This window comes from Gastrolobium bilobum, unplaced genomic scaffold, assembly GCF_033153095.1.
Source record: "Gastrolobium bilobum isolate Gb01-03AN ecotype WA unplaced genomic scaffold, APGP_CSIRO_Gbil_v1 utg37399, whole genome shotgun sequence".
Lineage (NCBI taxonomy): Eukaryota > Viridiplantae > Streptophyta > Magnoliopsida > Fabales > Fabaceae > Gastrolobium > Gastrolobium bilobum.
In genome coordinates, this window is record NW_026895452.1 from 44,322 (window position 1) to 114,345 (window position 70,024).

General features: G+C 35.2%; 7 protein-coding genes and 1 pseudogene across 18 annotated transcripts; 1 reads left to right on the forward strand and 7 right to left on the reverse strand.

Annotated features, from left to right (window-relative positions):
• Positions 1-2,816: 2,816 nt before the first annotated feature.
• LOC133312295 (uncharacterized) lies at positions 2,817-6,278 on the reverse strand. The gene is made up of 8 exons (XM_061513466.1): positions 6,075-6,278; positions 5,839-5,947; positions 5,642-5,757; positions 5,331-5,450; positions 5,105-5,194; positions 4,332-4,474; positions 3,317-3,575; positions 2,817-3,137 (listed from the first exon to the last, which is right to left on the reverse strand). Exons 1-8 carry the CDS (start codon positions 6,276-6,278, stop codon positions 2,985-2,987), a joined length of 1,194 nt encoding a protein of 397 aa, XP_061369450.1. The 3' UTR covers positions 2,817-2,984.
• Positions 6,279-10,264: 3,986 nt separating this feature from the next.
• On the reverse strand, positions 10,265-16,469 carry LOC133312130 (SCARECROW-LIKE protein 7-like; annotated as a pseudogene).
• Positions 16,470-22,406: 5,937 nt separating this feature from the next.
• Positions 22,407-32,822, reverse strand: LOC133312165 (uncharacterized). 7 transcript variants are annotated; one of them, XM_061513350.1, is made up of 18 exons: positions 30,703-30,879; positions 30,349-30,452; positions 29,846-30,243; positions 29,687-29,753; positions 29,327-29,598; positions 29,172-29,238; positions 28,937-29,092; positions 28,701-28,834; positions 28,562-28,628; positions 27,449-27,663; positions 27,170-27,343; positions 26,635-27,034; positions 26,451-26,551; positions 26,309-26,352; positions 25,493-25,688; positions 25,203-25,347; positions 24,857-24,987; positions 22,407-22,769 (listed from the first exon to the last, which is right to left on the reverse strand). In XM_061513350.1, the coding sequence occupies exons 2-18, from the start codon at positions 30,392-30,394 to the stop codon at positions 22,593-22,595; spliced, it is 2,790 nt and encodes a 929-aa protein (XP_061369334.1). In that variant the 5' UTR covers positions 30,395-30,452; positions 30,703-30,879; the 3' UTR covers positions 22,407-22,592. The 7 variants fall into 7 exon arrangements, with proteins under 7 accessions (XP_061369334.1, XP_061369315.1, XP_061369322.1 ...); XM_061513331.1 differs by lacking the exon at positions 30,703-30,879 and adding an exon at positions 32,702-32,822 and having other exon boundaries at positions 28,701-29,092; XM_061513338.1 differs by lacking the exon at positions 30,703-30,879 and adding an exon at positions 32,688-32,761 and having other exon boundaries at positions 28,701-29,092.
• On the forward strand, positions 32,368-39,097 carry LOC133312206 (transcription factor-like protein DPB). Of its 3 annotated transcripts, XM_061513393.1 has the most exons (12): positions 32,368-32,846; positions 32,981-33,076; positions 33,191-33,216; positions 33,545-33,785; positions 35,073-35,152; positions 35,402-35,445; positions 36,452-36,514; positions 36,624-36,770; positions 36,897-36,965; positions 37,152-37,247; positions 38,095-38,165; positions 38,465-39,092. In XM_061513393.1, exons 1-12 carry the CDS (start codon positions 32,818-32,820, stop codon positions 38,694-38,696), a joined length of 1,194 nt encoding a protein of 397 aa, XP_061369377.1. In that variant the 5' UTR covers positions 32,368-32,817; the 3' UTR covers positions 38,697-39,092. The 3 variants fall into 3 exon arrangements, with proteins under 3 accessions (XP_061369377.1, XP_061369369.1, XP_061369361.1); XM_061513385.1 differs by lacking the exon at positions 32,368-32,846 and having other exon boundaries at positions 32,872-33,076; positions 35,076-35,152; positions 38,465-39,097; XM_061513377.1 differs by lacking the exon at positions 32,368-32,846 and having other exon boundaries at positions 32,872-33,076; positions 38,465-39,093.
• Positions 39,098-41,013: 1,916 nt separating this feature from the next.
• On the reverse strand, positions 41,014-45,513 carry LOC133312287 (uncharacterized). Its single transcript, XM_061513459.1, has 8 exons — positions 45,225-45,513; positions 45,026-45,121; positions 44,810-44,920; positions 44,261-44,570; positions 43,951-44,041; positions 42,645-42,978; positions 42,036-42,184; positions 41,014-41,731 (listed from the first exon to the last, which is right to left on the reverse strand). Exons 1-8 carry the CDS (start codon positions 45,507-45,509, stop codon positions 41,218-41,220), a joined length of 1,890 nt encoding a protein of 629 aa, XP_061369443.1. The 5' UTR covers positions 45,510-45,513; the 3' UTR covers positions 41,014-41,217.
• Positions 45,514-48,525: 3,012 nt separating this feature from the next.
• On the reverse strand, positions 48,526-54,849 carry LOC133312231 (poly(ADP-ribose) glycohydrolase 1-like). Of its 4 annotated transcripts, none has more exons than XM_061513418.1 (11): positions 54,584-54,849; positions 54,218-54,415; positions 53,726-53,829; positions 53,067-53,271; positions 52,859-52,963; positions 52,298-52,416; positions 51,636-51,779; positions 50,990-51,077; positions 50,621-50,818; positions 49,701-49,763; positions 48,526-48,894 (listed from the first exon to the last, which is right to left on the reverse strand). In XM_061513418.1, exons 1-11 carry the CDS (start codon positions 54,818-54,820, stop codon positions 48,724-48,726), a joined length of 1,632 nt encoding a protein of 543 aa, XP_061369402.1. In that variant the 5' UTR covers positions 54,821-54,849; the 3' UTR covers positions 48,526-48,723. The 4 variants fall into 4 exon arrangements, with proteins under 4 accessions (XP_061369402.1, XP_061369395.1, XP_061369409.1 ...); XM_061513411.1 differs by having other exon boundaries at positions 50,984-51,077; XM_061513425.1 differs by having other exon boundaries at positions 48,526-48,908; positions 50,984-51,077.
• Positions 54,850-56,305: 1,456 nt separating this feature from the next.
• LOC133312140 (uncharacterized) lies at positions 56,306-56,977 on the reverse strand. Its single transcript, XM_061513299.1, has one exon. It carries the CDS (start codon positions 56,975-56,977, stop codon positions 56,306-56,308), a length of 672 nt encoding a protein of 223 aa, XP_061369283.1.
• An 8,247-nt stretch (positions 56,978-65,224) lies between these two features.
• Positions 65,225-68,252, reverse strand: LOC133312156 (small RNA-binding protein 11, chloroplastic-like). The gene is made up of 4 exons (XM_061513317.1): positions 68,052-68,252; positions 65,801-65,869; positions 65,615-65,721; positions 65,225-65,533 (listed from the first exon to the last, which is right to left on the reverse strand). Exons 1-4 carry the CDS (start codon positions 68,179-68,181, stop codon positions 65,471-65,473), a joined length of 369 nt encoding a protein of 122 aa, XP_061369301.1. The 5' UTR covers positions 68,182-68,252; the 3' UTR covers positions 65,225-65,470.
• Positions 68,253-70,024: the final 1,772 nt, after the last annotated feature.

Genomic DNA, 70,024 nt, shown 5'->3' on the forward strand with positions numbered 1-70,024 from the left:
AGAAATACAGGCAAGAAAAGAAAGAGGGTAGATATCATTTTTGAGAGGGGTTTAAAGCCTTAATCTTGGATCTATTCCGAACAGAATTGACTCCCATGAAAGATACATGTGGTTTATAAAAAAAATAAAATAAAAATAAAAGATAAAAAATCTTACTCAAATTGTTGTCAGGGTCATTTAAAATTTTCTTTACCTTCCCATAATCCGACCATTCTATAACAAAAATTAATTTTTTGAAGTAATTATATAATTAAATGTTGGCTGCATATGAAAAATAAATTATATATGTGGTGAATATGTAAATTTTATTTGCAATAAATTATATATCAAAAATAAATGTTGACTAATTTACAATTTTGGTAGTCCTCATATGTTCAAGGATAAGCATGCAATGCAATTTGTAAATTAAAACTCATCTTCAGGAATGCATGTGCGGAAAATGTGCAAATTTTATTTGCAATTTGTCTTAACTTCTGGAGTTTATTCAACTAATTTTATCATTTATAAATTATAAAATATAGACAGATGTACATTATTCTATATGGAAGGAATTTATTCAATTAACAATATCATGTATAATTATTAATAAAAAATTTATTTTAAAATACAGTTAAGCCTGGAGGATCATATGTTAGGCCTTGCAAAAGAGGTCTTTCAAGATCAGTACCTCTATCTTCAGATTCGACTCCTTGCAAATAACCGAGGTTCAAGCCGCAAGCAGAAACACACCTTTCCGAGCAAGCTTTCCCTTGAGCGCTATGTTATAGAATTGTCCCCTTATGTTGATGTTGATGCCTTTTTTGCTTCATTCAGCTGGAAGATCTCTGCTATACACTCTGCTTCAATAAACGGTCTCTTTCTCTTCTCCAAAAATCTTACAAAGAAATCAAGAAATTATTTAATTTTTAAATATTTATTTTGTATTCTTGAGATATTAAATCTTATTCAATTAATATGGGATATAACATTTCATTTGTCTCTTCTTGCCTTTGCTTGAGTTTGGTGATGTTGTTATGATTTGTTTTCCTCAAAGTGAATTTCAAGGAATTCAGACAGTTTATGTTTAATTTTAATTTCGATTGAACTAATGAACACATACATATAAATTATTTAATCAAGAGGTAAAATCTGATTAAAGAACACTAAAGAATTAAGATAAATACCTTTTTATTTTTTTGCTATCAAAGAGATTTGTTGCACCTGGCATTGTTCGGTATGCTAATAAGTTCTTAGATGCTTGGGTACTGACATTGTTAAGTGTAAAGGTAGGAATAAGATGTGCAACAACCTCATATTGAAAGAAATAGAAAAATATTCATCGGTCATACCTTTGTGATTACGAGTGTAAATGAGTCACGCCAACTCAGATTTTGGCTTAAATGAGTTAGGCATGTGTAAATTATTTCAAGTTTGACTTGACTTGTTATTCTGATACAGGTCAAATTATAAGTTTGTTCTGACTTGTTTTTAAAAAATACAAGGCTTGGCCTATCAAGTCTTCAAAAATAATATATTGCACTCTGTAAATTATACATTATAATTACTTTGTACAGTAGTTGAACAAAATTTAAAATATTGACAATTTAACTACGTTATTGAAAATAAAAAAAAATCACTCAAATCGAATTATATTAATTTTTAATTATATAATTGTTTTAATTTAATTTAAAATAAATGAAAAATTCATATACGTGCACACGCACACATAAAATAATGTGTGTATAAAAAATGAGCACAAAAATATTTATTTTAAGACAAAATAACCATGATATTTAAACATAAAAGAATCAACTCTCAGGGAAAACCAATCAAATTAGACTAAAAGAATTTTACAAAAAAAATAATTAAATAAATAAAGAGAAACAAATAAAAAAAATCATACACAAACACATGCCCAACATATAAGAACAAGATATTTAAATGCGTACAATACTCGTAAGTTAAATAATATGTTATTTTTTTAATGAAAATTTTGTAAAGAGAATTTTTTTCAATGAGACAAAAAATGAGGAAAAAGTACAAAAAAATAAGGACTTACTATTAAATATGAAAGTCTTAGGAGTTCATTGATAATTTGCAAGGTATAAACAACTTTAGAAGGGGACAAAAAAGTAGCAAAATTAGACGGGAGAGATAAGATCAAGATAAGTTCAAGCACCGACTGTGGATGTGGATGTGGATGCAGCTCGAATCAAATATGCTAAAGGGGTTTTGGTGGAGGAGCTATTCGGAGGAAATCCAAATATGGTGGTTGTGAATCGGTGAAACAACTTGACCGACAGCAAAATCAACCAAACTAGCTCCTCTTGAAACAACAGCGTCGACGAGCACCTCGAAAAAGGGGAAATGGGTGTCGGATAGGGTCAAATGGCCATCTCCATTTCCATCTCAGCTCCCTCACCCTCACTTTGCCAAAGTAATTACTCTATTAAGCACTGCTGGGAAATTCAATTTGGTGTGCAATTCGCTTTGGTGCAACACGCTGTGCAATTTTTAAAAGTCAAATGTATCTTATTTAAAAGTCAACAAACATATTATATCATTTTATCAAAGAAAATGCTAAGACAATGCTTTATTTTTAATCTACAACACGGTGTGCAATTCACTTTGGTGCAAGTTTACCAATTTGATTTGTATATCACTGCTTTGTGGACACAAAAATGTTTGTCCGTCATCTCATTCAATGACGTTGTAACTTTCGTGTTTTTTTCTAACATGTCTATTAAGCACACTCTTGATGAATGCTGTGTTAGTTGTTTGTGCCACTAAATATCTTTACCAATTGTGAATTTTGGGCAAAGCAAACAAATTTAAACTACTGGGAATTTTTAAAAACTACAGGTATAGAGTTGGATTTGCCAGCAATATAATCAGCGCAGAGAACAAGATTCATACGCGAATCTGATAATTTTGTATCAAAATAAGATATATCTTGAAGTACAATCACGGAAACTGTTTCGAATCTTTCTATCTTTCATAACGTTCTACCTCCTATACATACCAGAATGTTGAAGTGTTCTGCAGTACTCCAATATCGTTGGGGAGTTTTTAACCTGTTCCCATATCTTGCCTGAATTCTTCAACCATTCACGCTCAGAGACGGGTCTCGTGAAAGATGGTGATTTCATGGATAAAATCTGACAGAAAGGAAAACATATCACAACGTGTCCTAAATTTTGTTGATTATTAGAATTAAATGGTCTACAAGAAAGGAGGCAATATAACAATAGCAAAGTAAAAGACTTGATAAATCCCATAATTTTTGTGGGGCATTCATTTTATGTTCGTGTGCATGTGAATGGAGAGAGAGAGAGACCTGATCCCGTAATTTCCATAGTGCAGAAATGTAACTCTCATGCTGAGCTCTTGGATTTTCATCTTTTTTCTTAAATGGGATCCAATACAAATTTAGCATATTAGAATCCATATGAATACCATGAACCATAGAAGACGCAACATGCTCCTCAGGCTTGTTTCCAGCGTGTTCTCTCACAAAAGAGGATGGTTTGAAATACTGTATGAGTGCATTCCTCAACTGCACAAAATTTTTAGGAGTAAAGTCTTGATCTTGCAGCCTATAGAAGTCAAAAGAAAATACAGATGAGGGCTTCACTATGCAGCAGCCTATTTCAATAAGGGCAAAAAGTGGATATTGTCGAACGGGGATAACTGCTAATATGATTACAAATTTTTTAAATCGATTATATGAAAGTCAGCCTAATCAGTCATGGAAACACCAAAGTTAAACAATATAATACATAACAAGAGTCCTTTCTAGCGCTTCTTGCTCGAGCAAAGAATATATAATTTTACCAGTAATGCATCCATGTGTTATGTAAGCCTCACGTAACTTTATTTTTGGGCCTCTTTTGCAATTAATCTTCTTTTACCAACAGTCACAGGCTCAACACTAATCAAAATATTCTATACTTCATCCTTGGTTCTTGATTTTCTTAAATATTTTCAAATAGTTAGTTACACACAAGCAGTAGGTAACATAGACCATAATTTTAAAGGTTTTAAAAGGAAAAATTCCAGAAAAATTAAATCCAGCCAAGATGTTGGACCAAGAGGGAATTTGGCTAATCAAGTCATAAAACATGAACAATTCATCAGTTCTCATCCCCTAGTTCACTTGAGGCAGGCTTGACTTTTCAAGAACTCTCCTTTGCTTAAATAATTAACTAAATACAAATGCCAAACAGTTTGGAGCAATCATGATGCATCTTACAATTTATTATCTTGGCTGTATTACAATAATTATGCATTCGATCACTCATTTATGCCAATAATTTCCTGCCATTATGTTAAGGTAGAAAGATATTTCTTACTTGGTGTGTACAAACACAGGAGTTGCCATGTATTCCTCACGTTCAGGAACTTTGATATCTTTCTCAAGCCCTGAACTAGAGCTCTGTGAAAGGGAAGAAGCCAGCAAGGATGGGTCTGAAATGCCGTGCTTCAACAAGTCAACCTACATGATAACATTTACAGCATGTCAGTCCTTTTCAATACATCAACTGTCTTTACAACATAAATTTATAAAGAACTAACTATCTGCACAAGATGTGTAAGAATTTGAATTAAACAAGGAAGCCCAGAAATAGCTTTTCTGCCAATTTGTAGACAATAAGATGTTACAAGCATATGATATTTCTCTCTTCTCAATCAATAACATCATGTACTTGTCCTTCCTTATAAGCAAGTCATCTAAAATCTACAAAACTCAGAGCTGACAAGATAACAGATTAATCAAGTAATGTTCATCATCTGAACTTATTGGCAAAAGGGGAAGTCACATATTTCAAAAGCATAAAAAATGATCATTGTAAAAGTAACGGATGGATCTTAAACCACTTGATTTCATATAGTGTAGGCCAAACGGGGAATCCAAGTCCTTGATCTATCAACTCAACTCTTATAGCCAAAAAATTGAGCCAAAAAAAAAAGAGAGTGAGTGCATTCAAATAACAGATGGAACCCACAGACACAACTGTTTTTTAAATGATTACAAAATTTGCATAACATGAAATAAGCATTGAAGTATTCAAGAGGACTTGAAGAATCTGTAAATATAACAAACAAACTAGACCAAAGCACATACCGTCAACATCAAATGCCACATGCTATCATCATGGACTCCTTCTGACACCACCAGCAGAATATGACATATGGATGCAAGAAGAACAGCAAGCTAGAAAGATTCCTTGCACCATCCCAACATAGTCAAATTCATCAGATACAATGGTACCAGAAAAAAGAAATATCAATCGCGACCAAGCTAGGGCGGTTATACAAACAATATTCTCTGCTTGGAAGTTACTGTTTACCTGAATACCCATAAGTTCATGAGCCAATTCAGCTGACAGGGATTCTCCACTTAGCACTGAAATTGTTGAAGAGCCATCTGGTCGCATCATCTCAGCTAAAACAGAAGCACTAAATACAGGCTACAAGTGGAAAAATAAAATAAAATAAAATAAAAAATATAAACACACAAATAAAACAAGTAAAAGTGGAGGAGAAGAAGAAAGAGGAACATTGGAAGCAATATAAAACAAACAAAGCTCCAAACGATAACTGAAGCAAATTAAAGGAACAAGAAAACTTTTGTAACCAATGAAGACATTATGGGGAGTACCTGGGTATCAAGAAGAATAATACGTTCAGAAGATACCCTTGGTTCAATGCCCGTAGAACAATGTCTTGCCATAGCTCTAGTTTCTTCGGACTGTATTGCAAAAGGTGGTAGCATCCCTGCAGGCTTAGACATTAAAGTTAAAGATATGCAAGCAAGTAAAAAGAGAGTCAAAATTAAACTATGTGAATAAAACTAACCAGGCGAACTCGAATCAAAACCATAAAGTTCATTCATAATAGTAGACTTGCCAACTCCAGGTGGCCCAATCACTCCAATCACAGTAAAGTCCGTATTCTCAGTCAAAAACTGCAACATTTTGAAAATCCAATTGCTTACTTTCTATCTCATTCTCAGTTACCGACTAACATCGAATTGTAAACATTTTCCACAAGATGAAGAGAGAGAGTGAGAGTGAGAGAGAGTGATTACACACAGGGAGAAAGCGATCGATATGGAAATCCCAGGAATCGGAGAGAAGGTTGAGAGATGCGACAGAAGGAAGACGAGAACGTAGCTGCGCGGAATCGTCTTCGCCGGTGCCTCCACGGCCGAATTTACCGGCGACGGGTCCGCCGGAGACGAGTCCAGGCTTTGCTAGAAGGATTTTTGGAGAAGGAGAGGGCTCTGACCCCGCCATTGTTTCGGTTCTGGCTAAGTGGCTCGCTCCGTGACAATAATGGTTAGATTCGAAATGGGCCTGGGCCCGAAATACCCATATCCAAGTCCAATAGCTGGGTCGGCACGGGCCGGGCCGAGCCGAGCCAACCAATTACTCACAATGCAGTTTCCTTTTTTTATTGTTCTTGATAAAAAAAAAAGGAAAAAACCTAAGGCTAAGTGCAGTGTTGTCAAGATTGTGGGACCAGCTGATCGTTGACGTCAGCATCGACTCTCTCTTTTTTGTTTAGCGGTTCGCAAATGAAAGTTGAAGAGAGAACATGGGTGACGTCATAAATTGAAATGACCTATCAAGTTCATGTTAAGTTCTTGAGCTTGTGCCACCATTCACTAACGGCTCGTTTGTACTGTGTTTTCAAGAAAGTTTTTTTTATTATTTTTTTATTTTAAAAATATTTTTTATAAAAGTTACAGCTATTTAGATTTTTTAAAAAATATTTGATTTTAAAAAAAATATTTGACTTTTGACTTCTGCTTTTTTAAAAGTTAAAATTTTTAAATTTCAAAAAAAGTAAATTTTTAGTTTTTTTTATGACTTCTGCTTTTTTAAAAAGTAGATATTCAAACAAACTTTTTTCGATAATTGCTATTTTTTCTTAAAAAAAAACAGTTTTTAAAAGAAAAAAAATCCATGCAAACGGACTCTCAATTCATGCTCACCAGATCATTACGTCTTTTGAATTCTAATCTACACTCCCTCTCTTCACTTCTCTTCCGCATTATTTTAGGTTATGCGATGTTATTTTTCTCGAGAAAGACAAATATACAAAATTAATTTTAATAAATTTTGGTACAAGTAATGATAACTTTTTAAATTTTTTTTTTCTCTCTCGTAATAAAAAAAGGTGAAAATATATTATTAAAGGATACAAATCACGAAAGGGAGTTGGTTCAAAATTTTCTTTGGAAAACTAGCCCCACCATGTGGATAAAAAAAAGAAGATACAAATATGTTCTGGTGTACTTTTTCACCCTTTGATTGTACCCAACAACTGTGCCACTCTTTCTTTCCTTTCAGAAACATGGTAGGTGTGACGTGGCACTAAAGCTCAACAAACACTCACAAGTGAAATATAGCCAGCTTCCGGTTTGCATGGGAGGCCCACAATTTGCATGCAAATTCATTCCCTGTAATCATTAAGGTCAAAAAAAGCTCTACGAACCACTAACCAATATTTTTCTTCCATGTTCTCCCTTTATGAAGGAAGGATATGATGAACATGTTTCTCACTTTAACAGAGAGAGAGAGAGAGAGAGAGAGAGAGAAGCAGCTTGAAGTTACTTGAGTGTTCACTGGTCCAGTTCCCCCCTCCCCCAGAGGCCAGAAGTTAGCAAGAAAGTGGAACACTATTGGGGTCTAAAAGTTGGTAGAACATGTTGCTGTGTCCAGAAGAAAGATTGGCCGTCACAACTGTTTATGTTCAAGATATATAAATATTGTCGTACGTGTAGCTCGAGCAAACCATAAAGAATTAGAAAGTACTACTGTTTGTAGAACGAGGGGACTCTTAACTTAATACTACATTTTTGTTCTTCACTTCTTTTGTGGTACTCGCAATTAAGAATCTGGCAGCCATGCCAGCCCTCTCACTCCAATCATGCATGCAGATAAACTATTCACCTTTATAATTAATGAACTAATTTTTCAATGGTCTATGACTGTGTAATTTACATATTCCAAAACGTAAAATGTGTTATTGTTCCATCATTAGTTTGGGAAATTGGTAGTTGATAATTCTCAAGCTCGGTCATTTCTCAAAAAGGATGAGATGACCAGCATGTATAACATTAAGGCAAAATGGACTGCCACTACAACATTATCCCCGCAACAAGTAATTTTCATGTACTCATAAAGTAACACCAATAATTATGTGCCAAGATCTTCAAGTCAACATATGTATTCATGATCCATGACTACTCAATTGCATTTTCCTCGATGATATAATTATGTACTATGAAATGAAGTCAGTGAGCACTACCTTGCTGCTATGTGAAACATATTAATAAGAATCACATGTTTCAAAACATCATTAGGTTTGAAAATAAAGATATTTTATGTAACCAAACCAGTAATGGAGACTTATCATCTATGATGCACGGACACGGACACTACACGACACGACACGTCGACACGTTAATTCTAAAAAATGTCATATTTGGACACGTTTTGATATTAAATAAAAATTTTAATATATAATATAATTTATATTTAATACATATAAGAATCCATAATAAGTCATATAATCAATCAAATATTTAAATTCCATAACATAAATATAAATATAAATAATTTTTTGTACTTTGTTAATTTTTCATGTCAAATTTCATAACAGAAAAAAATTAATTTATAAATTATTTCTTTTATATTTAGTTAACAAAATAAAATTAAAATTAAAAAAAAAAAACGTGTTCGAGCGTGTCCTAACGTTGACCGCGTGTCCTAAAATGTTGACCGCGTGTCCGAAAAACGTGTCGGAACGTGCCAGAGAATTAACCGCGTGTCCCAAAATGTTGACCGCGTGTCCGAGCATGTCAAAGCGTGTCCGTGTCCAATGTCCGACACGCAAAAAAAATTTCAAACCGCGTGTCCGTGGTTCGTTGCTTATCATGGTCTATACCAAATAATAATTACAAGTTACAAGAAGTTCAATTAAAAGAAGAAAAGAGTGCTAAACCTCAAAACAATTTATTTATTTTTCGTAGAGAGAGAGATAGACAATGTTATAATCTATCATAGAAGCACTTCGGTTTAAGGAGAGAAATAGGATGCATACCCAAGTCCAGTCTACATACATGGGACCATTTTGCAAAATCAAGATCAATAAGAGAAAGTCCGACTCACGAAAATATTTTCATTTCAAACACTAGAGATTTGTACTGAATACATACTCGGTGCATCATTTATCATTTATCAAATATGGTAAAAAGTATTACTTTTATACTATTGTCATTTTTATGGATATTTCCATTCATATTTCCTATTTTTATATTTATGTATCCCTGTTGTACCGAAAATAAGCTCTACTCACAAGTCATAACCTTGAATTGTCACAATCACTCAAACCAGAAACAGCAATATCAGTCTTCCTTGTCACGCTCTAGCTAATGTTTCATGAAGACTCGAAGAGGCTGGTTCTTCTTCCGCTGTTTTCTCTGCTATGCCCGTAATGGAAGTAAAGGAACTTGATTGTAGTATGAAAGAGACAGGCAACAAAGCCATTAATATGGGCCACAGATTTGAGAAAGACCAGCACTACTAGCAAGAAAGCTTTCATAAACGAAAAGAAACAAACTTTCCTCATATGGTGTTAAGGAAAACAATGGCAGTCCTCACATTTTCAGATAATTTAATCACATTTTCAGATAATTTAATTTCCTACCATATTCTAGGCATAAAAAAATTTCTCCAAACGTTTCCTAAGGGTCTTCATCAAGCGCTGTACCTGTACCCAAAAAAATAGAAGACTGTGACATATATACAGCCAATTTTCTCAATAACCATCACTTTGCTTAAAATATTGGTTAATACATTTTGCAGAGTAAAGATAAAATTCCTTTTGATATTAAGGCGATTTAAATCCATACAACAAAATCAAATTTACAATATATATAACCAATGGGAAGAAAAACTTATTTCTTTCCATTTCTTCATTTCCTTTCCCTAGTTAACTTTTTGTCTAGTCAAGTCTTCAACCTAAAAACACTGCCGCATCAAAATACTACAAAAAGAAAAAACAATTGAAACGAAAAAGAAGGGAGAGGTGAGGAAGTATGGAACCACGACCAAACTGCAGAAAGCACATCCAAATTAGTAATCCTCCAAACAATCTGGTGGCTATAATATATCAATCTGTATAGCTTCACTAAGTAAAAGATCAAGTGAAGAAGCGCCAAGTATGATCATCAATTCAATGGCATATAAACAATGAAATCAGTTGTTCCACCCCAGAGAAAAAGGACCAGGTGGAAACCGATTTACAATTGAGTCCATTAACGCCAGGAAGAAATGGTCAAGAGAGGGACATCTTTCCATACCAGAGACAAAAACCCAGGTTGAGATTCAATCAGGGAATACATGGAACTGTAGCTGTAATTCCATAGAAGAATCTTAGCTTGACTAATTGCATAATGGCTGAGACTAACAGATTCAAAACCACAACTTTCCATCAAAACTCTCCACTGCTCTTTGTCTTCCATTCTTTCTCTTAACTCTGAACCAATAACCACGTTGGCAATTCGCCTTCCCAGCATAAGTCTCTCTCGTGAATCTGAGGCCAAGTTTGGTTCCAGGGACTCAAACATTGCTAAAAAGTACTTCAATGCAGACTTGAACCGGTTGAAAAACCCAACCCGGTTCAAGCTTGCTTCGTACTCACCAAGAGCTACAATTTTGGGTTTCATAGACTTAGCCAAACAAGTGCAGTCTCTACCGTGGTTGTAGTCTCACCCAACAGATTATATAATTGAAGCATGAAGTTCACAGCCAAGGCCTCATCAGGATCAATATCAAAGCTGGATTCATTCAGTTCATGAATTGGTATCAGAATCGGTTTGAACTCGAAATTCAATCCTAGAAGCTTTGCAAACTCGTAGAGTCGATTCCCTGTGGTATAGAGAGATGATGCTCCAAGAGGCATGGCTGGTATCCCAGAAATTCTTATTCTACGAGGCTTCCCAGAGGAGCGAGTGGCGAATGCTTGCAACATTGCAGCCCATTGAATCCCTTGCACAATCCCAAAATCAACTATGTGAATCTTGGTGGCTCCTTCAGTGGCTTCGAGGATAGCTTGGTTCGCTGTTAAATGGGAAAACTTTGAATATGTTAAGGTATCAACACACAGATGCAAGAGACAACCAAACGAATAATCTACGAAAATTTTTCTTTATTATCAAACTCTCTTTTCTTGCTCTGTACTTTCTATGACGATTACATCTCCTTATATGGTAGCTTGCTAAAAAATAACTTAAACACCTATTAAAAGCTATTAAACGCAATAAAACATAAACCGTAGAAAACTTACAGCCATTTAACAAATATCAAAACCAAACCCCCATAACACTTAACCAACATTAATTCCTAAACATAAAACTTCTAGAGACCCATTAATCTAAAAACCGTACATTTAAGTTTATCTAATAACACTCCTCCATAAACTTAAATGCTTCTTCCATCTCTCATCCCAAGCATCTTCTTGCAATTGTTGAGCAGCAACGTCGGCAGTGGCTTTGTGAAAATGTCCCCGACTTGCTCTTGACTGGTCACGTGTGTTAACTCCACATTTCCTTCCTTTACTTGATCCCGGATGAAGTGAAATCGGACGTCAATATGCTTGCTTCTCTCATGATTCACCGGGTTCTTGGCTAACTCTATAGCCGACTTGATATCAACTCGAATCTCGGTTGGGCCGACTTGTTTTTCCTCCAACTTGCTTAGTAAATTCCTAAGCCATACTGCATGACAAACACACCAAGATGCTGCTACATATTCAGCTTCACAGGTAGACAAGGTTACAATGGGTTGCTTCTTCGAAATCCAAGTGAATGCCGTGTTGCCCATGAAAAACACATAACCAGCCGTGCTCTTTCGATCATCTACGTCTCCACACCAATCACTGTCAGAGTATCCAATCAACTTGTGTTTTGCTGAACTCGGGTAGTGTAACCCGTGTGAAATTGTACCTTGAACATACCTCAAAATTCTCTTTACCGCCTTCCAATGTGTGTATCTTGGCTCCTCCATGAACCGACTTACTACGCCGACACTCAACGAGATATCCGGCCTCGTGCATGTGAGATAGCGTAGGCTTCCCACCAAGCTTCTGTATTTGCTTGCATCAACTAGATCTCCACCATCATACTTTGAGAGTTTTGAACCGGGTTCCATAGGAGTTGAAACCGGCTTGCAATCTGCCATCTTAAATCTTTTGAGAATCTTCTTTGCATATGCCTCTTGAGAGACAAAGATACCCGAGTTGTCTTGTCTGACTTCCAGACCAAGAAAATATTTCATCAGACCAAGATCTGTCATTTCGAATTCTCTTGTCATTGTGCTCTTGAACTCTTGTATCATCTTGGCATTGTTTCCCATAAAAATGAGATCGTCAACATAAAGAGCTACAATTAACAAGTCTCCTCTATTTTTCTTAACATAAACAGCGTGTTCATATGGACATTGTCCAAGTCCATTCTCCTTGAAATATTTGTCAATACGAGCATTCCATGCCCGTGGTGCTTGCTTCAACCCGTAAAGTGCTTTCTTCAATCTCAGCACCTTCTTCTCTTCTCCTGCCTTCATGTAGCCCGACGGTTGTTCCACATAGACTTCTTCTTCAAGAACACCATTCAGAAATGCCGACTTTACATCCATTTGATGTATTGGCCACCTGTATTGAGCAGCCTGTGAGATGAGTAGCCGAATTGTCTCCATCCTTGTAACAGGGGCAAACACCTCGTCATAGTCAATTCCAGCCTTCTGCTTATAACCTTTTGCAACTAGCTGAGCTTTATTTCGTTCTATCTCCCCTTTAGCATTCATCTTCTTCTTGAACACCCACTTCACTCCAATGGGCCGACTTCCGTTTGGTAGCTCGGCTAACTCCCATGTGTTATTTCGGTCAATGGCTTCTATCTCCTCATCCATGGCATCTTGCCATTTCTTATCTCGGATGGCTTCTTCAAAACTTATGTTTTCAGAGTCTGCAAGAAGACAAACAAAATGTACCTCACTTGTTGACTCATATATGTCCTGTATGCTCCGCATCCTGGGTTGTCGTACCTCGTCTTCATCATCAGAAACTTCAGGGCTTGCCGGGTTGATAATTTGTGTTGAGATTCTGCCTTCAAAATTCACCTCGGATGAATTGCTCCAGTCCCACTCATTTGCTTCATTAAACCTTACATCTCGGCTCACTACAACCTTCTCGTTGACGGGGTCAAACAGCTTATACCCCTTTGTTTTTTCATCATATCCCACAAAAACATATTTCCTGCTTTTGTCCTCGAGCTTAGTTCTGAGCTGGTCTGGTACGTGTGCATAGGCCACACTACCAAATACTCTAAGATGTTCCACTGATGGCTTTTGACCGCTCCAAGCTTCTTGTGGTGTTTTGTCATCTAAACTCGAATGTGGACATCGGTTCTGCACATACACAGCACACTGCACAGCTTCCGCCCAAAACTCCTTCGGCATCTTCTTGTTTTTGAGCATTGACCGAACCATGTCAAGAATAGTTCGGTTCTTCCTTTCAGCCACACCGTTCTGTTGTGGTGAGTATGGTGCTGTTAGAAACCTCCTTATCCCCTGTTCCTCACAAAATGTCAGAAATTTTGTCGAGGTATATTCCCCACCTCGGTCAGAACGCACCGATTTGATATAGCTTCCTGTTGCCTTCTCAATCATCACCTTGAACTTTTTGAACACATCAAACACCTCGGACTTCTCCTTCAGAAAATAGACCCAAGTTTTCCGTGAGAAATCATCAATAAAAGAGAGAAAATACTTCTTACCGCTAAAAGAACCCGGATTGATGGGTCCACACAAGTCGGTATGTATTAATTCCAGAGGTTGCTTAGCCCGAAACCTTGCCGTCTTCTGAAACGTAGTCCTGGCATGCTTGCCAAGTACACAACTCTCACAAAATTTTCCTTCAAAGTTTATGTCAGGTAACCCGTCCACCATCTTCTTCTTTGCCAACTCGGTTAGACCACCATAATGTAGGTGACCAAACCGGAGATGCCACAGTGACGCCTTATCTTCTACCTCGGCTTGTAAACATTCAACTTGTACACATTTCAAATTCAGTTTATACATACGATTCTTACCCATTTGAACTCGGACTATCACCCGACCTCGCTCATCTTTCAAATACAATACCCGGTCTTTCATAATAACCGAGTAACCTTTCTCCATCAATTGACCCATGCTTAAAATATTGCTTTTTAGGTCGGGTACATAGTACACATCTCGAATTGAGCCAACTAACCCGTCCTTTTGTAAAAAACAGATCGTACCTCGGCCTTTTACCTCAACCTTCGAGGCATCCCCGAATGAAACATGTCCGGTTTCCACCTTTCTCATCTCCTTGAATAAGTGCTTATGTCCGCACATGTGGTTGCTCGCACCCGTGTCAAGATACCACTCCATGTCATCGTCTGACCTTCCTTCACTGTGTGTCATTAACAAGACACCATCCTTCATCTCGCCTTCTGTGGCTAGGTTAGATGTCTCCTCCACCCTTTTCTCTTCTCTGCATTCTCTTGCAAAATGTCCAACCTTGCCACAATTGTAACATTTGTCCGAGTTACAATCTTTTGAATAGTGACCATACTTGCCACACTTGTAGCATTCAATGTTTGAATAATGTGACCGACCTCCTCGACGACCCCGTCCTCTTCCACGCCAGTTCTGTTGACTTGATTGTCCTACCTCATCATTACAACCTTCTTGACTTCGGCCTCGGCCCCTACCACCACGGCTAGTACCTCGTCCACCGCGGCCACGTCCTCTACCTCGAAAGTTTTGAGAATAGAGAACCTTCTCATCTTTAATTGTTGCTTTGGTCTGAAGCGCTTGTTCAAGAGTCTCCTCCTTCTTCTTCTTTCTTTGTTCATGCGCTTCAAGAGAACCCGCCAACTCATCAATAGTGAGTGTAGACAGATCCTTGGACTCCTCTATCGCACAAACCACGTTTTCGAACTGGTCTGTCAAAGATCTCAGGATTTTCTCCACCACTCTGGTGTCAGGTATAACTTCTCCATTCCGTTTCAACTGGTTCACAACTCCCTGAACCCGGGCAACGAACCCGGATACTCCTTCCGTGTCCTTCATCTTTATTCCCTCCAACTCGGCACGAAGGGTTTGAAGCCGGACTTGTTAACCCGGTCAGCTCCTCTATAGACATTTGCCAAGGTGTCCCAGGCTGCCTTTGAGGTCTCACAATTTGCTATCTTCTCGAACCCGGATTCGTCCACAGCTCGGAAGAGCATGAATAACGCCAGCTTGTCCTTTGCACGCGTCTCTTTCAACGTTTTAGTTTGAGCCGCCGAATAGCCTCCAGTGTCCTGTGGTTCTACAAAACCTGCTTGAACATTCTCCCAAGCGTCCTGGGATCCGAGAAGAGCCTTCATCTGGATGCACCAATTCTCGTAGTTCTCCTTCGTCAACTTAGGTAGTGCCATATCACTCCCCCTTTCCATAGCTCTGATACCAATTTGTTAAGGTATCAACACACAGATGCAAGAGACAACCAAACGAATAATCTATGAAAGTTTTTCTTTATTATCAAACTCTCTTTTCTTGCTCTGTACTTTCTATGACGATTACATCTCCTTATATGGTAGCTTGCTAAAAAATAACTTAAACACCTATTAAAAGCTATTAAACGCAATAAAACATAAACCGTAGAAAACTTACAGCCATTTAACAAATATCAAAACCAAACCCCCATAACACTTAACCAACATTAATTCCTAAACATAAAACTTCTAGAGACCCATTAATCTAAAAACCGTACATTTAAGTTTATCTAATAACAGAATAGGGACAAGCATCATTGAGAGTTTTGTAGCAGAGCGTGTGCTCCTCCTCCTCCTCGGACCCAGTTCCCAAGGTCTTGTCTTTTTGAAGAGATGATTTTAATTTGGTGCTCAGAGCTTCGGAGAAGTAGAAGGCAACCCTCTGAATGGGGTTCCCTTGGTGAGACACATATTTCCTGAGATGGGTTAGAGATTCTGAAGAAGCAGCAGCATCTTCTGCTTCATTGTCTGAGAGCCAAGCACAGTCGATGAGCGCTTTGAGAAGAGGGTGATGGTGTGTGTCGTTGGTGGGAAGTGTAGGCGACGGTGGTGGTGGTGGTGGTGATGGTGGAGAGGCCCATGCAGTAGTCCAGTGAGATTCGGAAGAGGCGAACCAGTCATCGGAGAAATCGGAGAACCTGAAGGGAGGGAACTGAAAGGAGGGCTCAAATGGGTCTGAGAAAGCATTAGCGGTGATCCAACACGTGTTGTTATTGTTGTTGTTCCATGGATGGAGACCAAACAGTTGTTGTTGTTGTTCTTGTTCTTGTTCTTGTTCCTGCTTCTGTTTGATAAGTTGCTGTGCAATGGCCATGAGGTTGCCACTGACACTGTCAGCAGCACACATATAAGCCATGAGAAAATGAAGTGAATCTAATAACTGCAATCACATTCAAGTTGATCACCCGTTAGCAACCTCACTCTGTGTGTTCCAGAGTTAATATAAGGGGGCAGGTTGGGAATATAAATGACGTCGTTTGTGGGTTGAAGCGTTCACACTAGTTGCTGTCTGTTGGACCAAACAACAAAAGTGGCGGGCGCAAAATCAAAATTTTCAATCACACCCCAATGACCCCGTTTCTCACATCAAAATTTTCAATCATTCATAATTTTCAACAACAAATTGTATTAAGGCTGCATAAAATCTCAATTACCATTAATGATAAATTTATAATCATTAATAAAGTCACATAAAATCTCATTGCTTGTTAATAATATATTTATGATTATTAATTTTTTTCATCACATTAGCAATTGATTTTATTAAAATTTATAAATTATTTATATCTTAAATGATATGGTCAATTTCGAATGAAATAATTCCTTTCCAAAACTTCAATTTTTTTACCAGGGAAAATTATCATTCAATTTAAAAAATGATTAATTTTGTTTATGAAAAAGAATTAATTATTAATTATTTTGCCGCTTAATTCTGCTATCAAGTATTTAGTTACTAATTTTGAATAAAGTAATTAGTATTTTTGTTACTGTACTAAAACAGAAAAAAGTCAATTCAAACTTATTTGATTGAAAGTAATAAAACAATGGAGTGTAAATTAAATTGGAAGAAGATGTGTTTTAAGGTACGTAATGGAAAGTGGAAACTAAATTGGAAGGTGTGTCTTAAGATAAAATGGAAGAGACTACAAAGAGCTTTTAAAAATCTAGAGGGATAAACCACAAGGGGCTAAAATAAATGATTAAAAATAAAAAATGATGGTAATGGTGATAATAGTGGTGACGATGGTAGTGATAATGATGGTGGTGGCGTGGCGGTGAAATGGTGGTGGTGACGGCAATTGTGGCAGTGATGATGGCAGTGGTTACGACAATAATAGTGGTAGTTGGTGGTGGTAGCGGTGGCATGGTAGTGGTGCCAGTGATAGTGACATGGTGGCGATGGGTGGAGGTGATAGTGGTGGTGGTGGTGACGACTGCACTGGTGGTACAATGACGACGACGACAATGGTGGCGGTGGTCGTGTTGAGATAATAGTGGCAATGGTAATGCTAATAGTGGTGGAGAGTGATTGATAGAGCCAAATATTTCTCATTTTATATTTGAGAACAAAAAAACAGAAATTTTTTGATTGTTTTTTCTGTTCCCAACACAAAAATTAAACAGTTTCATCTTAGGAATAAAGAAAATAAATTGATTTTATCAAATAAATTTTCTATTCATTTTTGTTCCTGAAAATAGAAATTAAGAAAAAAAAAATTAATTCCGAAAAAATTATCATACAAATCTTAAATGACTTAAAAGGCAAATTCATAGGAAGGTTTTTAAACTTTTTCCTATTTTTTATCCTTGTTCCCTGTAATTGGGTTTATTGAGCGAGACCCAACTCGTTTTGGATAATTGTTATTAATGTTGATGTTAAATCAATAATTTTAATCTTCGACCATTATTATTAATATTTTCCCTAAGTTTTCTCATAAAAAATGCTAAACATTTTTCTTTCGTATAATCAAGAACAAATACCTACGAAAATAAAACAAAAAAAAATATCTATTTTTTTTGTAGTAATAAAAACTATTTTTGGGGAGTAAATATAAGATCTGTTTTTACTCTGCGTATGACATCTACCATTAGAAAATTTCTTCCGTACGTTGGATGTATCTAAGTGGATATATATTTTTTTAATAAAAAGAAAAAGTTTTCATCCTATTTAATTCATATATTTATAAGTATTTTTCATTAGAGTAAATATCTTTTTGGGTCCCTAACAAAAAATTCGGTACTCATTTTAGTCCCTTACAAAAAAAAAATAGTCTCGAGGTCCCTGACAAATTCAAAGTGGACCCATTTTAGTCCTTTTGAGGGACTAATATGAGTCTTTTTTGAATTTTTGCGGGACCACAATTTCAACTAAATGGGGTCCACTTTGAATTTGTTAGGGACCTCGAGACTAATTTTTTTTGTAAGGGATTAAAATAGATACCGTATTTTTTGTTAGGGACCAAAAAAGACATTTACTCTTTTCATTAAAGAGTAAACACCATTTTTGGTCCCTAACAAAAAACATGATCCCCACTTTAGTCCCTTACAAAAATAAATTAGTCAGTTAGTCCCGAACAAATTCAAAGTGGACCCATTTAGTTGAAATCGTGGTCCCTCACAAATTCAAAAAAGACCCATGTTAGTCCTTCAAAAGGACTAAAATGGATCCACTTTGAATTTGTTAGGGACTAACTGACTAATTTATTTTTGTAAGGGATTAAAGTGGGGACCGTATTTTTTGTTAGGGACCCAAAATGATATTTACTCTTCATTAAATCTCAAATTTTACTTTTTTTTGGATAGATACGCAAAAAAGCGCTCCTACCACTAAACCCATGATCAGAAAGAGAGTACGGCAAGAAAAAATATCTCGCCTATGAAAAATAGATTTATCTCATGTACATGGACGTGTGGCATATGTGAAGAGATTAGAGAAAAAAATAAAAACATTACACATATATTTTTGGGAAATATTAGTCTCCTTTTATATGAGGTAGCTTATCTCATTTTCTCTCACTTCGATTCCTGCACTTCACTTTTTTTTCTTTTTTCTTTTTTCTTGTAATGGTGGGACCCACTTAGTTTCTCTCTATAACATAAGATACCTATCTTATGTAAAAGGAGATTAGTAAAACCCTATATTTTTTTAGGGTTCGTTTTTTTCTGCAGCTACCGCAGATAAGTTATCTGCAGTAAGCTTAATACGACGTCGTTTTGGTACGAAAATCATGATATTTTTGTAATTTTAATTTATTTCAAGATTACAATAGCCTTTATATTTATAATTTTTTAAGATTTCAATACTAAAACGATGTTGTTTTGGAAAAAATGCAGATAACTTATTTGCAGTAAATATTTTTTCCATTTTTATATGTACATAAGAGAGAAATTAATCTCTTACATTTTAAAAAAAAATAATCCATAATTATAAATCGATGACCAATTACCATTACTCATATATTTCTTTTAGAATTTTAATAAATTAAAGTAATTATATAAATATATATATATATATATGAAGGAATCTTTTGACTTTGGTGTAAGATTTAAAAGTCTTATTCCTCATCTCAATCGTTTATTCCGTCCATTTAATTGATGTCATTTATTTGTAATTAATAACTACTTTATATAATTCAATAAACTATTATATTTATATGGACAGAAATCAAAAGTTAGATGATGAGTAAGACTTCTAAGTCTTACATCAAAGTTCCTCCTTTTATATATATATATATATATATATATATATATATATATATATATATGGGAAAAGTGTTTGTCATTTTAAATATTATAAAGTTATGTCATTTTAAGAGAGAGATAGACACAAAATAATAATTTGTTTATTTGAAATTTAAATTAAAAAAATCACTCACTTTCTCTCCTATGATTTCCAGTCTTTGTGTCTCTCTCTCTTAAAATGACATAACATATGTCCTTTAAAAGGACAAACATTAAACCCTATATATATATATATTATTTATGAATTTTTGAAATAAATTTATATAAAAATTACTTTTTTATTTATTTTAAATATCCTTTCAGCCAGAGTGGGCATCAAATTGATATCTCAAACCCAGAATAGAGTTAAGAAATTCATAATGAAGTGTAAAAGTAATTTATTTATTTTATTTTAAAATAATTAAATGTTGAATTTTATATATAGAATCCACTTACATCGGTACAAATATTATATCCAATGAATTTTACTTTTATCAAACGATCTTATTTATTAAATATATAAAATATTTTATACAAATGGGATTAATAATTAAGATTTTATTTCCAAAAAAAAAATAATAATTAAGATTTGATGTAATATTTTTTATTTTTTAAATCGAAATAATATAATTCTCCTTTATTTGTGTAGGATTAATATCTATTTAAACATTCGGTACTATCACTTTGACCATAAATTATTGTTAATAACATTCGAAACTTTACAAGCAAAGTTTAGTTACATATGGAATTCAAGTTTTCAACTGAATCACTTCATGGTTATTCAATTTATATTTAAATTTATGAAATGAAAATGTATATTTTTGTGGGATCTATATCACTAAAATCCATCCCCACCGGCCACCGCAACTATTTAATGGAAATATTTGACAAGATTCAACCTTTTAAAAATTATTGTTTGCCTACATTACACATATACGGAGGAAGTCCCAAATTTAATGCTTTATATTTATCTTCACTTTTGTATGGTTATGATTTCCCATATTTAATGTTTTCACTTTAAATATGGAAAATCATGACCATACAAAGATGAAAATAAATATAACCGTTGGTTCAATATAATCGATCTAACGGTGAGATTGATTGGTAGTCATAGTAACAAAACTTGGTTGTCACAATATCCTTTCCCCTATATATATATATATATATATATATATATATATATATATGTGTGTGTGTGTGTGTGAGGCAGGATCCTTTGACACCAGTGTCAAATTTCAAATTTCAAATTTGACACCTCATCTGAGAGCCATTAGATCAATGGTGTCACATGTTTACAAATCAGAATCGTTGATCTTTTTTGATCTAACAGCTCTCAGATGAGGTGTCAAATTTGAAATTTGACACCAGTGTCAAAGGATCCTACCTCTCATATATATATATATATATATATATATATATATATATATATAGGGATAGGATCCTTTGACACCAGTGTCAAATCTAAAGTTTGACACCTCATATGAGAGCTGTTAGATAAAAAAAGATCACATGCTTACAAATCAGAGTCGTTGATCTTTTTTGATCTAACGGCTCTCAGATGAGGTGTCAAGTTTCAAATTTGACACCGGTGTCAAAGGATCCTGCCTATATATATATATATATATATATATATATATATATATATATATATATATATATATATATATAGGCAGGATCCTTTGACACCGGTGTCAAATTTGAAACTTGACACCTCATCTGAGAGCCGTTAGATCAAAAAAGATCAACGACTCTGATTTGTAAGCATGTGACACCATTGATCTTTTTTTATCTAACGGCTCTCAGATGAAGTGTCAAATTTCAAATTTGACACCGGTGTCAAAGAATCCTACCTCATATATATATATATATATATATATATATATATATATATGAAAATGGATCCTCTCATGTGAAAAAAAAAACATAGCATGGTTATGCGAAAAGATCACAACCATACAAAGGTAAATCAACGGTTATGATTTCGTAACTACCTATTTTAACATTTTTTCTCTCTCCTCCTTTATTACCATTGATCCACCTTTATATGATTATGATTCCCCACATGACATGATCATGTGAATTTTCACATGAGAGGATCCAGATCCTATATATAGATATAGGATTAATTTGTAGCAATATAAAAATAATAAATCTTACACCAAATCTTAACCGATGATTTTCGTATATCTAATAATTGTAATTTATTAGCTCATATATATAACTCTCACTTAAAATAAAATAATTATTTTATCCCCAACAAAAATCTAATCAAAACATGCATAAATTCTACCAACCTTTCAATTAAACAAAAAAATAAAATAAAAATACTTCTATTTATTGTTAACGGAGAGGGACAATTACTATCAAACAGAATAAATCGATTAATCACCTCTTATTAAGTATTATCATGTATTATTTTTTTTTTCAATTTTTTTCTTCCTAACATGTAACATCAGTTCATTTACTTTCTCTGGCTCATTGCATCGGCCAGACATGAAAAATTGAAGGAAAAATGAATATTAGAACAAATAACAGACTGCATATGGAAAAATAGAATCCGATAGTTGGTTGATTACAAATTTACAATACTCTTGACAAAAATACTTTACACTATACACAAGATTGAAAAAATAAATGCCCTGGACTATGAAACCCAATGTTTGTGAAGTGATGTCGCAAATTAATCAGGAATATAAAGAATCACATTAACTATAATAAACGAAATGAGATCAGAATAGTTTATATTCATGCATTATCATTAATAATCACTTTTATACTGAGACCATCTTTGAAATTCATCATCACTATCATCACTATCATCTTTGAAAGCCATACAATCTTCCTGATCTTTGACATGGGCGTCCTGCTGAGTTGTCGCAATCTTGTCTTTCTGAGTTGTCGCAATCTCGTCTTGCTGAGTTGTTGCAACCTCCTCCTGCATTCAGATAAAATAAATACCAAGATCAACAATACTTTTATCTCAAACTAATTAGGGTTGGTAAAAGATAAATCCAAATGAAAAGGTACCAAAAAGATTGAGAAAAAAGAGAGGATAAAAATAAAATTTTAAAAATATAAATAACACTAAAATTTAAAAAATAGCAATAAACAATTAAAAAGAAAAATAAGATAAAATGAAGTAAAAATAAAGATAAATAAGAGAGAAAAAAAGAAAAGAAAGTAAAAAAAAAAATTAAAAAAAAATAAGAGTGAAAAAATAAAATAAAATAAAAAATAAAATAAGAGAAGAAAAATAGAAAGAAAAAAAGGAGAAAAAAAAAGAGAAGAGGTAAAGAAAGATATAAAAGGGAAATATGGGGGGAAAGACTAAAAATGGACAATTTAGAACATAAGAATAACAACGGGCTTACCTCTCCACAATGCAAATAACATACCGTCCACCAATCTATATCCCACTTTAGTAAGTTTTATTTTACTATCTTTCCCCAAGTAAGTTCTAACCGATCTCTCTCTCTCATGTCAAGCTTTTATAACACACTCTGTTCTTACGGGAGAACCTAAGGGTCTTCGTATTATGTGTCCTTATTACCTTAATTTATCTTCACTCATCTTTTCAACTATCGTACTATTCTTACTTTTCATCGAATATCTTCATTTCTTATCTTATCCATATTTTTATGACCACACATCCACCTTAACATTCTCATCTCCGTTACTCCTCATTGAATGCTCATGTTGCCTATGCGCTAACAAAAATCCAGCTCCATATAACATTATAGGCCTTACTGCTGTTCTATAGAGCTTTCCTTTTAGCCTAAGAGGAATCTTGCGGAAACACACAAATCCTGATGCACTATACCATACCATTTCATCTACTCTGCTCTGATTCTATAATTTACTTCCTCGTCATTCTGTTAGACCCTAAAAGTTATTGCTAGGAAAAGATATAGGAAATCACTCCCACCTATTGAGTCAGCACTAAGTTCATTAGAGGAGAATATTCTAGCAACTAAAACAAATGAGGGGGGGCATGCGATTTGCGCACCACATACTGACGGGGATATCAGAATAGGAAGCAGGGAAGGTTGTTAAATAGGAGAGGGGTACTCATAATAGGATCATGGTGGAATTAGGGCTTGTTTTGGGAGGGTTACAGAGCTCATCGAATTGGTGAATCACACCTAGGAGGGCAGCGCGTCAAGTTATGGATTTAGTAAAGGATATTCGATATCAAAAATTTTCCTTTATCATTTGCTAGGTTATGTCAGAAAAGGTTTTAGGTTACATTACAGAGACAGGACCGCGAATTATATGGTTCCCTTATCCCTCTGCCACGGAGACAAAAGGATGTTTTGGGGAGGGGGTTCTCAAGGGAGTGGGGGGCATGTATTATCTCAAGCACGAATTGGTATATAACTGGCTTTCATTTCTAGATCTATGCCCACAGCCTGGAGTTCTCCTTCATACTCAATTGTGTTTGCTGCCCGAGCTCCAGTCTATTAAGTTTCTCATGTTTCAGTCCCCGCTTTTTTCTTTTTCTTTTTCTTTTTTGCATTTCTTTTGACCCCTTAGAGGATTTCTAAACACTACCAAAATTACTAATTACACAAATAAAACTTTCTATAAAAAAAAAAGAGAACAAATAATCAAAGGCAACTTATCTTAAACCCTTGCAATATACTATAAGTAACTTGGCCATCTGAACTTTAAAGCCGAAGATATCAGCATTGATCTAATAACTTGCGGTAAAAGCTTTAAAACCTTAGAGAAGCGTATTTAAGAAACAAAGGGCAAAACCAAGTAAAAATGTTAATAGACCTGCTAGGTCCCATATTCGAAAATGGATTCTCTCGTATTAAATTTTACTTGACTTGTCACGTGAAAATTGTGTCTTTCTCTAATAAACATTAAATAGGTGGCGTTCTATTAAAATTTCCCCACATTCCCACAGGCAAATGTCATGCAGTAAGAATATTTATCTGATAAGAAAATTATATAAATTATTTGCACCAAAAGAAGGGAGACACCAGAAGATAAACTAAAAAGGCTAAAATTGCATACATTAGTTCCAGGTGTCAAGTCCTCAACCTCCTCCCCAGTCATGAAATCTGAAGCATCTCTGCCGGGGTCTTTTTCTGCCTTTGTGGAAGCTTGTTGCAGTCGCTCAATCACCAATTTAAAATGATAGTGATCTACGAGAAAAGAGTATAGATTTAATTTAGTAGAATTTTATTCCCACACTACGGAATATATGGAGAGCAACAAACCATTCTAAATTTATGTTTTGCCATGATAAATTAAAGAAAAAGTTGTAAAAGACATCTTGAGGATCGTTTCTGGACGGCTTACAGAGTAAACAAATAAGTATGACAGAGAACAACACACCACAGTAAATAAAGAGTGTAACCTTTAGCACGATTATTTACAGCATCAGATAACAGTAAAGGATGCTGGCGCTCTTCCTTCTTGTACTTCAACTTAACCTGATGACGTGTTCGACCAGGAAAAAGCTGTTGTATCATAGAAAAATCTGTGCCAAACTGCCTAATAGCCTATGTTACAAAAAAGAATTAGTTAATTTACTGTAAAGGACTGCTCTTTCCCCCATCCCCCAACCCAAAAAAGAAAAATTGCTGTGTACATCTGTGTTTGAGGGAAATAATAAGGTCAGATATCTTGCGAGAATTATGAAAATACCTCATAAAACAGTTCAGTATCTTGTTTTGACCATTTTCCCCTAGGTGCCTTGTCCATGAAAGACTGGTAATTGAATAAAGACGAAGCAAATGGAATACTCTCACTGGCTTGATCATCGCCGGTGTCTCTACCATCTTCTGAACCTAAGGTCTCCTCTTCATTATTAGCACCAGCCTCATGAAGGGAATCTCCACCGCTGCAGATAAATATTTTGCAAACGGAAATCTATTTACTAGACTGCTGACAAAACTTGTATAGCACTGATACAAACAGTGGGGACTAGCTCCTTACAAGAACAAGAAAACAACTAGAGAAAATTAAGATAACTCTAGAGGCCTGTTGATTTTCAAAAGTTTTAGGCCAGCCCCTTATACTTTCATTTTCATTCAATTTATGCCTCACTCCCACGATCCACTTCTCCCCTTATGTCATAACCTCCTCATGTCCCTTCAACTCCCCCCAAATCCCACTCTCCATTGATAGCTACCTGCCACGTGTACTCCCTTCTAGCCAAAGTGGCAATAGAAATAATGCAGTATATTGACAGCATGGCAATTCACTCAATCAAAAACCATTTCGACAATTTGCTGAAAATGAAAAGCCACATGACACGTCTCCAAGTAAAAATAAATGATTTTCCTTTATTTAATACATTTCTCTACATTTTACAGAGACATTGCGGTAAACAAGATGGTATATTTTTCAAAATAAGCAGACTTTGCAATTGCAATATGATTATATTATTTTTATATTAGATAGACATTTACCATAAAATTAAATAAAATCTAAATATACACTCTTACTAAAGCCGAGTACCTTTGATTGGTGGAAAATGCTTTTGAAGTTGTTGCCTCCTTTTTCTACATAGGGAAACAAATGAAACAGTTGGTGAAAATTTAACGCCATACTAACAAATGTCAAGCATTGTAACACAAGGATTAGAATTGAGAATACATACCGCCCGCCGTTCCCTATGTTCTGCAAGTAAAATAATATCCTTAATAGGCAATGTTCGAGGATCCAGTTCATCTTCAGGAATTTCCAGCAGAGCCTTGTCCACTATGAAAAAGAAACAATTCCACAATAAGCATCTACAATATAATCACCAGAGACAAAAATTAAACACATTGTCTAAAGTTTACCACATCTTTTTCTCCGTCTGGTTGAATGAGAAAACTTTTTAGGAGGTTCTTTAGTAGTTTTTTCTGAATCATCATTAGCCTTTTTACGCTTTTGAGACGTTTTTGCAGTTTTAGCAACAGATTTCTTCTTTGAACTTGCTGATGCCCTTTTCTTATTGGATGAATAATCCACTTCAAATTCATCATCATTTTCTTCAAGTTCATCTCTATTAGAATCAGAAAGGGGGTCAAGGTCATCCTCATCCTCATTCAACGAGTTGTTGGCAGGTTTGCGACATGCTTGTTTCCTCAGCTGCCTTGAGGTTTTACCATTTTTATCCTCTTCATTAGCAATAGAAGATCTTCTACGCTTCCTTGGAGAACTTGAAATTGTGCCATCTTTTTTTCTCTCATTAGCATCCTGAGAAACATGGTAAATGAAAAACGATCAACAATCAGATCTACAATCAGAAAAGTGAAACATGAAAATATATATATATATATATATATATATATATATATATATTCATGACATATCATAATAAGAGATATTTACTTCTTTTTCCCCAGTAACATCTGCATGCAGAATATCAGCCAATGTGGGACTATCGGCAGCATTTGTCAGTTCTTCATGCACTGGAATTTCAGAAGTTGGGTCTGTGCCAGATTTCATGGATTGATAATCAAAGACATTGTCAACAGGGCTGGCAGGATTCAGGTCCACAACATTCTGAGACCAATAATAACCAAGATCAATTTTATACAAAAAAGATCAATTAATTATTTAGCATATTTGACAGGGAATTATCATATCCTTGTAATCACATAACTTCACCTCTGTTTCTGGCTTTCTATTGTTAGAGTGAGTATCATTCACATTGAGGACTTCAGTTTCATTGAAGGTTAATGAATCTTGGGTGGTGTGATACTCTGGACACGTTTGAACTTGGGCAGTATCACATGCCCCAAAAGAATTAATAGAACTACAAGCTGGAACAACAAAATTTTCCTCTGAACCCTTCTCATTGAAAGAATGAAGAGCTGGTTTTCCTACACACAAAAGATAATTTTTCCAATCACCATTGAAGAAACCAAGGGTCAGGTACTTACAATTGGCTGGAAGCCAGTTAACCATAACAGTGAGATTTAATGGCAGCACATTACAAGTGTATATTTTAGGAATGAAAGCTACAGGAAATCACTCAGTTAATCCCTGTATTTGAGGAATCCTTGTACATCGGTGATTCTGTCCTTCATTACCCTAATTACGCTGACTAGATTTGATTCCTTGTAATCAGTTGTTTCCTTTTATCTAAACACAAACTGTGTATATATTGTAACTATTCATTCTTGGAAATAATAAGATACTATTTTTCACAAGGTATCAAAACCTTAACGACCAAGTGGTCCAAAGTTAGATCCTTGTCTTCCTCATTTTTATAATAAAAAGTGAAATTTCATCATTAGGTTGGTGGACTTGGGCATTGTCAATGCTACGATTCTAAAAGATTCTTCTGAGAGGGGGCATGTTAGAAATATAAGATTTTTTCATGTGTCTTCACCTAACATCTTAAGCTTTTGGAAGAGTTAGTTTGTGATAATGCACAACTTATGACAATGCACAGCTTAAGCTTTAACATTGTATTTCTAACATGTCCCCTCTTATAATAAACCTTTGGGCTTGAAGCATGGACAATGCACATGCCCACATAATTTGTGCTCAAATTTTACTTTTTATTAGAAGAATGGGGGGAGGCAAGGATTTAACTTTAGACCACTTGGTCATAGAGACTTGATACAATATCACAAATCAACTCTCCTAAAAGCTTAAGCTGTAATGTGAAGACACACAAATGATTTTATATAATATTTCTAACAAAAGCTAGTATGAAGAGCTATGGGGAGAGTTGACATAAATTGATAGACTACAAGGCATTTAATAACTCACCTGTATCAGTGGCATTTTGGGTGAGAAAGTAATCAAGGGTTTCCAACCCAGAGAAAATGTCTGCAGTCTGTAGGCACAAAATTGATCAACATTTAGCAAATTAATGAAATTGAAAAAACAACATTAAGTTTTCCTTTACCTCTCCAGCTGATTTACCAAAACTAGAAGGCGAATCTCTACTTCCATTATGAACTGCAACCTCTGAAAGCATAGCATTCAGGGAATCCAGTTGGGAAGGAATTACTGTTGTCAAGCTTCTGTTGTCTTCAGAGACTGGAATATTTGAGCTCATATAATCAGACTTATTGGATAAATTGGCTGAACTAAGAATCTCTGATGTGGGTAAAGGTAAACTGGTGGATTGGTTTAGCCCACCATTGCCATCACCACTAGATTGAAAAGGTTGAACTTCATTTGTGCATGAAGGCAACTCAACAGATTTTTCCATCATAACACTAGATGAAGCAGAAGCAATAATTGTTGTATTGCCTACTCTGGGTCGTGGCTTAATCTTGGGTTGAAACTTACGAGCTACAATAAAAACAAAATACAGATAGTTAACATTTGCAGTAATAGGAAGCATATTCAGACTAGCATCAACATTACTAACCATTCCTAGTGCCAGGATCCGGGAGGGTGTTACTGAAAGGATCCAATCCAAACTCCATAGACACTACCTGAAAAGAATTTCCTCCATAAGTTGATTACAACCATCTGAAGCAGTAGAACTACATGGAAAAAGACACCAAAAATTCAAAATTCTACCTCTTGTTCTCTTGCAAAACTAAAATTGGAATGAATATTGCTATCAAATATTGCATCCTTATTATCTGAAGCAATTTGGAAGCCCACATCTGGGCAAACTTGCAATGAATTATCAATAAGTTCCAAATGTTTGTTGTTATCAAGAAATGAATCTTCCCCAGTTTTTGGTGCATCTTCCATCCTACCTATGGTTGAACAAGATGTAGATGGAGCAGCCACGCTACTCAATTCATTTTCTACAGGATTAGCAGGGTGAACTGATTGTGTTGTGCCTAAACCACATGACAGATATGAAGTGAATCAGATCAAATTGAAGAAAAGAGGCTTCACACACACAAATTATGTTAAAGCATAACTTACCGTTGTTGAGGCTGGACTCAGGAATGGAGTTAGCGACTCGGCCCACATCAAAACCTACAGGATCTGCCTAAAATTGATAAACATTTTAATAAAAAAAAGAAGTTACAAATACTCCATATCATCGAAACCAAATAACAAACAATTAAAAGAAACATTCACCTCACATGCTGATTTTGGAAAGTGTGTAAGATTCCGATCAGCATCGACTTCAGAGGCCGTCATCGTGGAAGGCAGAGCATCAACTAAAGCTGCAGCATCTCCATTTTCACTAACTTGTTGAGGATTTCCCATTTCAGAATTTGTGGCATCCTCCAAATTTGGATGTTCTACCTGTGGACGATGATTAGACCTCGTATGTTCTTCCGCTGACATACTTAAAGTTGAAGCAACTGCATTATGACATTCATTCAAAGAAATTCCTTCTGAGCAGGTAGATGATGAAGTAACAGGCACATTCTTTCCATCTTTAGATGAGGTTGCATGTTCTGATGCAGATATTTCCTTTCGAGGCAGCTGTTTCGGTTTGGCCTTAGGGATAAACTTACCACCCGGCCGAGCTACAAATGAATATAATAAAACCAACTGATATAAACATGATTCAAAAAAAAAAGAAAAAGAAAGAGAAAGCTTTCACAGTATTATTCTTTGAGTGTAGCACTTACCTCGTGCAGGAGGAGCTACAGGTAGAATATCATCAAAAAGATCCATGAACCTAATTAGGTGGACTACAATAGCCTACGTTCCCTTGTATGAAACAAACTTAAAGCTGAAAAACCAAATAAGAATTGTCATTTAAGCAGTAGATTAAGCATACTCAGTACTCACCATAAAGAATTTACATATCAACCCACAAACTTTCGGCAATGAATCATAAAAAGCGAAGTAAACAGTTATACCCTCATCAGAAAGCTTAGATTAAGATATTAAACTTGGAAACAATATATCAATATATTAATTATTAAACAACACATTAGGAACAAAACTTAAGCAGTTCATATATAATTTATAGTTCATACCAGCGTGATTTTGCGTGTTAATTGCCACGAAAAGTTGTGGATGAAAATTGTAAACGTATAACGAACTTGTAGACAGAAAAAGTACGAAAGCTGGGAATAATGCTTCGAATGGAGAAAAGATAAAAGTAAAAACGTAGTTATGCTCTAAGCATCTGAGTGAGGTCGTTCTGACTCGGTCTGTTCTGCATCGCTTGGAGTGGGACACGATCAGATGGAGTTTAACAGCTTAAGACTTTAGGACCAGCAATTGAACAAGTTGGGCTGGCCCAATTGGACGCCGCCTACCTGCAGCGGAGATGGCCCATTTAAGCCCACGTCATGATTAATGGATCCAAACACAGCCAATTTGCTTAGATTCAAAGAATATTACGTTTATTCAACAACAACAACAAAAAGAATATTAAGTTTCACGGTAAAACCAAATATTTTTGAACCGATGATAGCTACAAGTTTTCAAGGAACCACAATTAAATCGGCAATTTTCTATAATAATATATATTTTTTTTTTTGTGAAAAGAAGAGGAAAAGAAAAAGAGAGAGTATTATGGCATAGGAGAGGGGGTAAAAATTCACTTAAAATTATGTCACGGGAAGAAATATTTGTTATTTTTGTGTCATTTCAATTAAAATAACCTTATTTTAATGTATATTTAATTATTTTTTATATTCTCTTTCATTCAGAGAATTAGATAAGAAAGAAAGAGATAATAGCTATCAAAACATATAATATCACTTAAAATGATAAAAATTCATATCATTGACAATGGTAAATATTTGATTATTATTTTTTGGTAAATAAATATTTGTTATTTAATGATAAACACTTTATGTCATTATAAGTGAAATACTCTTATTTTATATATATATATTTAGAGAAAAATGTGTGTCATTTTAAAGGATGTAAAATTGTGTCATTTTAAGAGAGAGAAAAAGATAGATAAAGAAGAAGAAAGAGTTGACAAAAAAATAAAAGTGTGGATCCCACCTCTTTATGAGAATAAAAGGATATAAGTTGTGTCATTTAATAAACACTTTTCCCATATATTTGATAGCTTTTTATATTTTGTCTTCACCACAAAATCATAAGAAGAGATGAAAAGGAAATGGGATAAAGAGATAAAAAGAAAGGGAAAAACTATAGATAAGTTTTTTTTACTATACTTGTACCATTTTTTTTTTATTTTTTTTTATTTTTCAGGTGGTGGAACCCACAAATTTGTTTTTATAATATAAAATAACTTATCTCTTTTAACATGAGATTAATAAAACTCAAAAAGAAAATGGGTTATATATGTAGAGATATCTTTTTATTATGTTGTTGGAGATGCGTTATCTTATATTAATGAAATAAATTTATAAAAAGAATCCACAAATAATTAAAGAGAGAAAAAAATAGAGGTGAAACACATATAACCTTCATTACGTGTGTATAGAAAGATGAGTTATATCATATTGAATAACATAAATATAACTGATATATGAATCAAATTACAAGAAAAAAAAATTCTGCACACACATATAATTGAGATTGACATATTTTATTTTCTCTTTCCTCATTTTACTTTCACTCCCATTTTCTTGTCTACAATGGCAATATGAGAAGTTCTTTTCCGAAGAGAATATAAGGAAGCAGAGAAAAGATAAAAATTCATCAAAACACTATCATTTCCTTAATACGAGATAAAATTATGTCATTTAAAATATAACAATTATTTTTCCCTTATCCTATGATTTTTAGTTGCACTGACACTGAGCTCAAATACACAGCAGATCGGCATAAATTCATCACGTTCATTTCAAATAACTGGCTAACTCGACGATGCACAGGTCAAAGCATGTATGAAGGATTCCATAGGACGTTCATTCCATGATAATTGCAACAAGTGAACGACAAATCAACCATTAAAGATTCTTAAGTTAGGCAAAATGAAACCAAAACTCAAACATTAAAGATTCTTAAAGGCAAAGTGAAACCACGAATCAACCTTTAGACCTCTACCTACGGCGTCGTTTGGACTTAGACTTGTGGCGTTGTGGTGCTGCCGGCGACGGAGAGCGTGGCGGTGGCGTCAGGTCCTCCTAGGGCAAGTCGTAAGATTGAGGGAGCAGCTTTGCATGTCCTTTCACTTGGGCTTGGGCTTCAGGTAATTTTGGCTCTTTAAAAATATTCTCAGAGGTTTTTTTAATTACCGGTTTGAATGGACCGGAACGGTTCATCCATTTCCGGTCCGGTTTTTCAAGCATGTCAAAACCTAGGCGTGGCGTGCTCGTATCGCAGTTACTCTTGGTCACGGTCACTTGGTCCGGTGGTCCCCCTTCATCTTCAACCTCAGGTGTTCTCTGCCTCTGAGGTCAACACTGCACAACGCTTTAGGTGAGTGTTTGTAGCTTTAATTTGTCTAACTTTCTATTCATCTGCTTCGGTGTTGATTGCTAGCATATCGGGGGAGCTAATTTATTAATTTTTTGTTTGTTTTGTTTTGAGTAGCGGTTATGGCTTCTTAAATTTCTCAGGTTCGTTCTCTTTCCGAATGACTCATGAAATAAATTAAAAAAAAAAAGAAACTATTATTATCTTGGCAAGTTAGAATCCACTGCAGGATTTGACAAAATAGGTCTTATCAAATTATCCGCTTAGGACTAAATCATTTTTATAGAAAATTGTTAATTTATCCAGTTTCACTAATATGCGTTATTCATGTGTGTGGTTTTTGATTCCAGTTGTTGGATTGTGTGTGCGTTTTGTGTTTGGAGTTTGGTGGCCTATTATCTTTTTCTTACCTTTTTGTTGTTCTTTGATATTATCTTATGTTGATTTCTGAAGCTGATGGTTGGCCTATAGGTAAGCAACTTACTAAGATGGGAACACAGCCCCAGCAAAGATGTCGGGAGGAAGAGGAGGAGGAGATGCCAGGTCGTGGAACTACGCTCTCTGGTCAGTCAATGTCAACAAGCAGAAGTGTTGGCTCGCCGTCCAGCCGGAGTGAACAGACAATGGCAACGCCATCTAGTGATAACACTTGTCTTAGATTAAACCATCTTGACATACATGGTGATGATGCTGGATCACAGGGCGCAGTTGCGTGAGTTCTCTATATTTTTTGAGCTTGTTGTATATGTATAATCCATGTGATGCAGATGCAATTTGACTTGTTGATTTTCTTTTTGAATTTGTGGCAGTTTGACATTTTCCCATGAATATTTTATTTAAAATGAACATTGATTCAGGTTCTTTTTTTTTTTTGAAACAATAAATTTATTAAATGCTTAATGAGACAAATTTTCTTGAAGATCAAATTAGAAAAGGAAAATTTGTTAAGGGCATGCACTCACTGGGAAGATCTCTCTCATGAAATATCTTTTACATTTCCATGAGGATCCGTTTAATAGTTTAATAACCTGGATTGCAGCATATATATTAGAGTTTTCTCTTTTAGCAATCTTAATCATTAAGATTCAGCATTTCTTCTCTTTCACTTTTTAAGAGAATCCTCTTGATGGAAGAATTAGGCCTTAGATTTTTTGAGAGAATGAGAGCATTTTAATTTTTGTTTTTTTCATTTTTATCTGTAAACCTAGTTAAAGATTTGCCATCCTCTCCAGTTGCATTTTGAATGTCAAATTCTCTCTAAGATTAAGGCTTTTGCAGTAGTCTCTCAAATGTAAAAAATGTGAAAAAATGTTCTGCTGTATGAAGTTATTTGCTCTGGATGTATGTGGTATGTGTCTGTAAGTTTGCTACACAGTCAGGTGTTCATCTTTTTTTGATTTGTTTGTAACTAGTTTACCAAATATGGCATACCGTGGATTTACCCAAAATTGCTTGAGGATTTGTATCATTGATGTAGTTTAGATTTTAGAATTTGTGGCAAAAATTGCAAAAGAAGGTTCTTTGATTTTTTGCTTGCGTTCAGTGGTCTAGTGTGTATTGTTGGAAGGTGATCCTGGGATTTTAAAGATTTTTATTTGTCTTTGCATCTGTTTCTTGATAGGGAAGGTTTTTTTTTTGTTTTGTCTTATATTTTGAGTATGCTTGTGAGATTTTCTGAGAGGCTTCTTTATTAGTTACACAGAGGGATTGAACAACACTTTTATACTTAGCTTAGATTTTTTTTTTTAAATAAAATTTTGGCATGAAATATTAGTCATTTTTTTGTGCTCGTTATTGTTCTTTTATTTTCTACTAAAAACTTCCTTTTATTAGGTTTTTTAAAAAGACTTTGTTTTTGGATGAGGTATTGGCATGAAATGCTATCTATTACTTGCAAGTGTCAATTATCTGCTTGCGGTTTCACAATTCTGTTAAATGCCACTTTGATTTTTTATTTTTTGTTTTGGTTGATTCTTACCCATTATGAATTTTCAAATAGAAGCAAGAAGAAAAAGAGAGGCCAACGTGCTGTTGGAGGGGATAAGAGTGGAAGAGGGCTCCGCCAATTTAGTATGAAAGGTCTTTAATCTATCCCAATTTGACCAGTTTGTTCTTTAAATAATAAGGTTTACTGACCTTTTCTAGTTATTAACTTCTGCTTTTTAAAGTTGCAATTAGTGTGTTTGCCGAATATGAGAAGCTAAATCCAATATTTGCAGAAGTGATTTTTAGATGCTGCTGCTCCCCAGATTGACATTATTTTTGTTGGGGTCATGCTGATACTTTTCTTACTGGTATTGTTTCTCATTTATTGTTGGTTGTGTCCAGTGTGTGAGAAGGTGGAAAGCAAGGGAAGAACAACTTATAACGAGGTTAGGAAGTTATTCTAAGTCAGTTTTTGCTAAACTGAAATGAAACTTACCTTGGCTTCAGTTTTATATACCAGAGTATATGCACATAAGTATGAATATATATCATATAACATTCGTGTTTTTCAATAAATTTCTTAGTATATTTTTTGTCAGTTTTTGAAGAACGTCACTTTTTTTTTTAAAAAGAAAAAACTGCGCTTAGAATTTCCTGAGTTTATATTCATTTTGCTTTATTCTTCTTATTTTCTTGTTTATGAAGCATGGCCATGATCTATATGAGTTGCAGTCTAACAACTACTCTAACACAGTCTTTGACTTGTTACATTCCTATAAGATATTTTCATTTAGAATTCTTCTAGAACAGCCTGTGCTTTATTTATGTTTCTTTTCTGTTTCTGTTGTTAAAGAGAAGCCTATATGTTGATGATGCAATATAATTTCAGAGAGGAAGACATAGGCCATAGGGTAATATAATTTCAAGGTGAATTTATCTTCTCACAGTTTTTATGTTGATAAGATTTTCCAAAAGTTGGAAGTTCTAAACTCTTGGTACTTTCAGTACTTCTGAGAAAATATGGAGGCATATTGATGCCACACTATGAAAAATGACATGCCTGAGACTCTTGTTATAGATTCATTAGATTGGAGAAAAGATATGGCATGGGAGCTGAGCTAGTTAGAAGTTTGATCAATGTAGTGTAGGAGCTGAGGTTGCTTTGATGTTATATCACATCCTACATTGTATCTTTTTCATATCAAATTAACATTATTTGCTATAGCGAAATGATTGTTGGTTTTATTGTGAGGAATTGTGTCTGAAGACAGGCACTCTAAACCTAAAAAAACTAGTGAAAATATATGTGTATTTAGGTCTTTCTTTGTAATACAACTTGTTACACAAATTCTGGTTTTAATTCCTCAAATATATAGTTCACTCCTTTTGACTAACTACATATTCCTAATTTATTTTTTAAATTTAATGTGGATTGTGGTACTTATATTATAGGTAGCAGATGAACTTGTGGCTGAATTTGCTGATCCAAGCAATAGTGTTTCTTCCCCTGATCAGGTTTGCTCTTCTTTATATAAATATAATTTCAATTCTATCTGCTACTTGCATATTGAAGCTGTAAGATAAATAGTGGGGACTTATGCTTTTTGGGGTTAAAATTTGACAGCAACAATATGATGAGAAAAACATTCGTCGAAGGGTCTATGATGCTTTGAATGTTCTCATGGCAATGGATATTATTTCTAAGGATAAAAAAGAAATACAATGGAAGGGTCTTCCTCGTACTAGTCTGAATGATATTGAAGAACTAAAGGTTTGCAAACTGCCTTGAGTTGTAATTTTTTCCCCTCTAAGTGGCTTATTCTTTCCCTACAGTTATGTTCTCAGCTTATCCAAAAATACAGTGAAGGATCATTTTAACTAGTATAATTGATAACAGACGGAGCGTCTTGGGCTGAGGAATAGAATTGAAAAGAAAGCAGCCTATTTGCAAGAACTGGAGGAACAAGTAAGGATCACTGGTTCTAGTGGATTTAATCTGGGAATGAATTCCTGGACCTGGTTTGCAAGCCCAAGGAATTTTATTGTTTTTCTATTTGAAATTTGTACTTGGTTATAAGAAGGCCCTGACAAATGATTTTTGTTACATAATGATTTGTTTCTGTTTGCTAACTTATTGTATTATTTTATCAAGTACATAGGTCTTCAGCACCTTATACAACGAAATGAACAATTATATAGCTCAGGAAATGTTCCCAATGGAGTATATTTGCCTTTTATTCTGGTGCAGGTACACTATTATCTCATGATATCCTATTTTTGGTTAGTTTGTCCACTAGAAATTGATTCTCAATTTTGCCTGTTGATCTTCAATGTGTACTGTAATTCTTATATTTAATTGGTCCCAAGTTCATAGTCGATGGTCAGCATTTAGTAATTAGTTGGCTTGAAATATAGATTACAATCTATTATTACGAGATGAGACCTCACTTCAGCTTCTTAGGTAAATTCAGTAGAAATATTTTTTCAGCTTGTGGACATTCGTTAGAATTTGTCGACTGAATTGCTATAGTTATTATATAGTATATTGTAGAGGGATATTATCCGTTTAAACTGTTGAGTTCACTTTACTCAGGTAATGTTGGGCACTTTGTCTGCTCTAGGCTATGTACTGGGTCTATAGTTATGGGTCTCTTGGGAGGATTCATGATAATAGTTCTAAGAAGGTTGCAAACTCGTTAATGTTAAAATAAAAAAAATAAAAAAGTAAGGAAGAAATTAAAGAAATATATGTAAAGCATTGAATTTCAAATTGGTGTGATGTAGCTTTTAATGGTTTTACTTTTTAATTAATATCATTTATGGCTTTTAATATCAATTAGATTGGCGTATGTTTTGTTTTTAGATGAAATGGAGGAAATCTTTTAGTATTGTGCAGGTGGACCCGTTATTTCCTGTTTTCCATACGGTCCTTTTTAGTCTTTTTTTTCCTATATTTTTTTATTTATTCTCTTGTTTTTGTTTTTCCTCAATCCTTTCATGCTTTTTGTTTGGATTCGTATATTGTCGATCCCAATTAGTTTGAGATAAAGGTTACATTGATGTTAATGATCATGTCTGGCTTTTGGAAATTGTAGACACGCCCCCATGCTACTGTTGAATTGGAAATATCAGAAGATATGCAGCTTGTGCATTTTGATTTCAATAGGTAAGAAGAAGGCTTCAACTATTTGGCATTCTTTCTGAAAGAGTAATGATCGTATTATCTTGTCAGTATGCTGTCTTAATGTGAAGATTTCCTAATTCACTAATGCCATATAGTCATGTTACCAAAAAAAAAAAAAAACTAATGTCATATAGTCCAGCACCAGTGTATCCTATTTTGGTCAAACAGAGGTTGTGTCGAGGAATGTATCTGCCACATCGGTAGCATCTTCTCTATTAAACTTTCTATTGTTCGAAATCTTTTTCAATTGATGCTTAGCTTATTCTTCTCTTTCTCTGCAGCACTCCTTTTGAGCTGCATGATGACAGCTATGTTCTCAAGGCAATGGAATTTTGTCCGAGACTTCAGAATGATAATATAACACACAATCCTACAGAGGGAGGCGAAGGTTCTAGCATGTCAGGCTTGTATCAAGCACAGGTTCCTACCTTAGTTTCAAACCCGTCAGTTAGGCTTCCTTCATCACCTCCACTCCCTGGAATATTAAAGGCAAGAGTTAAGAATGAGCATTAATCTGCAATTTTGTTGTATGGTCTTATTACCTTTTTTAGGCATGTTTGTATATTTTGTAAAGTAATTTGCTGGCAATTAATTGTCCTTCATAGTTGTTACTCCATCAGTACAGCTAAGTCACTCTGAAATAGGTTAGAAGCAAATCGTTCTGCTTGCTTCTCTCTATTCTTATGGGTTGATTTTGGCAAATTCTTCGCTAACCATATCCACTATTCACTACCGTAACTTTGTTCCCCCTGCATTTTCTCTGTATTTGCCCTGTTGTAGTTATAATAGAGAAATTGGTTTGTACTAGTCCATAGAGATGACGGAATGCTATTCACCAGCAAAGGATTAATTTTGGAAACCACTGGTTTAGTGTAAATTGTTCCATCTTATGTCGATCTTGGGGTATTTGGGCAAATGCATCTTATCTTACTGGTCTTTCAGTGTTTCCTTTTGTGCCCTTTATGCCCTGCGCATTTTATTCAATACACTATTCTTTTGGACGGCTGTCAGCATAGTAATTTACGTATTTCTAATTTAAGTGGTTAGTTTGTTTGTAGAATCTTGTGCATTGGCGGTATTTCTTTTTAATTTAAGTGGGCGGTTTCATTTTTATTGGGGGTACATGTTTATGATCAAATATCCACTCATTTCCGCAATGATCTACTAGGAAACAATACAAGTGAATTTTTTTTTTTCTTGAAAAGATCTACTGGAAAAACAAAATGTTGCTTTTTAATTCAAGATAATGCCTTAATTCCTTGAGCATGCTAAAATCCTGACTTTTCAACAAATCAATTGTAAGTTATGTTATTTGAAAATAACTAATTTTTTATTCTGATTTTTTTTTTTTAAAATACGTTGTTGTAATAAACTTTTCTTAATTTCCGAACTCTTTAATCCAACATGCGCATTGGCTTCAGTTTCAAATATCTTTCTCCCTTTCCAAAACTACTTCTGTAACCCTTTTCATGAGTTTGACTTCATCTTTAGTTTTGCACCAAAGAAATGTAATGCTAGTCAGCAGAATGTAACTAGAAATGGCCTTTCTAATTTGCTGGGTATTCTTGCGGTTCATCCCCATTTTAATTGTTACGATTTCATGCTGTAATACTGAGACTAGAATCCTCTCATCAAAACCTTTTGCAATTACGACTTCTCTCATTTCTTAATTTCTTTTTATTTGAATTTATCTTAAAAAAAAAAGGTTTTGCATGAGAAACCAATAAATTTACATGACTTGAACCAGAACCAGGGAATATATATATATATATATATAAGATCAATTTATACCAGTATAAGAATAATAAGTCTTACATTAAATTTTAACTGTTAATAGTTATGATTTCTTAAAATTAATAAATATAACTTAATAAATCACAACCGTTAAATTCATAAAAATAACGGTTTAATTTTAATGTAAGACTTATTATTTTTATACTGGTGTAAGTTTATTCTGTCATATATATATATATATATATATAACACTTTCCAAGGTCCTCAACAGTAGCTTATTTTCATTTGTTTCCCAACTAATCCGATTCGGGGCGAGTCCAGGATTAAAGCTTTAAACCCTCCCAAATGTGGTACTGGGGAAATTTAAACACATGCTCTAATCCACACCTGCTTAGCTCCCATGTGCCAACTGAGCTACCTACCACCATTTGGTTAATTAATTTCAATCTTTAGGTACTCTTATCTTGCTGAGCTATTTATCTTTATTAATTATTAGATTATTATATATAATACATTTTTTAATAAAAAAATATTTCATTTAAGGAAAATACTTTTCTTATGTTGTAGGAAAAAATTATCTCATGTTATAGAAATAAAATTATAAGTGGGATCCACCAGTAAAAGGAGAGAGAAAAAAGAGTGATGAGACCCGATTTGTGTGTGTGTGTAAAAAAATTGTTTAAACGAGATAAACATAACCCTTCATTTTAATGAACTTTACATTTACTGTGTGAATAACTAATCATTGAATGTTTAATAAGAGTTTTCATACAGACTAGTAACTTCAATTTATTTACGTGCAAAGGGTGGTACTTGAACTGCAAATTATGGTCAGCAGCAAAGGAGAACAATCGACTAGAGATAGAAAAACCTATCATGAAATTAAATAAATAAAACAACTTGGTGTTGTACCACTTCTATGCGGAAGGTCCAAGTCACATGACATCCGAATTACATAAGAATAAATGATGTAGTATTATTTGTACGTAAGATAAGGAAAACAAGAGCTTGGTACAAAGGAAGCCTGTTCCTGCTTGATCTGCAGTCATTTGATGTCATGAGAAGGATATATGATTTATAAAAAGTCATTGCCCCATTAAACCAAACCCAGACTAGCAGGTAGGGGTGAGGGCTATTATATATGATTTATGAATATTGAAAAATGATTATCATTAGTAGTAAATGAAACCCAACCATGATAATATTCAAAAATCTCCCCATCGGTTGGGGACAATTAAATGTGAAGGAATAACAACAGCATGCCCACACAACAAAATTTCTTCAGTCTCTACAAACACTCTCATGCGCTAGCTTTATCAGTAGCTGCCAAATTTCTTCTCTGTTGATGCTCTGCAACTTTATAATCTACCACTTCACAAAATAAGGTTTGGTCAAGCACACAATTCTTGCTGCCGTACACAGCAGCTTGTACACTTGCCATCAGTTTTGCTATTTCCCTTCCAGAAAATCCATCAGTCTTAGCTGCTGCTTCCTTTATGATATCATCAGTCAATCCCTTAATCTCTATCTGCTGTTGTTTTCCTTTGAACAAATTTTGAACCAAACCAGATTTTACTGATCCAGCCTGAGCTATGTACTTGTCAAGATAGAGCTTAAGAAGTTTAAAGCGCTCCCCTTCCCCAGGCAAGGGGAATTCCAAGACCTCATCGATACGATCTGACACCGCTGAATCAAGATCACCGGGCCGGTTTGTCGCAAGAGCAAGAACTATGTCTTTAGACTGGTCACCGGTACGGAAGAGAAGGGCATTTAGTGCACTTCTTTGAGCTTCACTCATATAGGTCTTGTTCCGCCTGCAAAGTTCATCCAACACAATCAACCCACATTTTCAAATAAATTCCAGGAACTATGTTTTTTCCCCTCCTCTATTAATACTGTGGATCATCAATATATGCTTGGCAAAAATAATGATGAGACAAAATGATACAAGAAAATCATGTTTTGAATAGCATTTGATCTTATTCCCATGGCTTTCAACTGATAACGCCAATTTTTTGTTTCATACATAATATTGATGTATCATCTGATGCAAATACTTCTACACGAGAAAAAATGAAGCATAATAAATGAGTGATCATGGACAAGAATTAAACTTACTCGCACAGAAATGCATCAGCTTCGTCAATGAAAAGTAATAAACCCTTTTTTGATTTCTTCGCCCAATCAAACAACTGGTGTATTTTTGTAACAGCTTGTGACCCTAGTGGAGCAACATCTCCTCCAGTCATCAACGCATAATCTAATCCCTGCATAAAATAAAAAAGAAAAAATGGGGAAAAAATGTGAGCACAAAAAGCCAACTGAATTGAACTGTAGTTTGTTTGGTGTTAATAAACTGCAACAATCCGATGGCAATGAATATCCATTTTCAGTGATTCCTAAATTCCAATATTTAGAAATTCAGCAAAAAAATATGAACATAAGGTAAAGGAAGCAAAAAATAAATCTATCAAGCCTTCAAAACAGATAAACTTGATTTAAAAAAAAAAAACTCAAAAATATAAAGATAATTAGCTAATATGTTTGTACCTGCACCATTATAATATACAAACCATCATAAAATTTAAACTTTTCCTTGAAATGGGTGAAAGCTAAACCTAAGAACTTGTAGTTATGTGACTGATGGACTAGGAAAGTTATAGTATACGATACTTGAAAAATGAAAAATTAGAATAGCACCACGAAAAGAGAAGTACAATCTCATACCGATTTGCGAGCCAACTCTCTAGCAGCCATTGTCTTTCCTGTTCCCGGAGGGCCATAAAAAAGCATGTTTCTGAATGGTGCCTGATGTGCTTTTGTATTTGCAGTTGCAGATGCCAGCTGCTCAATTCTTTTATTGAGAGAAGGATGCAAAATCACATCACCAAAACCGTTTCCATTTTTGGAAGCAGATGCTGTATCAGTACGACGAGAAAGGGAGCTCATGGCTCGAGAAAACATGCCAGACCAGGGGTATTTCCCTCTGGAGGACTCTCGAATCAATGATGGTTGTCCCAATATTCTATCCACATATCCCCACATAACTCGTGCACCTTCCCTTCATTAGAACAATTATACTAGTGTAAGCCATTACTTCCCTGACAGCAGCTTAAAAGCATTACCCAAAGTCCAATATGAAATATAAATTATGCAACTTTAGCATGCAAATGATTAAAAAGCACTTTCCATGAAAGATAAGAAATAGATTGATATAGTAAGGAGAAAAAAAGGTACTTTAGTATTTATTTCATCCAGAGAGTATTTATATCTACTACCAACAGATGTTGAAACACATTTCGTGATACTATAAATTGAAGCTTCAAACAATTCCAAAGGAAGGAAACATGTATTGTAGCTAAACATGAGATTTCCCTCATGTTTTTCAAGGAGGCTGCATAGTACCCATTGGGTAGTACACAATCAATATCAGTACAACAGCAAAAGTCCTTATCTAAAATACATAAAGTAGTATTATGCTTCCACGGACAGGTTTTATTGGCTTGATCATAAGTATGCTGAGATCATGGAAATGATATATATATCCTCCAGGTGATAGGTTTTTAACTAAACACTGATGTTTTGAACATGTTTTGAAACCATGCATGTAGAATTTGTTTTTCTATATTTATTTTGAAGGCAAGATATTCTTGGCAGGAAGAACATCCTCTCGTGTTAGACAAACTACATTTTGAAAGCTAATATGACATCGCAACATTCTAGTCGTGGTTCAAAACATTGTCAGTGTCAGACATTAATGGACCTGATGCTTGCCTCCAAGTCCATTAAATGATGAAAGCAGGGACAGAATCCATTAATCAAAAGCATTCAGTGGAACGGAATGAGTAGTTTGGACTGTGTTTAAGAACATAATAAAACAAAAAAGCTTGGTAGAAAAATGTCATCAATAATTGGACAATGGACACAGAATAGCAAGGCATGTCATGCTAAATAATATTTTGAATGCAAGCGTAAAGGAGTTCCGCAAAGGTTTACTTAGCAGCCAATGACAAACTATGTGAACAAAGTATACCTTGTTGTGTAGACCCCAGCTGCTAGAGCAGTCACTCCGCCAACTGCTACAACCATCTTATTTTGATCTGTTAGAATGGCTCTTAAGCCCCCTGCAAAAGATAAATCAACTTATGGACTACAATGGAGTTCATCTAATACCAATCAAGCAAAACACATAATTGAATATACACAACTCGCATCAAGTTGACCTTTCTTAGTTTAGGCACAGAATGATGTGGTCTATACATTTACAATTAGCACACACAAATATAAAGATCGGTGCCTTACACACTGCATACCGTCAGCCTATCAAGTAGATAGAGTTATACCTCCAACATGTTCAAAAGTAGTATTTATGGCAGCAACCCATTTTTCTCTCTCTGCATTAGCACGATCAACTAACATTCGCCTGTTAACCTCTTCAGCTAGCTTTGCTTCAAGGGCTCTTCCCTCTGCTTCTGCCATAGCCCTTACTCTGATGGTTTCACGTTCAATCTCAGCCTTCTCTCTTTCAGTTTGCCTTCGCTGAGCTTGAATCTGTTCTTCGGTTGCTCGTCGAGCTTGCTCTTGTCGTACCGACGATTCTTCTTGCAGTTTAACTAGCTCTTGGTTCCTGGCTCTCTGGTATTCATTTTCTGCCTGATAATATATTTGCAAGAGTGATAATCAGTTCATAAAAGAGAAAACCCGAGTGTCCAAGGCTTCTCGACTTTGCAAGTGCAAGAGTGGTGGTCAATTGTACATAGCATTATCCTTATATTTTGTAAAAAGATCATTTCCAGGCTCAAGCCTGTGACTTACTGATGCTCCAAGGCTCAATCAGTCCATAGAATAACAAATTAACAAAAAAAAAGGTCTGATTTGAAAAAGTTAAAGACCTGCATTCTCTTCCTTGCCAACTCATCCTCATACTTAGCCATTTGGGATTTTGTTTGAGCCTGATGCTGGGCAAGCTTTTTTTGTTCATCATATATAATCCGTTGTCTTTCCTGTAAAGCAATTGATATATCAGACTAAGATATAAAACACATAACATGCTGAGACAACACAGTAAAAAATGTCATGCAGGTTTCATCCAGAAAAAAACAACTTACGGTTTCATGTTGTGCTTGCATTTGTTTAAACTCAGCAACCTTTGCAGCCAATTCAGTTTGCTTGGTTTCCTCTCGCTTTTTTATAAATTCAAAGACCTTTTAAGAGATAGAAACAAAGTCAAATTCATCAGAATTCAAAAATAAGAAAACCCCTTGTGGGTTAGTAGCACCCATTAATGGGAAACAATAAAGTTGAAACCTTTTTGCCGTGTGTGGAAGTGTTGACTTGATTGAGCGCCCTGACGCCTCTCTCCAGCGCCTCAGGGTCAAAACCAGCAGAGGTGGTCCTTGGGTGATCGTTTCGAACCCTCGGCGGTGGCGGAGTGTGGTTTTCCTCGGGTGGTGGTTTCGAACCGTCATCAGAAGAGGAAGATGGAAGAGTTGAGAAGGAAGGAATAGTGAAAGAGCCATCAGCATAAGCATTTTGGGAAAAGGATGCAGCAGCCATGGCTGAGAGCAATCCCAAAGTATATGTTTTTCCCATTCTAATAATTCTATAGTTCTTTGATGATTCCAATCGAAAATGAAACAAAAACAAAACAATTCAACAATGAAGACACTGACAAGTTCAATTCAGGGTTTTAGTAGGGTTTTCTGCTTACCGACCCCATTTAGTGTGGAGGGTTTAATAACAAAAATAAAAATAATATACAACTGGGGTCTCAAGATTTATGAAAGTTTTTTGGGTAGAAATGTTTCCACTGTTTGTGTATTTAGTTAAAATATAAAAATTTAATTTAAATATTTCTCTGAAAAAATGACAAGTATTATTTTTAACTTTTCTTTTTAAAAAAAATTAGTTTTTTTTTTTCAAACTAATTATGCATGTCTTCGTAATTTTTTACATTTTCTGTCTTAATATTTCAATTTACTTTCTAAATTTTACTTAAAATTTAAGGTATTCATGTAATACATGAGATATTTGCTAGTTATTTGAACTTCATGATTATTCTTGTACTATTTTTTTTCTCATAGTGACATGATTGTGGATTATCTTATTAATTGACTCCCCCTTAAATGGCCTAACATATTGTATTCATAAATTTAGCGCATAAATTATTTGTTACATTTTATTTATCTGTTTTTCATAACAATTATTTTTTTTTTTTTTTGAAGTTACAAGGAATTGAACACAACACCCTACACTACACACACTCTTAACACACACACCCCACACCACTAGGCTAACCCTAGTGGTATAACAATTATTTTCTCTTGTTTAATCAAAGTTCAGATTTATTATTTGTGAAATAATTTTTTTTTATAATAGGTTAATACACTAATGTATAATTATTAATGGCAGAAAAAAAATTTGATTATTTTATTATCATTCGCAGCGAACGAAATATCTTTACAATGAACTAATTAAATTAGATAGTGTTAGAAGACAAGGCCTCGCATCAACAACGAAACGAGTTGTCGGTTTTAAGAGTTTGAGAGGAATTGAGGGGACGTTTAGTAGGAGAATTTTTTTTAGAATCCCAGAAAATTAGTTTTGAGAATTCTATTTACTTACGATTGGTACAAGATTTGCAAAAAAAAATTCAGAAAAATCAGAATCGCGGCATTACATTTTGTGAAGGAATATGCCAACTCAAAATATCACAGGATGTGTGGTATTTTGAGATTCCCAACCGGTGGGAATGTTTCTTGATTTTTTTGGGCATAACTGTAAAGAACTTTGAGATACACCACCCCAAAAAATTAACTCAAAAAGTGGAAATGCCCAAGGCCTTATAAACTCACGCCCCCTCACACAAGAGCCACCAATGTGAAACTATATATCTCAACACGCCCCCTCACACAAGAGCCTCCACATTCCTTCACATTAGTTGTGTGTGCAACCAACGTGGGACTATATACCTCACACAAAAGTCTATTGGGCTTGAAGAGTGGACAATGATGCAACACACTCAGCTTACCTGTGTTAAGAAACGTGGCGAAGCTCTGATACCATGTAAAGAACTTTGAGAAACACCACTCCAAAAACTAGCTCAAAGGGTGAGAGTGTCCAAAGCCTTATAAACTCCACATTAGTTGCACATACAACCAACGCAGGAGATATATCTCAATAATAACTGGTTCCTCTCGTGACCCTTAATTAGCTAAGGTACTTGCACTGACGCTGGTTGTTACGAGGCTTCTATCCTTGAGGGAGTCCTGTCCACTGTCGTTTTTAAATTTATTACACTTCTAACACAAAATAGTCACACTACTGTACACGACATCAATCCATGTGGCTATGCATTTTTGGTTGAAGGAGTGAAGGAGCTACAACTTCGTCTCCACTGTCCACAGAATCACAGATATTTGAACTTGCAGAGGACAATGTTTTCTGTGGTGGTGGATTGGTCAGTGAGAGAATGTAGTCAATGATGATGGTTGGGTCTTTTAGTAAACCTATGGAGTTGGATTTAGTTTAGTAAAATCACTCTTCCAGTGTAATATTTAATAATCAACCACACATAGATAGCATTAGAAAAATTGATTCAAAATTCTTGAAAATATTTTGTCCTACCAAATAGCTTTTTAATAACATTTCCGCAAAATTTACTTCTCTATTATATTCCTGAGAATCGTGATTTTCAAGGGAAAAAAAAAATTTGCTCTACCAAACGCTCCACAGATGTCAAATGTAAAATGAGGTAATTCAGGAGACAACTAACAAACGTGTTCAAGTCTAGAAACAGGAACAAGGGACAGCTATTTCCAAGATATCTCATTCACATAGCAAAGATAATAAAAAGAGCCATTCAAGTCTCAGAAGATTATCAAGCAAAAGAGAGAGCATCACAGGCAAGAAGAGATCAATTATGAAGATGGACAAGCAATGTCTCTCCTGCTGCTGGCTATGATTTACTAAGTTCCAGATATCAAAGTTGGTTAGCATAAAGAACAAAATTCTTACTATGGCTGTAATATTTCATCTGGCCCAGTTTCAGGTTATCACAGGTAGGTATGTAACTGTTGGTTATGATTTTCCAGAATTGGTCATCACAACAATACGGATTAAAAGATGAGATTCTTCGTCTACAATATTGTGTTTACATGTGCATCACATCACATTCTGATGCAGATGTAAGCACATTCATAGGCATGGAAAAAGTGATATTGATGTTGATATGCAGCACATTCACAGGTTTAGCAACTGCATGAAGTACTCAAGAGATCAAAGCTACCTAACTACTGACAAGAATGAAAGGATCAGCCTTCGCTCCTTGAGGTTTGGCTATCTCGTAGTTCAGGAAAATGCCTGACAGTATTTGATGGTTGTCCAAATATTGTATTCACACACATATCCCGTGAATCACTGTAGCACGTTGAACCGGAAGACATAGAAAGCCACCTTTTGGATGTGGGAAGAAGGTAATCTAGATTATCATTTTTTTTTATCCAGTCTCCCCAACCCCAAACACAATAAAACAGAAGGGTCGCTGTGGCACTTTGCTAAACAAGTATATTTATTTGTTAGAAAAAATTTATGATATCCTTTTTGCAGTAGGTTCTAGCTTCACAACCGTAAGTATGCAAGAATGATAAAATTTGTAGTCTCCAAATCAAACTATACAACATGGTATACACATGTTCAGAACAACATTGACTTTTTCATGGCTTCTTCATTTTTTTCTTTTCATTACACCATATTTTCTTCAAAGAGAGAACAGACATTGATCAAAGATAAGAAAATCAACAACAGATTAAGGCATATTTGGCAAATCCATCCCTGCACCACGACCATATATTGATGGCAGGAGCCATTGAAGGAAGCCGACATTAGTTTCCCCTTTTGATCTTTTTGTTGAGTACTCAATTAGCATGTTCCATAGGTCCCCAACTGTCCATCTCTGTGACAAAATCCAACGAGCAACCTGCAACAAATCAACTATAGTCCCTCGTAAGCAAGAAAAAGTCCAAGTTATGTGGAAATGTTTCTGGCAGTTGGTTAAATGAAGATAATTGGTTCACGGATGGCATTACCACTAATTACAGCGAAATGAGTTAGGAAGGAGCCAATGCAGATAATGGGGATATTCACTTGTAAAAGACCACAAAGAAATAGGAAACTTAAGCTAATGAGAATCTTGAAATCTAAGCTTAGCTCGTCGTTAGGAATGTGATAAGGGAAACGGCTGGAATAATGGAAGAGGTGGTTTGTTAGTTCTAATATGACAGCTGGACAGTTAGTTAGAAGCAGCTTTAACTGAACCGGAAGGAAGAGAAGGGGAGTTGTAAGGTATAATAAGGAATAGATGATGATTGGAATTAGTATTCTGTTGTTGAGAGATATTGGGAGGGAGAGTACCAGGTCCCTCATACCTGGAGAGATTGAGAGAGAATCCTACTTTTGTACCATTCTTGATCTTTGTTTGTATCTCATTGATACTGACCAGTGTGTTTTTTTCTGTAATAAAGATTCATTGTTCTACCTAGTTCTGATCCAGTTCTATCACTCATCCAATTCTGTTTATGTCACTTTAATCTGAATGCAAATATCAGATTGGATAGGTACAGCAATATCAGCTATATAATATTGTATGATCATAGGGAAAAAATGCTCAACATTCGAATGTGAAATAAGAAAAACCAATAATAATATTTTCAATGCAGATTCCTAACAGGAATGCCATCGATCACGTGTCAAGATTATGCCACTAAGAACGAAAGGTCAAGTTACCTTGTCTAGGTTCTGCAATGCTTCCAAGCCAAAAGTGTAGTATGCTATGAAAGGTCTACGAGCCTGTGAAACAAGACAACATTTAAGGTCTTCAAGCATGAAAGGTCAAAGGTAAGCAGTTCAACAGTCTAGTACTACAGTTGCTGCTGTCAACTCAAGAAACCCAAAAAATTTCCTTTTGTTTTGCACTGCAGTTTCCTAGTATATAATACCTTTTATGAAATAAACAAAAAAATGAATCAAGAGGCACCAACAACCATTGGTTCAAGTAGCAAGAAGCTTATTCCCCTTAACCAGACATCTCAAATTTGAGTCCTGGGAATGGAGAAAATGGTATCGGGAGAGCTGCTCCCAATATGAATCCGATGGTGCTCGAACCGGATTAAATACTAAAAAAAATAAAATGAAACAAGAGGCTAAATATTTAATTGTTCAGTAAATCTCCAATATTTCACTTTCATCAATCTTTTCATATATGCTGATTTTTGTGGTCCTCCAGCCATCAAAATTACAATGTTCAAATCACATCAGTGATCATCCATCCGAAAAAATAAAAATAAAATTTCTCAGATGGAAAATAGCAAACAATCTGTACGACCTCCTCAGCATTCACAATAAGAATGCATAAAAAATCTACCATGTAAAAGAGCCAAAACAAAGGCAAATATTTGAACATAGGAAAACTATGCAGATTGTTCGACAACTCTCTCTCTCTCATTGTAGGTAGTTATTGGAGCGAGAAGATGCCTATATGCCTACTTAACCATAGAAATGTTTCAAGTTTCATTGAAAAGAATAAATATTGCATAGATGACATGGAATATAAATGTGTAAACATAAACACTTTCAACTTATTTCGATAACTACACAATGACAACTGCTAAATACTCATATGTTGATGGCTGAAAATATAAAATTACCTGAGAAGCTGCAAGCCACTGAATTATGGTCTTCACTTCAGGATCTCCTCCAAAAGCACCACATCCCCAGTTTCCAGTTGCAACCCCAAAATCATTGCCCCGCTCCATTCTATGGTAATCATTTTGAGAATTTCTGATATCGGGATTTAAAATCTTTCCTTCACATGTTTCCATATATGTTGAGGTGGAAGCATCAAACTGTGAAGAAGCAAAGATTGTTAAAATATATATAAATGAACAAAGATCAATGCAGATGGCAGACATAGTTAGATACTTGGATCCCCATGAAAAAAAGTATGAGAATTTCATATTAAAACATAGTTGCTCAACCTAATATCCAACTTAGAAATGGCAAAAACCAACCAATACAGATGAGCATCCATTCTCAAGCAATATTTTCTGATACTGCTGATATTTAGGTTGGTACAGAAAGCCACAGAATGCCTTGTTCGTCTCACTGCAGGAATGAACAAGCTACGTTGAGAATATGTTATATATATATATATATATATATATATATAAGGCCCCTAATAATCAATACAATTTTATGGATTACAAAAATATTTTTTTCCCAACCCCAAAATGACGTCGCTTTGCAGTAACAAGAAATAACTTTATCTACTATGATGAGAAATATTAAACCCTTTTTGTAATTCTCTTAATTTTATAGGCATAAAACAGACCAAAAAAAGAGAGGAAAACTTTGTTTTTGTGAAAGAAGAAATATTATTAAAAAGAAAAGAGACTTTGTTTTATGAAAGAAGAAATATTACTAAAAAGAAAAGAGAAGTATGGCTACTATTGTAGCTACTTGTAGTAAATCAGACAAGTTCCTCTAAAGCATTGAGAGGGAAAGCATGCAAAACAAATGTTTTATAAAAATTACAAATTTCAAAAGCACCAAACATAATGGATTTTAGATTATCAATTTTATCTTTGTATATTCCCTTACTCCAAAATAACAGTGACTCTTCATCATAAAAAGCTGTAGCTACATAAGCCAAGATTAACAAACCGGAGGAGGAAATTTGCCCTGTATTGTCTCATCCCTGGGCTACATAATGCATCAATTGCAACAATCCTGGTTTTACGTCTTCCAAGGGTGTCTATGTCCCTTTCATCCACATAATCACCAGAAAATCGAAATGATGATGCATACCTAAGGAAATTAGGAGATATTATCAACATTAGGTTATGATGAAAGCACCCAGCAATTACATAAACAGTAAGTTTAAACAGCTGAAAACATATAATGAGACATAGCATCAGATAAATATTTTCATATTTAGTTCACCCCACTATATGCATACCGTATAGAAAGCACACAGCAATCAAAATAACAGTAAAATGTTCAATGTTTTCTATTCTTTGGAAGGTAAAAAATTTTGCATTAAAAAAATGTTTCAACGAGGTGTGCAAACAGAAAACAAGAAGAAAAATAGACACAGAATCTAACTGGTTCAACCTACAGCAAATTGTAGGCCAACGTAAATAGGCAAAACAAAAGAGGAAATTCAATACGCTAATCACAACAATCAAGAAATTCGCTTTTCTTCCACCTTACTAGAAACAAATGGAAAAAGAACCTCCCATGACATTTGACGTAAATAAAGCCAGTGGTATGCATTAATAATATTCATTTCTAAGTCAAAATTAGATCTAATGAGTAACACTCACCCTGTATAACTCGAAAACCTCTCCACACCAACAATATCTATAGCCTCATTGTCCGCCATTGATGGCAAGAAGAGCATGCCAGCAATCAATTCAGGACTGATCATGAAGCGGATTTCCTCCTATCCCAGATGATTACAAGCAAATTTATTAAACATCAGTAGGCCAGTTCAAGTGAGAAAAAAGTATCTCAACCTACAGAATTTACAAAAGGATGAAAGGTGCTAATACAAAATGTAAACTAGTCTGCATGCATATAAGTTTATAAAACATCAGGAATTATGGTCTTAGTAGCTATCATAAAAAGGGCAGTCTGGTGGTATAAAGCTCGCACTATGAGCTGGGTCCAAAGAAGGGGGTTAAACCCATTGTGTGGGTTTATAGTAGATAGTCTTACCTTGCATTTGCAAAAGGTTGATAACATGAATTGAACCTATGGCCTACTGGTCACGTGGCAACAACACCAATCGTTATACCAAGGTTCCCTTTCTAAAAAAAATGCTGTCATAATTGCCAAAAATTTAAGCATAAAAGATTATACATGAAAATATAAACATATTGTACCTGTACACAGCCCCTACGGAGAGCACCACCACCAAGATATTTATTTGCAAAATCCACTTCAACAGCTCCACTTGATTGATCTTCTATGAGCTCTGAACTATGAACCTAATAAATACCAAAGAATTACCTATTACAAACCAAATGGAGCATTAAAAAATACTGAAAGAAATTAGTTTTGCTGACAATTTGAAATAAATTTCTCAGTTACCTCAAATTTACATAGAGGTATAACAGAAGAGCTCCAAAAGTTGTCATTTGGGTAACAAATGTGAACAGGATCGCCTTCCAAGGGAAGTACTTTTCGCTCAAATGACACAACACCCTTAGGCATATCAGAAGTTATCCTTTGAAAATAGTGAACAATGCACCGAATCTTATTTTCTTGTTTTTGACTGTAACCATCATATAGACTCCTGAAAATGCACAAGCATAAATCGTCTTTTGGATTTCAAGATTTTTGTTTTTATTTATTTTTAGGGAAATTATACTCTTATGTTACATAAGATTCATCTCTCATGTTACACTTACATAAAAAGATGTGCCTCACTTTTTTTAAAAATTGGTGGGGGCCCACTTAATTTATCTCACAACATAAGATAACTTCTCTCCTACAACATGAGAGAAGTAAAGCCCTTATTTTTAATAACATCTGAAATAAGACATTCAGTAGGTCATCAACATGGACCTAGATCAAATATCAATTCTATATTGTTTACTCACTCTCACACACGGACACATGCGCCTGCAGCGTCTTAACACACCACTAGGGAAAAATAAGATGTTGAAAATGAAGACAAAAACGAGAAAACTGCACAAGAGATTAAGAATAGTTGGAGATAAAAAAAAATATAGCTAAAGATTTCATACGCAAACAATTCATCGAAGTTGATCATTTGAAGATTTTTCCCATATCTGTCATAGTATGGGAATAAACAAAAAAATGAGCACCCAAGAAGAGCAGCAATCAACTCCTGAAAAGCAAGAAATTGAAAATGTTATTTATAACCATTGTCAGCATGTATGTCACAATCAGCCTTAGCTATTCAAGACAAGAGATGTGATAGTGATGGTGGTTGTGGCAGTGGCGGTGGGCGGTGGCAGTAACAGTCATATTGTATAATTTTGAGTACCTATAGAGCTAGTAATCTCGAGGTTGTTGCAGTAACAACACATAAAGTAAAGTAGTTTCAGAATTTTTATTTCAAGTAGTTGTAAATTGGAATTTGGTTTTCAAACCATCTTCCAACTATAAAATATTTTAAGTACAAAAAATAAATGAGAAGAGGGAAAGAGGGCCTATAAAAAATAATATTTTATGAAAATAAAAGAAAAATACATAAACTCTAATAAGAAGCAAACCTGGTTAAGGAACACTATCCCTGCTTCCTGTGAATCCAGTAAGCGAAGACCAGTTCTAACCACACCTTCCCCTCCATCTATAACCATATCAGCATTTTCATAGTGTGTTTCCAACAAAGAGGGCAACCTCAAAACTAAATTTCCCAATGCTGGAACCACCTCTTCAAACCAAATCCGAGATTCGTCTTCGGACATAAGCTGAAACAACATGTCATAATTTCAGCACAGATGATTAATGGGTCTTTCTTTTTATGAATCAACCAGGTATAATAAGTGAAACTCATGTACCTAAAATGCCTAACATGAAAAACCAACATTAAAACTTGAAAATTGAGGTCTTATAAAAGGTAAGTTACCTGTGTTTACCTCGTCGAAGAAGAAGGCATATCCATGTGAAGTAGAAGGGGCTAAAGGTTCGGAAGAGAGAGAAAGAGAGTTTCTGAGGTCAGAAATGGCGTTGACCAAGAGCTCGCCTGAGTCGACCCGGCCTTTTCCGAGTTCTCTGAGTGCTTCCACCACTTGGGACGGCCAAAAAAGAGAAGAAGAACGTATCACCACTGGTAGATATGGTAGAATCGATCTCAAGTCTTCTCTGTTTCCCATTCTTTTCTCTTCTCTTCGGAGACGAAGAATAAGGTTACAAATTCGTGAATACCGACACCGATTAAAATTTTTTTTTTTTTATAACAACACCGATTAAAATTTAGATCATATTAAATAGGGTTTGTTTTTTTTTTTTAATTATTTTAAATCTAATATTCATCGAAACAATGTCGTTTTGAGGAGAAAATCATGGTGTTTTTATAATTTTAATTTATTTCAGAGTTATAATAATTTTTATCATTTTTATTTTTTAATTTTTCAACTCCAGAACTATGTCATTTCGATGAACATTAAATAAAATTATCTAAAATAACATTAGATACTTTTTTCTCTATTAAATAATATTTTTAATATATATAATATAATTTACATTTAATATATATTACAATGCATAATAAATTTTAGAGTAAATATTCTTTTTAGTCCCTGACGATATCCACGAAGCCCTTTTCAGTCCCTAGCAATAAAAAAAGGACAAATTGGTCCCTGAAATAACAAAAAAGATGCCACGTTCATCCTTCCGTTAACTCCCACTTAACGGCCCAACTAACGGTGCATAGTTGGCACGTTAGTTTGCTTACGCGGCTTGGATGTGGGACACCATGGAAGACGAGACGACGACGTTTTGGTCCCTGTCAAAACCACGAGGGCCATTTTGGTCCCTGTCGAAATGCACGAGAACGTTTTTAGTCCTGACAAAAAGCACGGGCCCTTATTGGTCCCTAACCAGAGAAAAATAGGCACATGACTTCATTGCTTTTCTATGCAGTCAAATTTTACAAAACAGAAGTGCATTACATTAGAAACAAGAGTGCAATCCATTTTGTGACAACAGAATGTGGGGTCGATGCCAGGGATCTCTGACGACTTCCATGCAAATACATTTGTGTTGCTTTTAAGAAAGTCAGCCAAAATTTGCTTAATCTGGGGGTCTATGGCCTTACCAATGCGGGTAAACTGAACAGGCTCTTCCCCCAGCGTGAGATCCTCAAGCTCTCCATCAGGTTCGGGTCTCGGCATTATTTCTTCTCTCATGTCGAGTTCAACCATGTTGACTGGCTTCTTAGATTGCTGAGGAATTAGATTCCTACCGGTTTTATCCCCCAAGTGAATTCGGGGTGGGTTCGAACGTCCCCCTTCATTTTCTTTGATAGTATCAAAGTAGCAGCCCCTGGATTCCTTCTGATCTCCACAAACAGTGATTATTTCATTCTTATTGCTCACCATTTTTAACTTCTGGTGTTTTGTAGAAACCAGCATGTCCCACTGATGTATGGTCGGTCTTCCCAGGATTATATTATATTCTGAAGGGAAGTCAACCACTATGAACCTAACTCGTTCTGATCTGAACGCTTCTTTTGCTCCCAGGGTTAACCTGAGATCAACGTAGCCTTTAGGAAGCGTATGTTCTCCGTTAAAGGCTACCAGCGTCGTTTTGCAAGGTTTGAGGTCCTCTTCATCCAGGTTCATCTTTTTAAAAGCATCTCAGAGTATGATGTCCGCACAACTTCCTGCATCCACGAAAATCTTCCTAACCCGGCAATTCACTAGGGTCCCCGCAATGACCAGTCCGTCAACATGACCCGGCAACACTCTGCGCATGTCTTCTTTGGTAAAGTATAAAAGAGGTGGATCTGGCTTGGTTGGGTCTTCTTTGAACGTGGGACGATCTCGAATAGAGAGTACCTCTTTCAGGTATTTTCTTCTAGCACTTACAGTATCTCCTCTTCCCCCCAAGGCTCCACTAATTACATTACAATCAAACTCCACTTCTGAGAATTCGTCATAGTTGGAATCATTTTTCTGATTCTTATCCTGTTTGTTCTTCTTTTCAGTAACAGGACTTTTGCTTCGATTCCTGTTTCCCAACTTTCTTTTGTTGTTTATGGAACCTTGGGTTTTTATTACGTATTGACGTAATCTACCATCTCTTACAAACTTCTCCACCGCATCTCGGAGATCCCAGCATTGATCAGTTGTGTGACCTGACCCATCATGAAAGACGCAGTATTTGGACTTATCTAATCCTCCTCTGTCAAATATGGGACGAGGTCTCTCCACCTTTTTCATCTCCGTCGTGGCTACTTCTCTCCAGATTTGAGAACGCGACGCATTCAAAGATGTATACTTGTCATACCTCCCAATGCGGTCCCTCATGTCCGGGATTCGTTGGCGTTGATCTTTCTTCTTGTTGTCAACACGTTCCTTTCCCTTCGGGGGTGGGCTCCTTCTTTATCGGGCTTGCTCTTTTACCTTCATCAGATTGCACATTTGCAATCTCCATTTGCTCTAGTTCGAGATATTTCTTCGAACGAGTTCTAAATTCCTCCAATGTCCTTACTGGGTCCTTATAGACCGACTTGGCGAGTCTGGATCCACCATCCAGACCTGCCACAATGAGGTGGACGTGGACATTCTCTTGCAACCTTGGGACCTGCAATGCAGCGTCCTTGAACCGGTTAAGGTATTTTTGGAGGGTTTCTCCAGGTTGCTGTCGTATCTTTCCAAGAGCGAACTCGGACTTTGGATGCTTCTTGCTTGTTGCAAAGTTCAATAGGAACTTCTGTCCGAATTCCTCAAAGGATCCGATGGAATTAGCAGGCAGGGTTGAGAACCACGCCTGTGCTGCCCCAGTTAGTGTTATAGCAAATATTCGGGATATGAGAGGTTCATCAATTCCCCGAATGTACATGTCTGTGTCAAAGGCATCTATGTGCACCTGCGGATCCTGGCTCCCATCATATTTCAGCAGACGTGCCGAGTCAAAGACCTCTGGGAAGACAGCGTTTAATATTTCAGTAGTGAATGGGCTGTTATTATACTGCCCCCTGCTGTACTTCCTCCTATATTCGCCAGGTTCTACTCGCCCTCGGATGTTTTGAGGATCCTGTTGATATTGAGCTCTAACCCGGTCCTCCTGACCGTCAGCATGTGCCTGATGGTTTTGTGCATTTTGGCCATCAGCGACCTGGTATCCCTGGTTTACCAGGTTATCAGGGTTTTCTGCATGAGGAACTTGGTATGACTGAACCGAGTTCCTAGGTCCTTCTCGACCATTGGCAGGTTGGCCTTCGACATTGGCTATTCCTGGCGTAGTCTGCCGTGTTAATCGCCGCTCCAGGTCTTGCATCTCTCTATTATTTTCCTCCCGAATAGCCCTGAAATCTTGTTGTCGTTGCAGGTTAGTACGGGTTTCCAGCGCTGCTATTCGCTCCATGTTGCGTTTAACGCGTTGTTGGCCAACCGAGTATCCGGATCAGCCGATTGAGCAATGCGCGCAACCAGGTCGCCAGGATGCTGGGCAGGGTTGCTCCTTATTGGAGCTACGTTCGTCGCAGCCCCCCATTTCGACGCACCGGTGTTGAAGCGGTGTCTGAAACATCGTCTTCGACCTGGACGTGGTCGTAATCCACGTTGTTTCCGATCTGGTTGTGAGGCTGATTTATCTCCTCAATGACTGGATCCAACGGTTGATTCTGGTTTGGGGGTGGCTGCTGGCTACTGCTCCTCGTCTGGATTGCCATCCCTTGTTAGATTCGGTGGGAACTTCAAATTCAGATTCAAAGAAAAGAATTCTCATAGACGGTGCCAATGTTCTGTCCTTGAGACAGAGATGTCTAGCCCAGTTAGGCTAGTACGTTAATGTTGGATCTGGTGCCCTCTCCAAGGTATCTATGAGGGAGATACCCTTGAGTCAAGCAGATCACTGTGCACAGAATACTATAACGGCGTTAGCCAATGGGGTGTGTGTGTGCACAGTGACAGCATAACAATAAGAGAGAGAGAGAGAGAGAATGTGTGTACCTTTAGAGTTTGCCTTTGTATTTATAGAGGTTACCTGTAGGTAGTGTGGATGGGCCTTTGGTTCCTACGGTGAGGGTCCAGGCCTGATAGTCATGCTGTCGCATTAGGATTAATATCCTTGATGGATATCTATCCTTTATGAGCATCAATCCATGTCTTGGATTGCCCCTTGTTGAGCTTGCTACTTAATGGGCCCATTATACGGGTCCATAACACTTTGATTTTCTTTCTACACTTCATTTTCCTTTCTTTCATATATCACTTCTCTTATATTTTTTAATCAAATTTAGAACAATTTTTACTTATATTATGTTTATAATTTATTTATTTTTATAAATTTTTAAATTTATACAATTTTTTATTTTTAAATAATGAAAATCTTGATAAAGGAAAAAATTTGGCTAGCGAATCAGCCCTAATCCAACCAGCTAAATAATTATGGCTAAAAACGACCCGACCACAAGAAAGTCCTAATTGATTAGGGCTAAATTTAAGGCTTTATGAGCTGACAGGAGCTTTAGCCCATCTTGACATCTGTTTTATCCACAAAATCACCAGAAAACCGAATTGATAATTCACCTCTAAATGGCAGTTTCAGCCATTGCTTCAAAGGTTAGAAACATAGCGAGAAAGCTTTATCTTTGTAGTCACGCCGAAATACAAGTGAAATTTGTGCCTCATTTTTGTTACGAATAACTTGAAATTGGATTATGTTATGTTATCACGTGAAAGATGTTACAGGGTACAAGCCGTCCATATCATTATCATGTGTTTTGCGATGTACTGCTGAAGATTTGCAGAAGCTTACAAACAACATGTGTTACACGTAATAATTTTGATATTTTGTATTTTTGCTATGCCTCCCCTCAAGAGAATGTTCAGAAGTTTATGTTTTATTGCTAAAATGATGTTTTGTTGCTCTTGTTGAAATTGTTGCTTTGAAAGTATCTTCAGATATTGCCCAGTGTGGTTCTCTTTTATTGTTTTCTTAAAACATTTGTCTTTAGGAATTGCAGTTGTTGGATGTGTTTATTGAATTTGAGATCTGGTGGAGAAATTGAATTTGAGATCTGATTATTATTTTCTATTGATCCATCACTTGAATTTAAATGAAAAATATTTTTGGTGAATTGAGTATTTAATATTGAGGAAGTATAACTACCGGTTCGTGTGAAGATTGGAATTTTTTGTAAATGGATTGTCTTTGAATTTTAATGGATTAAAATAATCAAGTATTAAGACCTGTATAATATTACTCTTTGGTTCAGTTTGCATTTCTGCTTATCAAGCTAATCAGTGTCTTGTCAGTCGCTGGCTTGCATAATTATCACGTCCTTGAATCTTAATGGGTTAAAATTGTGAAGTTTTTAAAAACTATTTTGAGATTAATTGGTTATTGCTTAAGACACATTTACCGAAGTCTTATCGGTAAACTTGTGTGTCGGATGAATTTGTTTTGTCCGCTAATTTGCTATATTGTTTGGGAGTTTGAAACAGAAGGAAGGGAATTCTAGCACCGCTAGGGTTAGTCTAGTGGTGTGGGGTGTGTGTTAGGAGTGTGTGTAGTGTAGGGTGTTTGTGTTCAATTCCTTGTAACCTAAAAAAAAAAAAAAAAGGGAATTCAACAGTGAGGGAGGTCAAGGAAAGGAAGAAAATTGAAAAGTATTCTCTTCTCTTGTTTTAGAGTTAAAAAAAGGTAAAGGAGAATAATGAAAGATTAATAAGATATTTTTACCATTTTATCCTTTTTAAAAAAATTAATATAATTATTATATTTTACAAATAAAACTAAATTTAAATGTCCAAAAAAAATTATATATGTACTTTTCTTACTACTAAAAAAATCATATTTTTTGATGAAATTTCTACGTTTCAAATGTCAAAAAATACATTTTTGATAGAATTTTTTTGTCGAAAGGTGACAAAATCTTTTTTCTGTCAAAATTTTGACGAAAATAAATTCGTGTCAAATTTTTTGATGCAATTTACTTTTCGTCAAAAGTTTTGACGAAAATGATTTCTTAAATATTTTGGACAGAAAAAAAGTCCATCGAAAGTTGCCACCAAATAATAAATTTCGTCGAAATTTCAGACGGAAATATTTTTCGTCCAAATTTTTTATGGAAATGCTTTTCGTCGAATTTTTTTATAGAAATGTGTTCCATTGAAAATTTCAACGAAAATGTTTTTTTGTCGAAAATTTGGTGAAAATATTTCCGTCTATTATAAATAAAAATAATTATTATTTTATTATATTATATCACGTTTATATAAAATATGTTTCAGTATTTTTTTTTACAATATATCAAAATTCCAATAATTTGTGGTTGTCATTTAACTTAGCAGACTGGAAAGAGAACATCATACTTATAAAGAATAAGAACACTTCGGCAAAGATCCCAAATTATAGTTTTTTTTCTTAAGTCACTAATATCAAGAAACATCAAACATGACCAATTCCAGTAAATAACATAGATGATCTTTATCAAAAAACTAAAACTCATGACCAATTATAGTTTTATTGATATTCATCTTCAAATATTTTGTAAATTCGTGATCCTTGAAATGACAGCCATGATCCACGAGTGTAAGAGTTAGAAAGTAGTAAAAATTCTAAACTCCTTTAGCCAAAAAAAATCTTTAAGATGTTATTGTATTTTTGGGAAGATATCGAGTTTTTTTTATTAAAAAAACAAATAGTATTTGATACCATTTTTTGTCAATGTCTTTGATTCCTGAAATTATTTAAATTCCTTATTTTCTTTTGAGTACATAGTATATTTTATAATTGAGTTCTTTGAGTACAAAGTGAAAATGTGAAGTAAGAATTGGATTTTTTAACAAGTTCGATTGACGAAAGCTTCGGAAATTTCTCTTCCTTTCTTCCATATAAATTGAGTTGCACGCTTGTTTCGAGGTTTATGGTTGTATTAGTTAATATGTTGGCTTCCTTTGTATATTTCGACTTGCATGCATGAATTTATCTTGTAACTTTCAAAAGAAGTGTTGTCATATGATTGAGACCTATCTAGCACCGCTACGACACGCGACACGTGACACGATACGACACTCCGATACGTCAATCCTAAAAAATTATAGATTTCGATACGTTGGGACACATTTTAATATTAAATAATATTTTTAATTTATATAGTGTATATTTCATTTAATATTTAATAATTTAACAAAAAAATGAAACTAAATTAATAATACCCATCAACACATTATAAAGATGAAAGATTTAATAAAAAAAATAAGAACTGGGATGAGAGATATATATAATATCAGATAGAGAGATCAAATTATATTAGAGAGAGATCAGAGAGAAGGAGATACAACAAGAGTGTGATAGAAATTGACAACAATGATGCTGAGATGATTTCTTATCTACTTAAGGAGAAAAAAGACAAAAAAAATAAAATTGATATGATTAAGTGGAAGCTTTATTAATATATTTTAATTTTTAAAAAAAAATTAAAAATTAAAATAAAAATAAAATTACAAAAATACCATTTGACCGTGTCGGACACGGTCAAATTTGCGTGTCGGAATGGTCAACGTGTCGAAAAAAGTTGACCGCGTGTCCGACACTACTCTCCCTGTTTTTACAAGTGTCCGTACTTCCTTGATTGAGACTACCTTTACATCCTATGGTATATTTTTGGACGGGAAAAGAGGGCATGCGGGTTTGGTTATGTAGAATTTTGCAATTTTGCAAAATTCATCATTTACTCGGATAGATGATGTCATTTACTCGAGTAAATGACCACAAAGAATGAGAAGAATTTTATGTAATTTCTAGGGTTAATTGAATCACTCATAGTTATGTTGATTCGATGATTGTACATATTTTAGCAATTTCATGAATATATATATGCATACATATGTGTATGAATATAGTACTTCCTTCCTCATGACAGCCTTGAAATACATAACCGAATGTAATAGTTTTATAAGTCCATATGTAATGGTATCACTGGCGGACCCAGCCATGGGCAAATGTCCGCAAGTGCCCACATAAAATTTTGGATTTTTTTTTTTTTTTTTTTTTTTTTAGCTTTGTAGGTATTTATTTGTATGTTGATTCAATATTTATATTAGGAGTAAATATCATTTTAAGTTTCTAATAAAAAACATGGTCCCCACTTTAGTCTCTTATCAAAAATTAGTCTCGAGGTCCCTACGAAATTCAAAGTGAATCAATTTAGTTAAAATCGTGGTTCCTCACTAATTCAAAAAAGACCTACATTAGTTACTCAAAAAGACTAAAATGAGTTCACTTTAAATTTCATAAGGACTAGGTAACTATTTTTTTTTATAATAGACTAAAGTGAGTACCGAATTTTTTGTTGGAGACCAAAAATGATATTTATTCTTATATTAGTTAGCAACGTACGGAGATGATTAAAATAACGTAGCAACGCTCTCTTCCTCCCCTACCATGTACCCATTCTCACGCTCTCTTCATCTCCTTTGTTTTCTTTCTAGACAAGGCCTTCAGTGTGATTTTGCTTGTCTTCTGTACAAATAGTGTTGACTTTTTTATTCACCACTATAAAATAGAATAGAATGATGATGTATGGATGTACTTAAGTATATTTGCATATTTGTTTTGGAGGATTGGTAAGATTTAAGAGAAAAAATGATGGGTCAAAATATTGCCTGCAGCTTGTTACGGAAGCAACTAGATTATGAGCGAGTTTAAGCGTTAACTTAAACTTTTTTTACAAAAAAAATTTGGGAGCACCCGCCACTAAATGTGCGGATATAAACAAATTTTTCTGGGTCCGCCACTGAATGGTATGAATGAATGTGATCTAGGTGGAATAGGTTTATGTGCATTGAAGTCAGTAAATTACATGACCCATTAGTATATCCAACAGTAGCCTTCTACCTTCCAAAATTTATTAGTAGAAATAGTGCCTTTATTCACTATTAGAAAACAAGATTTTTGCGACAGACGTTTTTTGTCGCAAATCAAAAGATGGAAAAAGGAGGTCGTAAAGGCTATCATCGCAGGCAACTTGGACTCCTTCTCCTGTTTGATCGAGCCCGATATGGAAGCTTATGAAGGCATATCCCATCCTGAGGAAGTAGCCAATGAATGCTCCATCATCCTCAATGACAAACGTCTGGAAGGAATCGTGACTGGAGAGCTTGAAGTAGCGAGCCCAGAACACCAATTAGAAGGATTCGAGCAACGACCTCGGCCAATTAGGTGCATTGCGAATCCCCTCCTCCTACCGCCACTACGATAACCGCTAAGCAACGCCACTTGCTTCTCCTCCTCAGTATAGTCTATGCCCCAAAGCCAAAACCTAACCCCAGCGGGCAGGCTCCTTACAAATGCAAACTCGTCTTCCTCTACCTCGCCACACGCCCTATTATGCGAAACGCTCCACCTCTCCCCCTCGAACCTCTCCCACTCATTATCAACAACACACAAGTGTTTGGAAAATATTTGAGGAAGGACATTATGAAGTCACTTACCCAGAAAACCCATGACACTATCAATTAGTAGCCCCCACGAACACAACCAAATGTAAGAGAGAATCACACTTTCTAAGCCTAAAGCAATATGCAATATGAGTATGGATGCATAGGAATAATTTAGAAAAAATTCAGATTACATTTTCTGACGAGTTACAACTATATAACACAACCAAATGTCAGAGAGAATCGCACTTTCTAAGCCTAAAGCAATATGCAATATGAGTATGGATGCATAGGAATAATTTAGAAAAATTCGGATTAAATTTTCTGACGATCTAACGAGTTACAACTATATATAAACATCGATCAGAAACGATGAATTGCCGCCGGCGAACAGTTATAACCGACAACAATGAATCAGTTAAAATAACCAAATGCACTATCTCGGTTCAAAAAGGCAGGAAGGAACACTCACACTCACATGCCGAACCGAGCCGGCTGGACGAACAACAGTGGCGGACCAGAGCCCACCTACGTCCTCTCTCCTCCACAAAAGTGGAGTGTGCCTAAAGGGCAAACTAAAGAGGCCTTGCGGACGTTTATAAACCCTTCCACTTATCATTACTTGTACAATGTGGGACTTCTATTCACACTCCCTTTTCACCTTCCCTCTTTTTCTTCTTCCTCAACCCACTTCTTATTCATAACCCATGAGATTTAAACACAAAGTTCAACAGTCATAAGTATGACAGCATCTTATAACTTTTAAGTATGTTAATTACATTTTTTATAAGCAATTCCATGCTTCTTGATTATAGGTATTGGAAAATAACCAGTTTTTTAACTTTCCAAGAATTTCTTTTAGCATGTACAGAGTCATGAAACAATGACTATTTGGAGACTTCATCTTGATGTTTTTTCTCCCATGCACACAATATCTCGTTGGTATATGCAACTCTTACTGTGATCTAATATTAAGTAGAGAAGAACCCATATATCTAGGTGACCTACATAACACTAATACTAGAATATGGAGGTCACTCAAGCCAGGTGTTGAAAAAGGCAATGATCTTACCTAATATTGGTAGAATTATACCCCATTGCATGGAAGTGCAAGCTAGTTTCAGGACCTAACACGTTGAGGTAAACACTTATTTTTATTTAAAATAAGAAAAAGAAGAAGAAAAGAAATTGAACTCAAGTGCGAAAATGAATATGAATTCACCGAGCGACAAACAATTATATGTCTAGCAGCATGCATATATATTCATTGGTCGATCTAAATATATATGCATATTAGGAAACGCCTAGAGGACATGCGGCTCCTTCCTTCCCAAGGTCAAGGTGCTGTCTGCCCTTTAGGGTCTGACTATACCTAATGCATATCTTCATTGAGTATCAACCATCAGTTGCCTACTCAAAAAATTGCTTGTTAGGTGGTTGCATGTCAACATACAACACACGCCCATGTAATATCTGCAAAAAAGATAGTTGATTCATTTACTGAATTTTGGTATTTCATTAAAAAAGAAAAAGAAAAAGTAAGCAAATTCTGGCCTTTCTATTCATGCTCATCTGTGCCTTACGGGCTTCTTCCTCCTTAGAAAAAGTCACATATCCAAAACCTTTGGGTCTATTCTTGGCTTTATTCAGTATTATATCAGCTGGAAAAGTGAAATAGTGGATGCATGAGAATTTTAATCTGGAAGGTTTTAGGCTTGTCATGACAATAGAGGCACATACCTTTCAGGACCCTGCCGTATTGAGAAAAAGCTTCGGCTAATTTGTCTTCTGTAGTAGAAAATGCTAAACCTGCATCAAAATTTATAGGTCATGGCAACAACAAGACTGTGTTAAAGTTTGGATGCTTATTTGCAGAGGCAATTCTTGGATTTCAGGTAAAGAAACTCTCTCTCTTCTTGCTCCCTGCAAAAGTCATGGAAAGTTTCAGGCATTTTTTACATGGTTTTTCAATGTTTTACACGAGTTCTGTGAGGAAAGATTTTTTGTTGGAGCCACTCAAATCTTAGGGTTTCAATCTCAGTTTAGTGTTCTACTCTTTTCCTTTTTTGGATTTTCTCATATGATTTTTTGCAAACTATATTGCAATTATTTTCAAGACTCTCTGTGGCTGACAACCTCTTCACGGTGAGAGTTCCACCATCCATACATTCCTTTCACAATCTCATACACTTCAACTTCTCAGGAAACCATTTCCTTGAAGGTTCTCTATCATTGAACCGGATGTTTGAACAATCAGCATAGATACTGTCCCCAAAAGATACACCTTTGCTGAGAGTTCAATTGATAAAAGAAAAATTTCTTTTGCACCTGCTCCCTCATATCACAAGAATCACTCTGCTGTTGGTGCAACTCCTGCTCCAGCAGCTGCAGTTCACCGCCACAAGTCAAGCAAGAGGAAAGTAGTTAGATGAATTCTTGGGTTTGTGGCTAAGGCACTCGTTGGGACCATATCCGGGTTAATATTGCTTTGTTGTTCAAGGTAGGAGGAAAGAACTCAGACCGTGCAATTTATAGACCCTTCGTCCAAAGAGGAAATTTTTTGGCTATCTTGGAGAAAGAAAATGAGCTGGCTTCATTACGAATCATTGGAAGGGGAAGGTGTGGAGAAGTTTACAAGGCTCAATTATCCGGAAGGAATGGCAAAATGATTGCCATAAAGAAGATTATCCACCTTCCGGAGGATGCAACAGAGTTGGCTGAAGAAGATAGGAAGCTGTTGCATAAGAAAATGCACCGAATTCGATACCAGATTAAAACGGTCAAATTCAACCCTGCAACCTTCTGTCTCTGCTGGTCTACATGTCTAGGCCTGATTGTCATTACCTTATCTATGAATTCATGGAGAATGGAAGTTCACAGATGTGTTTAATAGAGTTCATATGGGTGAAAGAGAAATTGGATTAGTTGACAGGGCACAAAATTGCACTTGGTGTAGCAACTGACCTTGAATACCTACCCATGGACCACACTCACGTATAATTCATAGAGACCTCAAGCCCGCAAACATTCTTCTTGATGATGATATGGAAACTTGAATTGCAGCGTTTGGTCTTGCAAAGGCTCAAACACGCACCACAACTTTCAATGTAGCTGACACAATGGGACACAGCACCAATGACCAAAGCATCACCAAATACTCAAATTCACTGAAAAGTGTGACATATACAACTTTGGGGTTCTGCTTGGTGTCTTGGTGATAGGAAAGCTTCCATCACATGAGAGCTTAATTAGAATTAGAGCTTATATAAATTCTTTTATCAAACAACTTATTTATAGCTTGAGCTTCAAATTAGCTACTAAGCTTAAAAAAAAATCCGGGTCAAGCAGGCTCTAAATCAAAAAATAAATCTAAAACCTTGCAACTACACTAAAAATTAGATATGTTAAGGACATAAGTAACTTCTACTAAACTCATTGGCGTATAGATGCAGTGGGTATCATTTAGCTGTTCCTACATCAGGCTGAATAATGTTTCACTGAGTAAGAAGAAATCATTGTAAGAATTAATATATTCATAGGCAACAGTAAATGAAAGCATGAGAACCAACTGGCCAACATCAGAATAATAGCCTTTGCTGTTGTGTTTATGAATGAAGTAGAATGCCAGAATTTTTATAATCATAAACATCTTCCCTTTTCCGTGGAAATTCTTTTCTTTTCCCCCTTGGATTTCTTATCCTCCTGTTTTGCGCTTCCCCTATCTGACTCTCTTATTAAATTCTTCTTACAACCAAAATTTAATTTAACCAAATGCCAGAGAGATTGTGCAAACCAAATGTTCAATTAATCCATGCTTAATTTGATTCATATGCTAAAGCTAATTGCACACGATAGCACTCAGTTTGGAAGTTTTAAAAATGTAATCATGTTCTTCGTATCTCATAATCGAAACAATTGAAGATAATGACTCAAAACCTGACACCAGAGAAAAACGTGAGACAGCATAATATAAAGGAAGGGGGAAGTGTACCTTTAACAAAAACCTTGCAAGTCATTCTTCGAAGGAAGAGGAGTTGAGAAAGAGAAGCATGGGATTTTGAGCGACGGAAAATTTCTAGCAGAGATGCCATGTGAAGTTGGGGAATGGTCGAATGGAGCATAGTTCTCGACTAATTTACAAAGCAAAGAAATTTATATGCCCTAATTTGGGAAAATTTTAATTTGTTTTTCAGAGGGATAGGTTCTAACGGGACAGATTATCTACTATTTTTTGTGTTTATCTTTCTCTCTTACTCTTTTGTTAGATGAAATCTTAACTAACATTTATCTTTTTTCTTCTTAAGATTTCAATATAGGCAAGTGATAGACAAAGATAGGCAGAAATAATTGTAGATAGAATAACCTGTATCTACATTTTTTTACCACTCTTCAATACCGTTAGATCAGAATCTCAAGAAGAGAGAGAAAGATAAATATTAGTTAAGATTCTGATCTAACAGTATTGGAAAGTGATAGGCAGAGGTAGGCAAAAAAAAAATGGTAAGTAAAATAACTTGTCCCTGTTTATTATAAGCAAAAAGTTTTGTCATCTTAAATGACATAAAGTTATGTCATTTTAAAAGAGAGATAAATAAAAAAATATTTAAAATTTAAATTAAAAAAAATCACCAACTTTCTCTTCCATGATTTTTATTTCTTGTGTCTATCTTTCTTCTAAAATGATATAATATTATTTAAGGGATAGATTATTCTACCTACCTCTTTTTCTACTTACCTTTGCCTACCACTTTAAAATACCATTAGATCAGAATCTCAAGTAATCTTTATCTTTCTCTCTCCTACTGAGATTCTGATCTAACGGTGTTAGAGAGTTATAGGCAAAGGTGGGTAGAAAAAATGATAGGCAGAATAACTTATCCCATCATTTAAAATGACAAACATCAAACCCTTATTATAAACACGAATATGTTTACGATGTTATATCATATAAATTATTTTATGCAATATAAAAAAATAGATAAAAAATATTAATTTTTTTTAGCAGTTTCCATTTTTTTTATGTGTTGCATTTGATAATTTATTTTCCTTAATTATAAGCCCTATAATCTAATAAATAAGGAGAGGGGATGATAAGGTAAATTGCAAACAAAACAGTCTAACTGTAATTTATTTTTATTTTTTTAGGTAGCTCTCTGATTGTAATTTTATCTCAAGATCAAAGCAATCTTTAAGATGCTTTGCACAAAGGCCTGTATGTAGAAAAGCCTTTGTCTCTAGACAAGCCTCTGTCATTCCACGGGCACATTATTACAAGAAGTAATTTTTGGGTCTCACGCTCACCTTTCTTTTTCTGGTAAGTAATTCTACTATGATGCTATATATTTAGAATTACATGAGTTCAAAGAGACTTGGAATATACAGTTGGTTGCTTCTTGAATGTTCGAACCTTTTTTAGATTTAAAGAAAGAATGGGAGGACATTTCTAGTTTCAAATTTTTGTTGGGACATTAGTCGAAACATAAGGAGGAGTTAATTTTTATTTATTTATTTTTACTGGTTCTAATTATTTATTTGAATTTTTTTTAAATCGGTTAAGAGACTAATTCCGAATCTAGGCTTAGTCAAAAAAATTTCGCTCCTCCCTATTAATGTATTTAGCGAAAATTGAATCCAAGTTCTTTTCCGACTCTACTTAACATGTATTGCTAACTGAGCTACACTTGTTGAGTACTTTTTAATTTTTTTAAGGTTTGAATTGATTAATTAACATTCCGCAGGTTCAAAACTACTAGCTTGGATATGGGCCATCGGAAGGGGTAGGGGGAAAAAACATCATCAACTTAACTACAGGGGAATCAGGAATGGAGAAATGAAGAAGCTTAATTTATGCCTAAAAAAATTTATATAGGCCATTAATTACCCATTCTATTTGAATTATAACCGAATAAAATAAATAATTTTATTTTTATACTGGTTCTTCAGAAATTTCATTAATTTGATTCG

What these genes read in the sequence shown, in the direction of transcription:
- LOC133312295 (XM_061513466.1), bottom strand. Translation starts at nt 6,278, where the DNA reads ATGGCGGGGTCAGAGCCCTCTCCTTCTCCAAAAATCCTTCTAGCAAAG. An exon ending in TTTTGATTCGAGTTCGCCTG is followed by an intron (nt 5,758 to 5,838) that starts GTTAGTTTTATT and finishes CTAAGCCTGCAG; the next exon opens with GGATGCTACCACCTTTTGCA. An exon ending in TATGGAAATTACGGGATCAG is followed by an intron (nt 3,138 to 3,316) that starts GTCTCTCTCTCT and finishes CCTTTCTGTCAG; the next exon opens with ATTTTATCCATGAAATCACC.
- LOC133312165 (XM_061513331.1), bottom strand. Translation starts at nt 30,394, where the DNA reads ATGGATCTTTTTGATGATATTCTACCTGTAGCTCCTCCTGCACGAG. An exon ending in TTGGTAAATCAGCTGGAGAG is followed by an intron (nt 28,629 to 28,700) that starts GTAAAGGAAAAC and finishes TTGTGCCTACAG; the next exon opens with ACTGCAGACATTTTCTCTGG. An exon ending in CAGACGGAGAAAAAGATGTG is followed by an intron (nt 26,552 to 26,634) that starts GTAAACTTTAGA and finishes TCTTTTTCATAG; the next exon opens with TGGACAAGGCTCTGCTGGAA.
- LOC133312206 (XM_061513377.1), top strand. Translation starts at nt 32,901, where the DNA reads ATGGACCGGAACGGTTCATCCATTTCCGGTCCGGTTTTTCAAGCATGT. An exon ending in GAAGAACAACTTATAACGAG is followed by an intron (nt 35,446 to 36,451) that starts GTTAGGAAGTTA and finishes CTTATATTATAG; the next exon opens with GTAGCAGATGAACTTGTGGC. An exon ending in TGCCTTTTATTCTGGTGCAG is followed by an intron (nt 37,248 to 38,094) that starts GTACACTATTAT and finishes TGGAAATTGTAG; the next exon opens with ACACGCCCCCATGCTACTGT.
- LOC133312287 (XM_061513459.1), bottom strand. Translation starts at nt 45,509, where the DNA reads ATGGGAAAAACATATACTTTGGGATTGCTCTCAGCCATGGCTGCTGCA. An exon ending in TGGCAAGGAAGAGAATGCAG is followed by an intron (nt 44,571 to 44,809) that starts GTCTTTAACTTT and finishes ATATATTATCAG; the next exon opens with GCAGAAAATGAATACCAGAG. An exon ending in GCTGATGCATTTCTGTGCGA is followed by an intron (nt 41,732 to 42,035) that starts GTAAGTTTAATT and finishes TGAACTTTGCAG; the next exon opens with GCGGAACAAGACCTATATGA.
- LOC133312231 (XM_061513411.1), bottom strand. Translation starts at nt 54,820, where the DNA reads ATGGGAAACAGAGAAGACTTGAGATCGATTCTACCATATCTACCAGTG. An exon ending in TCCGTAGGGGCTGTGTACAG is followed by an intron (nt 52,417 to 52,858) that starts GTACAATATGTT and finishes CATCTGGGATAG; the next exon opens with GAGGAAATCCGCTTCATGAT. An exon ending in AGTGGCTTGCAGCTTCTCAG is followed by an intron (nt 49,764 to 50,620) that starts GTAATTTTATAT and finishes CTTGTTTCACAG; the next exon opens with GCTCGTAGACCTTTCATAGC.
- LOC133312140 (XM_061513299.1), bottom strand. Translation starts at nt 56,977, where the DNA reads ATGAGGGACCGCATTGGGAGGTATGACAAGTATACATCTTTGAATGCG.
- LOC133312156 (XM_061513317.1), bottom strand. Translation starts at nt 68,181, where the DNA reads ATGCTCCATTCGACCATTCCCCAACTTCACATGGCATCTCTGCTAGAA. An exon ending in ATACGGCAGGGTCCTGAAAG is followed by an intron (nt 65,722 to 65,800) that starts GTATGTGCCTCT and finishes TCACTTTTCCAG; the next exon opens with CTGATATAATACTGAATAAA. An exon ending in AGATGAGCATGAATAGAAAG is followed by an intron (nt 65,534 to 65,614) that starts GCCAGAATTTGC and finishes TCTTTTTTGCAG; the next exon opens with ATATTACATGGGCGTGTGTT.